Below are 72,089 nucleotides of genomic sequence, written 5' to 3'. Positions count from 1 at the left end.
GCTTTGAAAAAATACTTGGCCTTCTAGCAGTGTGTGGGACTTTCTCTATTAGTCCATCTATACTGACCTCCATCAGGTTGCAAATTGAATATAATTTTTATCTGCATCTAGCTCTGAAAAAATATTTGGCCTTCTAGCAGTGTGTGGGACTTTCTCTATTAGTCCATCTATACTGACCTCCATCAGGTTGCAAATTAAAAATAATTTTTATCTGCATCTACCTCTGAAAAAATATTTGGGCTTCTAGCAGTGTGTGGGACTCATTGTATTAGGCTATCTATACCAAGCTCCACCAGCTTTGAAATGAATAATAATTTTTAGTTGCATATAGCCCTGAAAATAATTTTTCCCAATAGTGGTAGCAATAGAAATATGGGGCGCGCGCCTGGCTAACAAAAATATACGCTTCATAACACAAAACACCAGCCTAGCGCACTGCATTAATAAGATGGCATCATCGTCTCTCCCAGTGCTAGGCCTACTACGCAGGCTAGTATTCCTGTGCCTAAAACACAATGTATGGGTCCGCGCTAGCCACTATGCTGAGGGGTATAAAGCTGCTGCTAACGCTTTATAACAATTCAATTGGCAGATTTTCTCAGAGCTCTTCCACAACGCCCACCCATCGGGCAACAGTTGCCCACCCTCCCTATGGGATCTAGTGGCGAATAGTTGATGCCATTAATCAGAGCGTCAGTTGCCCCGTCAACGTGGCAAGCATACGGTAAGGCATGGGAAGAGTGGACACGACTAGTAGCAGGCAGACGGGTTGACCAATGTGAACAAGCCAGATCACAAGTCACCATAGAATTTCTCCACCAGCTAATGATGAGGGGCATATCAGGGGCGTCAGCGCAGCGGTGTCTGACCGGAGTAGCATTTCACTTCCAACTACTGAATTGGGGAGATGTGACAAAGATTCATCATCAGACAATCTATAAAAGGGTGGAAAAGGGGTCAGCCAAGTCAGGAATGTAGACGTCCCCTCCCGTGTCACTAAAACTGATTTCTCACATCTTATCCCTAACACCATTAACATGACACTCACAATTTGAAGCAACACTAATGTCTACTGCATTTGTGATCGCCTTCTTCGGGGCGCTATATATAAGCGAATTAGTCCCTCAATCCAAAATTACCACCAGTGGACGCTTATTACACCAGGAAGTAGTCATAGCCAATAATGCAATACGTGTACGCATACCAATCGAAAACGGTTCCAGCGGGCAGGGGTACTTGGGTACTTCTACAACCCACAAACGGTACACTGAGTCGGGTAACAATAGTAAAAACATATCTAACCATCAGATCACAAAGTAATTTCTTCGTATCACACATTGATGGAACGCCATTATCAAGATACCTGTTCCAAGCTATATTTAATAAATGCATAACATTGGCAGGGAACCACCCCAAAGATTACGGGACACACTCATTCCGCATAGGTGCAGCCACGGAAGCAGCAAGAGCAGGACTGTCAGAAACGGAAGTTCAGAGGATAGGGAGATGGCGATCCACGTGTTTGGCGAGATACATAAGACCAGACTTGTTATCCTAACGTGGTTTGTTTCTTTTACAGGTGACGCTAAGCCAAAAGTGTGAGTGATAGGCCACTCGTATATATATTGGGCACAAAAAAGGGCGAAAGTCCGCCCAGGCGGGAGGAAATTAGAGTTTCATAACACATATTTCAACTGGAGAGGTATTAGAGGCCTGCTATGGCCACAGGTACTAATGGAGGTAATCAAGGTAGGGAGAGAGGCAAGAGGTCCGGTCATCTTAGTTATACAGGCCGGGGAAAACAACCTAGGTCATCACAAGAGCGCATAACTAATGGCAATAATGAAACTAGACACTGAGCGCTTCAGAGAATTTTTCACAAAATTAGCTATAGTATGGTCAGAGATTGTGCCGATAGCGGTATGGCAAGGTGCGCGAGACATCACGGCCATCGAATGGACAAGGCGGGTAATAAATATTCGGATGGCAAAATTTAGAAGAGACATAGGCGGTGTTGTGATACGACACCGACAACTGGAAGGAGATAAAGCAGGCCTCATTCGGCCCGACGGTGTTCACTTAATAGATATTGGACTGGACATATTCCTGTCAGGACTCCAGGACGGAGTGGAACAAGCGTTAAGAGTGATGGGTGGGGGTCAGAGTCCTGCATATGAGTACGCTGGATCCTCCGTGGCCTGGAAATAGAAAGGACATGTTGGAGAGTTACACTTGTTGGCCAACTTGCCGGAGTGGGGACCCAGGGCATGCTGCAACAAGCTGAATTATTTTAGAAATAAAATGCCTTTCTAATGGAATGAGTATAAAGAGTTAATAAAGCTGTGACCGATCCTCACCCATCCAGTTGTAAGAGTTACATTATTGGGTTGTCCATGAAAGGGGGGCGGTAGGGGGGCTGAGCATCTGGGTTTGGTTGGGGGTCCCCACAGTCTGCCTAGGCTAGATTAATTTAAAAATTCTTATTAGATACACAGGCGGTGCAGCTTGCTTCGCAGCTGGGTTACTATGCCCAAAGTATTGCCTAGGCTAGATGCAGTTAAAAATTCTACGCTGACTAGCAGACACTGAAGATTTGGAGCAGACCTCTGAGTAAACAGCTCTTCAGACTCAACCATCTGTGTTACCCCAAGCCATAGTGTATGTAGTTTCTTACAGTTAAAAGGGGGGGGTGAGACCCAACCCACCTGGAATTGACAATGCCAACGTCACGTAAGACACAGCAAGGGGACTCCCAAAATTGTGGCACAGACACCACTTAACCCTAGAACGCATACCTGTGGCCTTGCAGGCCCGCCCAGTTAATTGTTTTCTATTTTCTGCAAGATTGCTTTAGTTAGAATTTTGAAACTCTAGGTATTCTTCATGTATATAGTTGTTTGTCATTTGAGTTTGAGTTATTCCATGTTATTTGCACACGGGCCTAAAGGGCCCCAGGTATGTGAAAGTGTAGATTTTTATGGTCATGCGTTCTAGGGTTAAGTGGCATCAATTGCCCCACTGTTGCTTAAAACGGTTGGTGAGGTGATTTTACCAAATCCCCAAGCTTTTAGTCTCCCAAGGATGACACAGGGGTAGAAATGTCCTTGCAAATCCATGATTTGATCATCTTTATGAACGTGAGTCTGTCTACATTCTCAGTGGACAGCCGCGTGCGCTTATCTGTCAGCACACCACCAGCAGCGCTGAACACACATTTAGAGAGAACGCTGGCTGCATGGCATGACAAGATCTCCAAGGCGTGAGTGGCAAGCTCCGGCGATTTTTCAAGATTGGAATACCAAAATGAGCAAGGGTCCAGTGACACAGTCATGGCTTCGATGTTCACTTGGAGATTCTCCTGTACCATCCTCTCTAGGCATTGACTATGTGTCAGACTTCTTGTCTCCTGTGGCCTTGCAAAGGATTGTCTAAAAAAGTGGTGAAACGATTCCACAAAATTGCTGTTACCAGCAGATACTGTGTTACTGTTACTGTTTGAGTGATGAAGACTCGACAGTCCCACCTTTGGCAAGTTAGAACTGTGAGATTCACTACGTGCACCACTGGTGTTTTGTGGAAAAGCACATGTAAGATTGCAACAGATACTCCTGCATTCGTCAATACCTTTTTATGGCAGGAATTATTTCGGCAAATATACTTTTGTACCGGGGATCTAAGAGTGTGGCAACCCAATAGTCGGGATTACTTCGAATTCTGACAATCCGGGGGTCATGTTGCAGGTAGTGCAGCAAGAAGGCACTCATGTGTCTTGCGCATCCAGAAGGACCAAGTCCTTGTTGTGTTGGTAGCGAGGTAAGAATCATGCTTCCTTCCTCTGCCCTCTCCCTCCAACTTCGCACAACAGAAATGTGATCAAGGTCTCCCTCATCTGATGAGTCTTCCATGCCCATTGCCAGTTCGTCCTCCACTTCTTCCTCGGCTCCTGCACCTTCTTTAATAGTTTGGCTGCTACCATGCGCCCTGGTTAATCCCTCTCCCCCACCCTCCCATGCCTGCCGCCTTGGTGCTGCCAACCGTCTGGACCTTGGAGATGTTATCCCTTCCGCATACGACTCCTCCTCTACTTCCTCCACCTCCTCTTGTCCCACCACCTGACTCCGAATTCTGTTTAACATGTGCTCCAGCATGTAAATCACCGTAATAGTCATGCTGATAATGGCATCGTCAGCACTAAACATCTTCGTCACCATTTCAAGACTGTGCAGAAGGGTGCATAGGTCCCTGATCTGAGACCACTCCTCCAGCGTGACTTGCCCCACCTCTGGATCTCGTTGGCCCAGGCTATACGTCAGAACGTATTGCACCAGGGCTTGTCGGTGCTGCCACAGTCACTGCAACATGTGCAGAGTTGAATTCCACCGTGTCGGCACATCGCATTTCAGCCGGTGAACTGGCAGGCCCAACGACTTCTGTAGAGATGTAAGTCGTTGAACTGCGGGATGCGAACGGCGGAAGTGAGCACACAGTGACCGTGCACTCTGCAGAAGGCCATCTAGTCTGGGATAGTGGGCTAAAAATTGCTGGACAACCAGGTTCAACACGTGAGCCATACAAGGCACGTGTGTGACATTGCCCCGGCGAAGTGCCGCACCCAGGTTTGCAGCATTGTCGCACATGGCCTTCCCTGGTTGCAGGTCCAGTGGAGACAACCTTTCATGAAACTGGGTCTCCAGAGCTGACCAAAACTCCTCAGCTGTGTGACTCACATTTCCCAGACATTTCAAAGTAAACACTGATGCGTTGAGCCCTACTGCCAGCATAGTAAGGAGGTGTGCAGGATTCCTTCTGCGCAGTTAGAAAGCAGGTGGCATTACCAGACAGGCTTTGGGTGCAGGTGGAGGACCGAGAGGAGGTTGAGGAGGCAGAAGCAGTGGAGGAAGTTCGAGATAAAGAGGATTAACACACAACTCGTGGGGATGGTAAGACTTGGACAGCAGCCCCTTGTCCTGCTGTCACCATAGTTACCCAGTGCCCAGTCAGCGACATGTAACGCCCCTGTCCATGCCTTCTCGTCCAAGTGTCTGTGGTGAAGTGCACCCTGTCACACACAGAGTTTCTCAAAGAAGCGGTGATGTTGTGTGCGACATGCTAGTGGAGCGCAGGCACACCTTTCTTTGAGAAGTAGTGCCGACTGGGCATCTGGTACTGGGGCACTGTGACGGACATAAGGTCTTGAAAATCCTCTGTGTCCTCCAGGTGGAAAGGCAGCATTTCTGTAGCCAACAGCTTGCAGATGGTGAAATTCAACCTCTTAGCTTTCTCATGGCTAGGAAGAAATGGTCTTTTACTTTTCCACATCTGAGGGACCGAGGGCTGGCTGTTGTGCTTAGACGGTGTTGAGTAGGGTGTCCCCGACAACTGCCGGTCTGTGAGGAAGATGCAGGCAGACATGTTAGGTTGCCTTGATCCAAAGGTGGTGCTCTCGATGTCGGAGAGCGCTCAACACTAGCAGGTGTTTCCACTTCCCAATGAACTGACGACCTGCCAATCACACTGGCTGTTGCGGGTAAAGAGGTGGCAGGTCTGCGTCCAAAAACATGTGTGACTGCTGTCCCCCCAGTCACAGAGGATGAAGAGGCTGCGGATGCACAAGATGGGGCAGACGGTGGTTTGCCCAGCCGGCTAGGCCGCATTGTAGCACAGTGAGCTTCCCACTGCAACTTATGCTTCATATCCATGTGACAGTACATGCATGAAGTACTCAAACTATGTATTTTTTGGCCTCTACTTAGCTTTTGCTGACAAATATTACAGATAACGCGAGTTTGGTCATCCTTATCGATCTGAATAAATGCCCAGGCTATGCAAGGCTTAGAGCCCATGTGACCTGAAGAGCCACTATGACTTGTGGTCAGAGGCAGAGTTGTGGTTGAGGATGCAGTTGTTGACGTGCTTCCAGTACTCCGTCTCTGTTCAGGAAGGCGCAACCTAACCTCGTCGTCAATAGCATCTGTGATGCCCCGCTGCGCTTGGTATCACAAATCCTACAAGAGTGCATTGATGGAATCCTCCACAAGAGGCCCCCATAAACATTCACACATCTCCACCTTCCACCTCAGACCAGCAGAGGGAGCCCGTTAGGGATATAAATAGGGAAGGTGGAGCTAGGCAGTTCAGTTCCTCTGAAGAGTTCCTGCAGTAGAGAAGCCTAAGAGAGGTCAGTCTGCAGTGGAGCTCAGTCTAGTCTAGAGAACGCAGTTAATAGTTCAGCAGTGGAGCACGAGGCTCCTGCTTGCTAGATTCAGGGAGCCCGGATAGAGCTTAAGGTGTGCCGGTGCCGTAAGATCAGTGAAGTGCGGCAAGCTGCCGTTAGTGTGTATAGCCTAGTGAGGGCCCGAGTAGGCCGAAGGCGAGTGGCGAGTTAGAACATAAGGGGCAGAGGAGCTTAACCAGCTCACCCCGAAGCATTTACCGGACACAGGATCCGAGCTTACCGGTATCTCTATGACCCAGTAAGGCATAACCGGAATCCCTGGAGAACTACAAGTCTCAGGATCGCTAAGGTGCTGATATGTAACAGAGCCAAGAGACGCTTAGGCCCCGCATACTGGGAGCGTGAACTCCAAGAGAAGGCCCTACCACAAGGTCAGCCAGCGCAGGACAGAGACAAAGTTAGGCCTAGCTCCAGGCAGGTCAGAAACTTACTACGCAGAGGCAAGAAACAGGAGACCCTACACCCGCTCATTGGGGAGGATCCTGATATGCACCCTTCACCCTACAGTGCTCCGGGATGTGCCTGAATTTCCACCAGTAAAAGGTACTGAAGTGACTACCGTGTCCGTTCCCGTTCTTGCTCTGACCCAGCTGGGTCTCGCCTGTCCTGCATTCCCCCTGCATACGCTGCCCTGAGACCTAGCTCCACCTGTGGGGAGCTATACCATCGAGCTGCCTTATCACCGGCCTCAGTGGACTGCTGCAGCGCTGGTGCTTGTCACCAGATACCACAGGTGGCGTCATGAACTCTTATAAAATTAATAATTATCCACCCTTTTAAAGAGAGACCCCAGGGTACGGGCCAGGGAGCCGACCACCGCGACATCCCCAAGGCCAGGCAAATGCCCGGGTACCGAGTCATCCCCATCCCCAGGGCTAGTCACATCCTCCTCCACCTCCTCTGCTGACCTCATCGACTGTCTGACTGTGGGTTGACAGTAAGTGCGATCTCCAACCTCGTCATCATCACCCTGTGTGTTATCACACCCGTCGCCCTCAGAGCCAACCTCTTCCTGCCCTGACCGAAAAGTCAAGTTGTCGCTCCAATCAGGTACTTGAGTCTCATCATCGTCTTCATCATTGTCTCCACCAACAGGAGTTACAGTTTGGGAACAAGGGTCTACATTATGCTCAGAACCTTCTTCATCTGGTCCTGGATCCAACTTATAAAGATTCTGGGCATCGGATCAGATCATTTCCTCATCTGGATTAACAGAAGCTCTGGAGCAGACCTCCGTTTCCCAGGCTATAGTATGAGTAAACAGCTGTGCAGACTCAGCCATCTGTGTTACCCCATACTCAGACGGGCAGCTGGAGACTTGGGAGCTGTGAGGAAGCAAGTGCGATTGGGGTGACACCTCTGAGGACTGGAGTATTTGTGATGTTGAAATTGAGGTGATGGAGAGCCCACTTGAAGGAGCACTTGATATCCGTTGAAGCACCTGCTGTTTTTGTGCCTCATCTAGAATTTGTAGCGATGGGCGTGTCCGTAAGAATGGGATCGTATCACATTGTCCACGAAAAGAAGTCGACATCTTAGTTTGGCTGGAAGATGGTCTTTCTTCTGCAGATGTTACTCCCCCCCCCACCGTGGGGGGCCTCGACCCACCGGCGGACAGGCACCAGTATTGGGACAGGGGGGCTGGCCGTCAGGGTCCACCGCGGCTCTGGCACAAACCCGGCGACACAGAGGTGGCACAGGCAGGAACGGACTGGCCGTGTCGGATTCTCACTTTTTGGATTTTAGAAGGGCATGACATGCCTATATCTGTGTCTCCCCCTCCTTTTACTCCTCCACCTCTTTTCTTTTCGCATGACTATATGTACTTGTCACTTTTCCATGTGTTAGTTGTGTCTTCTGAGCAGTTTGTCAGCTTTTGGACACAAGGTGTTTTCTATGTGTTTCTATGTGTTTTTGTTTGCCTGCAATTGGTTTTAACGGTGTTCGAAGGTGTTCGACGAACAGATCGACGAACAGTTCGGCGAACACACGGGTGTAAGACGAACCGAACCGAACTCGAACACTACGGGGGTGGCTCAACACTATTTACAACCTTATCTGGCCATGTGCTGTGTGACACATGCATAAAGTGCTGAAAAGACATGGGAACAGCATGGGGAAGACCCCTGGAAGCATCTCTGACTCCCAGGTCACTGTCTAAAAGTGTGCCCATCATAAGTGATACTTGCCGCATCAGAAGATGCAGACTTGCAACTATCCCCATGCAAGTTCCAGTCCCAGGGCAGTGTTCAATTGTACATCCCCCATTCCTTGCAATACAAGCGCAAGTATGCAGCCTGCCACCCACCCACCCCCAGGCTGCAATACCATACTGCTTGCTTGCTTGAACTTGAAATTGGGCCTTTTAGGCATGTGGAGGCAGAATCTGGGTGTCCATACTCAGTCCCCAGCCGCCCCGCGGCCGAGTGTCCACACGGTCCCCAGCCGCCTGGGGGCAGTCGGGTGTCCGTAAACGGTCCCCAGCCGCCCCCATTTATCCTTGGAACATCCCCCCACACACTTTTCTTAGCCCGGCCTGCTTTAGGCAGCATTGGACGAGCCCACCAGAGAACCAGTCTCCTCCGGTGGGCCCTGACTTCTCCATCGGTGGAGTTGAGAGTGCCAAGGTGAGGAGCATGATGATGATGGCAGAAGTTAGCATCTGCTATGTTTTCTTTTAATGCAAGTGTAAGTGTGCAGCCTGCCACCCACCCACCCCCAGACTGCAATTCATACTGCTAGCTTGCACTTGAAATGGGGCCTTTTAGTTTAGAGGAGGCCGAAGCTGGCCACTACCTCATGGCTGCTTCGGCAGCGAGGTATCCATACTCAGTCCCCAGCCGCCCCTATTTGTCCTGGTGTGCCTTATACATAAGATTAAGCGCGTATACCAAAACATTACCTGTGCCCTCCCCAGTGCATTTAGTGGGAAGGAGAGCTTATTCCGCTGTAGCGTGTGCATGCCAAACCCCTGTTCATGGTACATGCGAAGATGCCTCCCACCTTGCACCTGTCGTTGCAGACTTGCAACTATCCCCATTCAAGTCCTTGTCCCAGGGCAGTGTTCAATTGTACCTCTCCCACTCCTTGCAATGCAAGCGCAAGTATGCAGCCTGTCACCCACCCACCCCCAGGCTGCAATACCATACTGCTTGCTTGCTTGCTTGCACTTTAAATTGGGCCTTTTAGGCATGTGGAGGCGGAATCTGGCCACCACGCCATGGCTGTGTCGGCGGCCTGGTATCCATACTCAGTCCCCAGCCGCCTGGTGGCCGGGTGTCCCCGCTTGCTCCCCAGCCTCCAGGGGGTGGCTGGGTGTCCATACTCGGTCCACAGCCACCCCTATTTGTACAGGTAACCTTTCCCACACTTTTCTTAGCCTGGCCTGCTTTAGGGCAGCATTGGCCGAGCCCACCGGACTATCAGACTCCTCCAGTGGGCCCTGGCTTCTCCATGAGGGGAGTTGAGAGTGCCAAGGTGAGGAGCATGATGAGGATGATAGAAGTTAGCATCTGCTTTATTTTGTTGTAATGCAAGCGCATGTATGTAGTAGCGGCTAGGCCTGAGGAGGTCAGCGTTTTGGCGTATATCCTACCTCCTCCGAGGATTGCTGGATGTTTTCCTGCTACTATCCAAGTTCTATATCTCCCGTTAAAACAAAGCTTCAGGTGATAAATGATGGATGAGGTAGTGGCAAAGGAGAAAGAGCAGGAGGAACAGGGACCATTCACAACAATATCAGGCCAGTCAACCAGATATGTCTTGTAGGATATGTTTCTGTAACAAAAGGAGCGGTTCGGCTACACAGTTATAGGGCATACAGTGAGCGCAATGCCTACCCAAAATTTTGAGGCACTCCAATGCCCCTTGGAAATGACATGGAGGTCAGAGGGCGTTAACTAAACCTTTTTTTCCATTTATAGCAACTGGGTCTCCTGTGCACTGTTGGCCTAAGCAGTGAATGGAATGCTTTCCAAAAATTATGAGGTACTGCAATGCCCCTTACAAGAGCCATGTGTGGCACCCCAGGGGTCTGATCACCACAGTAATAGAGATTACATCAGAGAGCAAGTGGGAGGTTTCCTGGTCAGGATCCCTTAAACATGCAACATCCTCCTGCCCCAGTCCGTCCTGGGAGGGGAGAATTCTGCCCTTATAAACTGGATCTGGGGTGGGGTTGAGTGAGTCAGAGAACAGAGAACAGTCAGACTCAGAGTGAGAGCAAGGGAAAGTAACAGCAAGGAGTTCTGTAGGAGCTAGGAGCTAAAGACGAGGGGCTGGAAGCTGAGCAGAGCTCGCCCTGGCAGAAGACAATAGGAACCGGACACAGGAGTCCGAAGCTGTGAGGACTTATATATCCAACAGCAGAAACCAGCCGGCAGGGGATTTCAGGTCCTCTGGCCATAGAAGCCCGGAGGCTCAGTCACATGCAAGGGACCAGCACCACCGTCGTGGAGCGGAGGCTAATAGAAGGCCCCAAGTCACCAGCCATACGGGTGAGCACTACACGGTACACTCAGGGACGTGGGCTACTTCTACCCGTTTACAGCAAGTTAGCCAGGAAGAGTGCAGACAGACGGGGAGGCCTACAACTCCACCTGGCCAGGGGAACTCCTGCTTGCTCACAGACTGACGAGGCCCCTTATGCTAGCCAGTACTCCCGGGAGGGTCTACCTTATAATCATCAGTAAAGACCCTGAACTGCACTGCAAAGACTCTGAGTCATTCCTGCTGCGCTCGTGCACCATCACCCCCATCATCCACACTCACTGCCCTGAGGCAATACTCCTCCCGAGGGGAGTTATCCCATTTTATGCTGCGCACACAACACCAGCCTCAGCGGTCTGCCTCGCAGCGGTGGTACTCCCTGACCGCAATCCACGGGTGGCGCAGTCGGACAATTAACCTCAAAACCTAAGAAAGATTGCCACTGGTTTGACCAGCCTGAGCCATGGGACCGGGTCACCGCCACGGAGACTACAGACCACAGAGACCCAGCACCGGGTATCCCACACACGTGTACACACGGCCCAGGGGGCGCGTCACATGCAGTACAGCATATTACAAACATAAGTCCCATTATTGGGGAGTGGGTGTCCCATAGTATTTGCTTATGCTTTCCCAGCAAAAGCTGCCAAAAGTTAGGACGGAGCAACTTGCAATGCCCCTTACAAGAGCCATGCAGTACAGCATATTACAAACATAAGTCCCATTATTGGGGAGTGGGTCTCCCATAGTATTTTCTTATGCTTTCCCAGCAAAAGCTGCCAAAAATTAGGACAGAGCAACTTGCAATGCCCCTTACAAGAGCCATGCAGTACAGCATATTACAAACATAAGTCCCATTATTGGGGAGTGGGTCTCCCATAGTATTTGCTTATGCTTTCCTAGCAAAAGCTGCCAAAAATTAGAATGGAGCAACTTGCAATGCCCCTTACAAGAGCCATGCAGTACAGCATATTACAAACATAAGTCCCATTATTGGGGAGTGGGTGTCCCATGGTATTTGCTAATGCTTTCCCAGCAAAAGCTGCCAAAAATTAGGACGGAGGAACTTGCAATGCTGGCACCCTGGTGGTATAGTGGTGGTGGAGGCTGAGGATAAGGAGAAGAAGATTAAACAGCCGAAACGAGGAAGCGTATATCCATGTGTGGGTGTGAAGCGGTGCATGTGAATACACCTCCCGAAATAACACAGTGGATTTGACTTTATGTTACTCTGCTGTCATTTGGTGGTGATGAGAAGTCTGGCCCAATCCAGCCCTTGTTCATTTTGATAAGGGTCAGCTTGTCAGCATTGTCAGTTGACAGGCGAGTGCGCTTATCAGTTATAATTCCCCCAGCGGCACTAAAAACACGCTCCGATAACAAGCTAGCGGCAGGGCAGGCCAGGACCTCCAAGGCGTACAGAGCGAGTTCATTCCAAGTGTCCAGCTTGGATACCCAATAATTAAAAGGCACAGAGGAATCACGGAGGACGCTGGTACGATCGGCAAGGTACTCCCTCACCATCTTTTGAAACTTTCCACTCCTTGCGAGAGTACCCCGCGCCTCAGGGCCTGTAAGCTGGGCGGGTGTCAGAAAACTGTCCCAGAACGTTGACAGTGTTCCCCTGCCTCTGCTGGATTGGAGTTGCATCTCTCTCGCCTGTACGCCTTGGTTGGGCAACGGACTGTGACCTCTGCCGCTAGCGTGTTCAGATGGGAATTTTTTTAAGAGTTCTGCAGCAAGGGTCTTCTGGTATTGCCCCATTTTTGTAGACCTCTCCACCTCAGGAATAAGAGAGTGAAAGTTCTCCTTGTAGCGGGGGTCTACAAGTGTCACCAACCAGTAATGACTGTCACCCAACATTTTGACAACGCGAGGGTCACGGTTAAGGCAGCGTAACATAAAGTCAGCCTTGCGTGCCAGACTGGTAACGGGCAAGATTTCCGTGTCCTCACCAAGATGACGACTGACCATGCTCTCCTCCTCCTCCTCCTCCTCCTCCCCCCTGTCCTCAGGCCACCCACGCTGAACCGTCGGTATGACACTTGTACAGGTACTACCGTCTACAACGCATGATAGCAGCTCCTGTTCTTCCTCCTCCTCCTCCTTCTCCTCCTCTCCCTCATTGTTCCCCAATGCACATTGGGATGAGATGAGGCTGGGCTGTGTGTAATCGCCCGCTATGGCTTCTTGATCCATCTCATCATACTCTGGCTGCAATGCCTCCTCTTTAATTCTCTGCAGAGAGCGTTGCAAAAGACAGACAAGTGGGATGCTGACACTAATGATGGCGTCATCACCACTCACCATCTTGATGGCCTCCTCAAAGTTTGTCAGGATGGTACATATGTCAGACATCCAGGTCCACTCCTGAGGTCTTATGTGTGGAGTCTGACCTGAATATCGACGGCCTTGTTGCAGCTGGTACTCCACAACTTCACTCTTCTGCTCACAAATCCTTTGCAACATGTGGAGGGTAGAGTTCCAACGTGTGGGGACATCACACACCAGTCGGTGTGCCGGAAGCTGCAAACGCTGCTGCAACACAGCAAAGGCGGCGGAAGCTGTAGCCGACTTGCGAAAATGAGCTGACAGGCGGCGTACTTTCACGAGCAGATCTGGCAACTCGGGGTACGATTTAAGAAACCGCTGAACCACGAGGTTAAGCACATGAGCCAGGCATGGTACGTGTGTGATCTCACCTCGCCTCAGAGCCGCCACCAGGTTACGGCCATTGTCACACACGACCATGCCGGGATGTAGGTTCAGCGGTCTCAGCCACAGATCTACCTGCTCTTTCACAGCTGTCCACAACTCACAAGCAGTGTGAGGTTTATCACCTAAGCTTATGAGTTTCAGCACAGCCTGTTGCCGCTTGGCTGAGGCAGTACTGCAATGCTTCCAGCTTGTAACTGATGTGGTGATATCTGAGATGGAGGCTGAACATGAGGAGGAGGAGGAGGATGCGCAGGAGCTGTACACTGTGGGGGCAACTCTGACTGACATAGGGCCCGCAATCCTCGGTGTGGGGAGGATGTGTTCCGTCCCAAGGTCCGACTGGGGCCCGGCTTCCACTATGTTTACCCAGTGTGCCGTCAGTGAGATGTACCGTCCCTGGCCACAAGCACTTGTCCACGTGTCCGTTGTCAGGTGGACTCTCCCAGTAACTGCGTTGTTGAGGGCACGTCAGATGCTTTGGGACACATGCTTGTGTTGTGCGGGGATGGCACACCGGGCAAAATAGTGTCGGCTGGGGACCGAGTACCGAGGGACGGCCACCGCCATAAGATTGCGGTAGGATTCCGTTTCCACCAGCCTAAAAGGCAGCATTTCCAATGCAAGCAGACGTGAAATGTGCGAATTTATTACTGTGGCCTGTGGGGCGTTAGCTGCGAATTTCCGCTTTCGTTCAAAGGTCTGGGATATGGACAATTGAACGCTGCGGTGGGACGTGGACGTGGACGTTGATGCTGTTTCTTGAGAAACTGCCATAACAAGTGAAGACTGAGAGGAGGGGGCATCATTACATGCAGTATGGACAGGGGATTGCCTTGCACACACAACAGGGGGTTCTAATGCACACACAACAGTGGAAGAAGCAGTGGTGACACCCGCTGACACTGGTCGTGGACGCTGGGTTTCGCCCCACAAAGTCGGGTGCTTTGCTGCCATGTGCCTGATCATGCTGGTGGTGGTCAGGCTGGTAGTTTTGTCACCCCTGCTGATGCTGGCATGGCAGGTGGAACATATGGCCTTTTTGGGGTTATCAGCAGAGTCTTTAAAAAAATTCCAGACTCTGGAAGACCTACCACTTGTACTGGCAATGTCCCTCGTGTTGTTGTTACGGGGAAAGGTTGCCTGCCTTCTGTCTCCCGCCACCACACTGCTTCTTCCTGCCTGTTGGGGTACTCTGCCTCCCTCCCCCTGTGTGCTGCTGGCCTCACTCTGCATGTCCTCCTTCCACGTTGGGTCAGTTACTAGATCATCCACCACCTCCTCCTCTTCCACTTGCACACCACGATCCTCCTCCTCACTTCCTGGCAATTGTGTCTCGTCATCGTCCTCCTCTTGTGACAGATTGCCAACGTCGACTTCCTGTGGCCGTGGCTGTTCAAATACTTGGGCATTGCAACATGGGATCTCCTCTTCCACCACTTCAAGCGTATCAGGCGAGGGGCCCAAATATGGAAATGGACCAGTGAACAGCTCTTCAGAGTGTCCAAGTGTGGGATCACTTGCTGTCTGACGACACTCGGCATGGTGGGAGGAAGGAGCATCAGGGTGAGGAGGAGTATGCGGTCGAGACTCACGGCTACTAAGAGTTGACCGTGTGGAAGACAGACCGGAGGTGGTGGTGCCCAGGTAACTGGAAGTATTGTCTGCTATCCAATTAATAACCTGTTCACACTGATCAGTTCTCAATACTGGTGTTGTTCTGTGCTTCCCTAGTAATTCGGTCAAGAAGTGGGAGCGAGAAGATGTGGCTGTTGGTTGTGGCACATTTTCACCTTGGCCACGGTCCCGTTCTCTGCACGAACCATCACCAGAACGTCCAACTTCCATGTCCCTTGCCACGCGCCTTGCCCATTGTAAATGAAGTAAAATAGCTTACACTTGCACAATCAATGGAAAAAGGGTAATAAAGAGTAGATTAGAACTGTGGAAGAGGAAAACCTCAGTTATTGTTTACTGGGGTATACCACACTTTTTTAGATAGAGATATTTGCGGCTGAACAGTGAGCGACACATTCAAACTGCTTTTTTTTTAGATACCAAAGGCCCAAAACTGGATAGTACAGCGATTTGACCCGTGGAACTGCGAAACCACACTGGGATGTCGGGCCTACACAAGACTATTTTCAACAGATATATTTTTGTGTCACAACAGTCAGGAGACACTACTGTTTTTCTTTACGGAAAAAACTACCAAAACCTGAATAATAGAGATTTTTTACCGTGGAACAGCAAAACCACAGTTATAATTTACTGGTGTATACCAGGCTTTTTAAAATATATATATATTTGCAGCTGAACAGTGAGTGACACACTCAAACTGTTTTTTTTAGATACAAATGGCCCAAAAGTGGATAATACAGAGGTTTGTACCGTGGAACTGCAAAACCACACTTGTATTTCTCGGGCCTACACCAGACTATTTTCAACAGATATATTTGTGTCTGAAAAATCAGGGAGACACTATTTTTTTTTTTTTACAGCAAAAAATGCAAAAAGCAGGATAATAGAGATTTTTTACAGTGGAACAGCAAAAGCACACTTCTGTCTCTCTGGCCTACACCAGACTATTTTCAACAGATATATTTGTGTCTGAAAAATCAGGGAGACACTTATTATTTTTATACAGCAAAAAATGTCAAAAACAAGATAATAGAGATGTTTTACCGTGGAACATCAAAACCACAGTAATCATTTACTGGTGTATACCAGGCTTTTTAAAATATATATATATTTGCGGCTGAACAGTGAGCGACACACTCAAACTGTTTTTTTTAGATACAAATGGCCCATAGAACTGCAAAACCACACTTCTATTTCTCTGGCCTACACCAGACTATTTTCAACAGATATATTTGTGCCTGAAAAATCAGGGACCTGGAGCTAAGGCCAGCAATTTCAGCAACAGGAAGAGCACACAGGACTGTAATGCAGCGTTTGCTGGTATAACCACTGCATCTCCTATACAGCCTGCCTGCCTGCCTGCCTGATATATCTGGGATGGATATTAGTCCTGAGAAGGACTGTTTGTTTGATCTGGCAGCCTTTACAGACCCTACACTAACTATTTTGCAGGATATATCTCTCCCTAAATCAGCAGCGCTGTCCCTACTCTGTCTGATCCGGAGCGACTGTGTCCAAGATGGCGGCGCCCGGTTTTAAATACTCGAGGTGACGCTGTGCGGCCAGCCAATCACTGTAATGCCCACAAACTACATGGCTGCGGCATTACAGTGACTGGCTGGCAATCCCTGCATATTCATTGGCTCTGTAAAGAGCGCCAAACATGCAGGGCGGAGACCCGAGCTTCCGCCCAAGTAACCCGGAAATGCTCGGTGCTCGCCGAACATCCCGAGTAGCGTGATGCTCGGGCGAGTACCGAGCAGTGTCGAGCATGTTCGCTCAACACTAGTGCCCATCATAAGTGATCCTTAGCGCATGCAAAGATGCCTCCCGCCATGCACATGTCGTTGGAGACTTGCAACAATCACCGTCCATGTCCTTGTCCCACTGCAGCGATCAGTTTTCCCTACCCCATTCCTTGGAATGCAAGTGCAAGTATGCAGGCAGACACCCAACAACAGGCTGCAATACTATACTGCCAAATTTTTGACAGCTGATTGCTCTTGAAAAGTGGCCTTTTAGGCTCCTAGAGGCGGAAGCTTTTCACAACCTCATGTCGGCGGCGGCCGAGTGTCCATACTCGGTCCCCAGCCCCCACTATATTTCCCGGTATCGCCTCTGCCTTCCACAAGCACGGGTCCCACAACATTACCCATGCCCTCCCCAGTACTGGGAAGGACCGCCTAACCACAAACACGTGGACAGGTGAATGTGGCCAGGGACGATACGGAGCCAGTCCACAACTTTTTTTGCTAAGAGTTGTATTTAGCTCGGTGAAAGGACTGGCATAGAGGGAAACAGTATCTACCCTGTGTGTCATTTCTCCCAGGAAGTCCTGCAATTGAGCTTGTTGCAGAAGCAATGGCACCCCATCCAACATCAACTCGCACTTGTCGGTGGTGCTTTGACACACACACATCTTTCTTTGCGCATTTAATTTCTTGAATACAGAGTTGGACAATGGCCTGATCTGCAATGCGATTTGAGAAATAACATGCATAAGCATTGCCAATCGACATTAAAAAAGGAGCCATAGAGTGTCCGGGAACCGTCCCCCACACTTTTTTTAGCCAGGGCTGCATTTCGGCAGGTTTGGACAGGCTCACCAGAGAACCGGAGACTCCTCCAGCTGGCCTTGTCTTCTCCATCAGGAGAGTTCATAGTGCCGAGGTGAGGCCATGATGATGATAGAAGCCACCATCTGCTTAGTTTTCTGTTACTTGGAATGCAAGTGCAAGTATGCAGCCAGCCACCCACCCACCCACAGGGTGCAACACTAAACTGCCAGATTTCTGGGCAGCTCTTTGCACTTGAAATATAGCCTTTTAAGCTCGTGGAGGTGGAAGCTTTTCACAACCTCATGCCGACGGCGGCCGGGTGTTCATACTCGGACCCCAGCCGCCATTATATTTCCCGGTATCGCCTCCACCTTCCACAAGCACGGGTCCCACAACATTACCCGTGCCCTCCCCAGTGCACTTACTGGGAAGGACCGCCTAACCACAAACACATGGACAGGTGAATGTGGCCAGGGACGGTACGGAGCCAGTCCACAACTTTTTTGGCTGAGAGTTGTATTTAGCTCGGTGAAAGGACTGGCATAGAGGGAAACCGTATCTACTCTGCGTGTCATTTCTCCCAGATAGTCCTCTAAAGATGCTAGCACTTGAAATGTGGCCTGAACATTACTGCTGGTACTTTTCTGTGGGAATTTTCTTGCCTCCTACCAGCCTGGAATATTTCCAGCAAACTATGGTACGATGCCATGGTATTAGCACTGCCCCCAGTACCAGTAGTGAAGCCATCCCCAATTTCCTTCTGAGGAATTTTATTTGGTAAACTAAGTGGCTGCCCAAATACATTTTCTCACAGAGGAGCTGAAGATGGAGTGGCAGTAGGTGCAAGTTTCTCCAGCCTGTTAGATACAAGAGGGTGAACGGCAGCACATTGGATCAGTGGTTAGCACTGAAGCCTTGCAGCACTAGGATCCTGGGTTTAAATCCCAGCAAGGACAACATCTGCAAGGACTTTGTATGTTCTCCCCGTGTTTTCGTGTGTTCCCTCCTCAGGAAAAAAGCAGCCAAAGTGTGTCCGGGAACCTTCTTACGCACTTTTCTTAGCCAGGACTGCTTCTAAGCAGGGTTGGACGGTCCCACCAGAGAATCCTCTGGTGTGCCTTGGCTTCTACCTAAGGAGAGTTCATGATAGTGCTATCTTTGCAGCTGCTATGGGGCTCTTGAGCGGGTGAGAAGGGTTAGCCCTCAGAATCAAATCCTCAGGTGGGCACAATGTTTTTCAATCTGAAACAGCTTCTCAGTGGGAGTTGTATTTCACCACAGCCATATTCTTTAGCTCGGTGAAAGGGCTGGCATAGAGGGAAACCGTATCTACCCTGGCTGTCATTTCTCCATCACTAGGTTCCGCCCATTGTCACACACGATCATGCCTGGCTGTATGTTCAGCGGTGAGAGCCACAGATCAGGCTGCTGTGTTGCAGCTTTCAACAACTCTGCAGCGCTGGGCGGTTTGTCAATTAAGCATTAAGCATGTTATCTTCAGCACAGCCTGTTGCCGCTTGGTCATGGCAGTGCTGCAGTGCTGTCAGCTTGTGACTGATGTGATCATTTCGGAGATGGAGGAGAAGGTGCATGAGCGGAACAATGTGATTACATTGAGGTTAAATTGGTGAAGCTGTTTTTAATACTAAAGATAAATCCTATTGTTGATTCCACGTATCCAACTTGGATACCGAATAATTATAAGGCACAGAGGAATCACGGAGGACGTTGGTATGGTTGGCAAAGTACACCCTCAGCATCTTCCCTCTGCCTCTGCTGGATTGAAGTTGTGTCTCTCTCGCCTGTACTCCTTGGTTGTCCAAAGAAATGTGCCCTCTGCCGCCAGCGTTTTCAGATGGGAATTTTTTTAATAGTTCCTCAACAAGGGCCTTCTGGTACAGCATCATTTTTGTAGATCTGTCCACCTCAGGAATAAGAGATATAAAGTTCTCATTGTAGCGTGGGTCTAGAAGTGTCACCAACCAGTAATGACTGTCACCCAAAATTTTGAGAACGCGATGGTCATGGGAAAGGCAGCGTAACATAAACTCAGCCATGCGTGCCAGACTACTAACAGGCAAAACTTCGATATCCTCACCAAGAGGATGACTCACCATGCTCTCCTCCTCCTCCTCTCTGTCCTCTGGTCATCCACGCTGAACAGACGGTATGACAGCTGTGCAGGTAGTACCGTTTTTAGTGCAGGAAACTAGCTCCTGTCCTTCCTCCTCTTCATCCTCTTCCTCATTGTCACCCAATCCACGTTGGGATGAGATGAGGCTTGACTGTGTGTAATCACCCTATATGGTTCCTTGCTCCATCTCATAGTGCCCCGCCTGCAATGCATCCTCTTTGATTGTGAGCAGAGAGCGTTTCAGAAGACAGAGAAGCTGGATGGTGGCGCTAATAATGGTATCATCGCCGCTCACCATCTTTGTGGAGTCCTCAAAGTTTTGGAGGATGGTACATATGCCTGACATCCATATCCACTCCTGAGGTCTTATGTGTGGAGTCTGTACTGAATACTGACTGCATTGTTGATGCTGGTACTCAACAACTGCCCTCTTCTGCTCTCAAATCCATCCCAACATCTGCAGTGTAGAGTTCCAACACGTGGGGACATCACGCACCAGTCTGTGAGCCGGAAGCTGCAAACGCTGCTGAAACATTGCAAGGGCGGCGGAAGCTGTAGCTGACTTTCTAAAATGGGCACACAGGCGGCGTACTTTAACAAGCAGATCCGGCAGCTCCGGGTAGGATTTGAGAAACCGCTGAACCACGAGGTTAAGCACATGGGCCAGGCATGGTACGTGTGTTAGCTTGCCTCGCCTCAGAGACGCCACCAGGTTCCGGCCATTGTCAAACACAACCATGCCTGGCTGTAGGTTCAGCGATGTGAGCCACAGATCTGCCTGCTCTTTCAGAGCATTCCACAACTCTTCAGCATTGTGCGTTTTTTCAGCTAAGCATATTAGCTTCAGCACAGCCAGTTGTTGCTTGGCTGAGGCAGTGCTGCAGTGGTTCCAGCTTGTGACTGATGTGATAATTTCGGAGATGGAGGCTGAAGAGGAGGAGGAGGCTGAGGAGGATGAGGTGCAGGAGCTGTAGACCGTGGGGGCAACCCTGTTTGACCAAGGGCCCGCAATCCCTGGCGTCGGGAGGACGTGTTCCGTCCCAAGGTCTGACTGGGTCCCGGCTTCCTCTATGTTAACCCAGGGTGCCGTCAGCGAGATGTACCGTCCATGCCCACAAGTACTTGTCCATGTGTCCGTGGTTAGGTGGACTTTACCGGTAACTGCATTGTTGAGAGCACGGCTAATGTTTTGGGACACGTGCTTGTGTAATGTGGGGACGGCACACCGGGAGAAATAGTGGCTGCTGGGGACCGAGTACCAAGGGATGGCCGCTGCCATCAGGTTGCGGAATGCTTCCATCTCCACGAGCCTAAAAGGCAATATTTCGAGCGCAAGCAGTCGTGAAATGTGCGAATTTAGTAGTGTGGCCTGTCGGCATTGGCTGCATATTTGCGCTTGCGTTCCAAGGACTGGGGTATGTACAGCTGAATGCTGACCTGGGACAAGGACATGTACGTGCTTCCTGATGCTGCTACTTGAGAGTGTGCATTGACAGGTGCAGGGCAGGACGTGTCTTCGCATGCACCATGGACAGGGGATTGGCTTGCATGCACAACAGCGGAAGAAGCAATGGTGCCACCCGCAGACACTGTATCTGGACCCTGGGGTTTGGCCCATAAAGTCGGGTGCTTGGCTGCCATGTGCCTGAGAATTCTGGTGGGGGTCAAGCTGGTCGTTTTGCCACCCCTGCTGATGCTGGCCTGGCAGGTGTTGCAAATGGCCTTTTTAAGGTTATCAGCAGAATCTTTAAAAAACAACCAGCCTCGGGAAGACCTAACAGTTGTACTGGCAACTTCCTTCGTGTTGGCGTTACGGGGAATGGTTGCCTGCCTTCTGTCTGCGGCCACCACACTGCTTCTTCCTGCCTGTTGGGGTGCTCTGCCTCGCTCCCCCTGTGTGCTGCTATCCTCGCTCTGCATGTCCTCCTGCCAGGTTGGTTCAGTTACTATATCATCCACCACCTCGTCTTCCACTTCCGCACACTGGTCCTCCTCCTGACTGTCTGGCAATTGTGTCTCATCATCGTCCACCTCTTGTGACACTTTTCCACCGTTGCCTTCGTGTGACCATGGCTGCTCAAATATTTGGGCATCGCTACACGCGATATCCTCTTGCCCTGCTTCAAGTGGATCGGGCAAGAGGCCCAAATCTATAAATGGAAAAGTGAACAGCTCTTCAGAGTGCCCAAGTGTGGGATAAGTTGTCTCTGGGTACTCGGCATGGTGGGAGGAAGAAGGATCAGGGTGAGGAATATGCGGTCCAGACTCACAGCTACTGAGACATGACCATGTGGAAGACAGGAGGGTGGTGGTGGCTAAGTGACTGGAAGCATTATCCGCTATCCAACCAACAACCTTTCGACACTGCTCTGGTTTCAATAGTGGTGTGCTGCGGTCCCCTAGAAATTGGGACAGGAAGGTAAGACGAGAAGATGTGGGTGTTTGTTGTGGCACAATTTCGGCTTGCCCATGGCCTTGTCCTCGGCCTCTGCATGCACCATTACCATCAAGTCCAGTTCCACGTCCCTTGCCACGTGCCTTGCCCATTTTAAATGGAGGACAGTATCTTCCACGCTCACTACAAATGACTGAGTTTGGGGCGAACTTATATGTGATCCGTGTGATAGAGAAAACACAGTTTTAAATACCTGGCTTGTAGGTAACTAGATTGAACAGCAGACTGGTGTGAATTGCTTCACTGACACACTGAAAGAAATTTGAAATTGAAGCCAGAAATGGCAATATTTTTTGGCAACGAATATGTGATCCGTTTGACGGCGAAAACACAGTTTTAATTAGCTGGATTTCTAGTGCTCTAATATGGAAAGGACCTGGCTGTATTCTGCAGTGCCAACAAGCAAATGGCGCAGAAAAAATGGTGCTCTCTGGATTGCTTTTTAAGCAAATAATGAGGATTAAGATCCAAAGAAAAGTATTCCTTGCCCCTGAGACCTGGGCCTTTGTATTGGAATATCTAACAGCAACAGAAGTCAGAATTGGAATGGAGCCTCTTTTGCTATATGCACTGCAGTCTGCTGTATACACTGCCTGCCTATACACCCTGCCTGCCTGATATCTCTGCAGATGGATTAGTCCTCAGAAGGACTGTTTGTTAAGATGGATATGTGTAATGTACGGTTTTTCTCCCTACACTACCTAATACACAAGCAAATCTCTCCCTGATGCAGCAGCAGCTCTCGCTACACTCTCTGATCCGGAGTGACTGTGACAAGCACAGCGGCGCTAGGTCTGATATAGACCTGATGACACTATGCGGCCATCCAATCACTGTAATGACTACAACCAACATGGCTATGGCATTATGGCATGGCAGGCAATCCCTGCATGTTCATTGGCTCTCTAAAGAGCGCCAAACATGCAGGGAGGGAACCCGAGTTCCCGCCCGAGCAACCCGGAAATACTCGGCGAGCACCGAGCATCTCGATCACCGAGCAGTAGCGAGCATGCTCGCTCATCACTATTAGTGACGTTTCAGTTCACAGTGTGAATTTTTCTCAAGCAGTTAAACAAGCGTACAAGCCATGTGTTAAAAGGTGCAACAATTATAAACATAACTGGACATCATTAAAGGGGTTGTGCGGTACTTTAGATTACCCCCATGTACTCCCCCCCAGGTCCCTAAGACTTTTTCTAAATACCTTCTGCTATTGATAATGCCTGTGAGCGGTGCTATCGGTGTCCGCTCACAGACATCATGTGACCCTCGGCTGCAGACTGCTCTGACATCTGCTGATGTCACGACAAGTGCTGGCAGCAGCCGAGGGTCATGATCTTCCTGGTTCCAGGTGGATGCCAGGCTGTGGGTGTGGTTACCCCCCGCATCACGCTCGGTATCCACCGCGCTCTCTGCCCCTCCCCATTCATTGGGTAAGCGCGCGGTGGATGCCGGGTGTGACGCGTGGGTAACCCCGACCACAACCTAGCAGCCACCGAAGGGACTCCAGTGATGAGTCACGCCTCACTTGTCGTAACGTCGGCACTGGGGTCACGTGATGCCTGTTAGCGGCCACCGATAGCGCCCCTCACAGGCATTATGAGCAACAGAAGGTATTTACAAAATGTCTTAGGGACCTGGGGGAGATACATGGGGGGTAATCTAAAGTACCGCACAGCCCCTTTAATTCATAAAACATCATCATTTTGTGCAATCAGTGTAACCTAAATATCAGAATAGATAATCAAACATTATAATTTATCATAACAATGATATAGACATACATGATTAACAGGAAAGATGGTAGTCAGCAGCAATTACTGCAAGAGACGCACGTCCATAATCCTCAAGGAACCCACTTGAGGAAATATCAGTATACAAAAGTAAAAGACAGATTGAAGGTTTTGAGGAGGAAGAATTGAGATGGATTTTTGAATTGGGAACTCTTAAACCCAGAGGGTTAAATTTTGAATTTAATTTACAGAATAGCTTAATTTGAACCTCACTCCCTTCGATTCTCCACTCTAACTCTACATCATCTGGAGTAGGTAGATGTCATAGATCTATTTTAAAGAATATGTATATGTGATTTTAACACTTCTTTTCTTTTTCTTCTTTTAGACCAGTTGTTGGGATGAAGCTGGAGGTGGATCGACGTACGGGGACGAAGACATTGGGTGTTTACCCCTTTAGAGGATAACTACTACTTTTATATATAAATTTATATGTTTATATGTAGGCTAACTATGGCCCTCTCCCCGAACTTTGATCCTCCTATGATTGTCTCATTGTGGAGTTATTTTCTTTGCTTGGCTTTTATGCATTTTTAAACATAGGCATATGTATTATTGCAATAATTATAATGATGCTAGAGCCATTAAATTGTGTCCCCCCCTACTCTTTCCCACCCCTATTCCTTGTGGTAGTTACCCTGGTGCTGAATGGGAGTCTTGGTGAATAGCTGAGCCCACATGACCCCTGATCATGTGGTCTTGGTCATGTGACTGCCCTTTAGTGATGTGGCAGGTCTTGCAGATGCAGTTAACAGGTAGTGTGCACTTACAATTTATGCCATTACAATATTTATATTAAATGGAGTTAGAAGAGATATATAGTGTATACATAATGTGGGGGGTTAGGAGAGGTATATATACATAATGTGGGGGTTGGAGAGGTATATATACATAATGTGGAATTAGGAGAGGTATACATACATAATGTGGAGTTAGGAGAGGTATATATACATAATGTGGGGCTTGGAGAGGTATATTCACATAATGTGGGGTTAGGAGAGGTCTATATACATAATATAGAGTTAGGAGAGGTATATATACATAATGTGGAGCTAGGAGAGGTATATACACATAATGTGGAGTTAGGAGAGGTAAATATAGATAACGTGGGGCTAGGAGAGGTATATATACATAATGTGGGGGTTATGAGATGCACTGCTCAAAAAAATAATGGGAACACTCAAATAACACATCCTAGATCTGAATGAATGAAATATTCTCATTGAATACTTTGTTCTGAACAAAATTGAATGTGCTGATTAGAGATGAGCGTTGTTCGACTCGAACTGTTCGGCAATCTCAAATTCGAGCTGTTTTGAGCGGTGTTCGAGCCGTTCGGCGAACACGAACGATTTGAAAAAAATCCGGCTGTTCGAGGTTATGTTCGATAACAGTTTGTGCGCCAAAATCATAACTGGATTTTTTCACAGTAATGCTGATTAGTGTTGAGCCACCCCCGTAGTGTTTGGGTTCGGTTCGTCGAACACCGGGATGTTCGAGGAACTGTTCGTCGAACACCTTAGAACACCGTCGAACACCGTTAAAACCAATGGCAGGCAAACAAAAACACATAGAAACACATAGAAAACACCTTCAAAGGGGTCCAAAAGCTGACAAACTGCTCAGAAGACACTCTCTTTAAAAAATAAGGCCGGCAATTCTGCAGCGGCATACACCGGTACCCGACAATTAAGACAAGAAGGAATAGAGCATCACACATACAATAGATAGATATAAACATGTCAGTCACATATGTAAGAAGTACAGTGACAGTGTTGGTTACTGTATATGTCATTTAGTGTTAAAGGATTTATTAAAAAAAATATTATTGTTTTCATGCACCGTCTCTTTAAAAAAGCCGGCCGGCAATTCAGCAGCGGTACCCGACAATTTATAACAGAAAGAATAGAGCATCCCACATAGATTAGATAGATAGAAACATGTCAGTCACATTTATAAGAAGTACAGTGATAGTGTTGATTACTGTACTTGTAATTTAGTGTTAAAATAAAGGAATTATTAAAAAAAAAATTGGCGTTCGGTTCCCCGTAATTTTAGTCTCTAGCGGAGGTTAAGCAGACGGCTGGGGCAGATGTTTGAAGCCTGGGAAGGGGATAATACCCACGGAGCTTCCCAGGCTACTAATATCAGTCCCCAGCTAAATACCTAGCCTTTACTAGCTATTAAAATGGGGGACCCCCAAAAAAATGATGTGTTGTCCCCCCTATTTTAATAGCTAGCAAAGGCTAGGCAGACACCTGGGTGCTGATATTAATAGCCCAGGAAGGGTGCCATGAATATTGGCCCTCTCCCAGGCTAGAAACACCAGCCGTCAGCCGCCCCAGAAATGTCGCATCCATAGGATGCGCCAATTCTGGCACTTAGCCTCGCTCTTCCCACTGCCCTGTAGCGGTGGCAGTGGGGTAATAGGGTTGGTGCTGATGTCAGCTTATAATGCCAGCTGACATCAAGCCCAGGTTAGTAATGGAGAGGCGTCTATAAGACACCCCCATTACTAACCCCATAGTCAAAGTTACAAAAAAACACAAACACCCAGAATAAAGTCCTTTAATTGAAATAAACACACAATTCTTTATTGTTCTAAATTAAACCATACTTACCATCACGCCCATTCCAGCTGAAGCCAACGATCTCCTGCAATAAAAGTAAAATAATAAAGCAACATCATCCTTACCTTTTCATGGTTCCCACGACAGCTTCAGCTCTGCTACATTCACATGACAGGCTGGACCGCAGCAGAACGCTGCCATCCAGCTTGCCATGCGGCAGACACTGAGAAGCGCAGGCACGCTTGCGCTCCTCAGTGTCTGGCTGTGACGGCATCCAGATGAGCCGAGTTCATGTCCAATGAACTCAGCTCACCTCATGCACGTCATTGACAGCGTGGGAAAATTCTCATGCTCATGCGGTGAGTGCAGGAGAATTTTCCCATGCTGCCAGTGACGTGCATGAGGTGAGCTCATGTCCAATGAACTCGGCTCACCTCATGCACGTCACTGACAGCGTGGGAAAATTCTCAGCGCTCAGCGCTTGAGCAGGAGACTTCTCCCATGCTGGGATGGCATTGAGAAGACAGGCTGGATCATAGCTGAGCGCTGCCATCCAGCATGCCATCATTCATAGACACTGCAGAGCACAGGCATGATTGCGCTCTGCTGTGTCGCTGAAGGATGAAAAGCTGGATGGCAGTGCTCAGCTGCCATCCATCCTGTCATCTCAATGCCATCCCAGCGTGGGAGAATTCTCCTGCTCAAGGGCTGAGAGCTGAAAATTTTCCCACGCTGTCAGTGACGTACATGAGGTGAGCCGAGTTCATTGGACATGAGCTCACCTCATGCACGTCACTGGCAGCGTGGGTAAATTCTCCTGCACTCACCGCATGCGCAGGAGAATTTTCCCACGCTGTCAGTGACGTGCATGAGGTGAGCTGAGTTCATTGGACATGAACTCGGCTCATCTGGATGCCGTCACAGCCAGACACTGAGCAGCGCAAGCATGCCTGCGCTTCTCAGTGTCTGCCTCATGGCAAGCTGGATGGCAGCGTTCTGCTGCGGTCCAGCCTGTCATGTGAATCTAGCAGAGCTGAAGCTGTCGTGGGAACCATGGAAAGGTAAGGATGATGTTGCTTTATTATTTTACTTTTATTGCAGGAGATCGTTGGCTTCAGCTGGAATGGGCGTGATGGTAAGTATTGTTTAATTTAGAACAATAAAGAATTGTGTGTTTATTTCATTTAAAGGACTTTATTCTGGGTGTTTGTGTTTTTTTGTAACTTTGACTATGGGGTTAGTAATGGGGGTGTCTTATAGACGCCTCTCCATTACTAAGCTGGGCTTGATGTCAGCTGGCATTATAAGCTGACATCAATCCCAACCATATTACCGCACTGCCACCGCTACAGGGCAGTGGGAAGAGCGAGGCTAAGTGCTAGAATTGGCGCATCCTATGGATGCACCATTCCTGGGGCGGCTGAAGGCTGGTGTTTCTAGCCTGGGAGGGGGCCAATATTCATGGCACCCTTCCTGGGCTATTAATATCAGCCCCCAGCTGTCTGCCTAGCCTTTGCTAGCTATTAAAATAGGGGGGACCCCACGTCATTTTTTTGGGGGTCCCCCAACCTCCGTGGGTATTACACCCTTCCCAGGCTTCAAACATCTGCCCCAGCCGTCTTCTTAACCTCCGCTAGAGACTAAAATTACGGGGAACCGAATGCCAATTTTTTTTTAATAATCCTTTATTTTAGCACTAAATGACAAGTACAGTAATCAACACTGTCACTGTACTTCTTATACATGTGACTGACATGTTTCTATCTATCTAATCTATGTGTGATGCTCTATTCTTTCTATTATAAATTGTCGGGTACGGATGGTGAATCGCCGGCCGGCTTTTTTAAAGAGACGTTGCATGAAAACACTAAGATTTTTTTTAATAAATCCTTTACACTAAATGACAAGTACAGTAAGCAACACTGTCACTGTACTTAATATATATGTGACTGACATGTTTCTATCTATCTAATCTATGTGTGATACTCTATTTTTTCTGTTCTAAATTGTCGGGTACCGGTGTATGCCGCTGCTGAATTGCCGGCTTTTCATGTTTCACTGTGAGCACTGTTCCAATCGATTTGGACAACCACTGTAATGCCACAACCACCATGGCTGTGGCATTACAGTGAGTGGCAGACAATCCCTGCATGATTGGTGCTCTAAATGGCAGACATACAGGACAGGCTTTTGGTGCACGAACAGTTATCGAACATAACCTCGAACAGCCGAATTTTTTGCAAATCGTTCGCGTTCGTCGACCGACTCGAACACCGCCCAAAACAGCTCGAATTTGAGATTGGCGAACAGTTCTAGTCGAACACCGCTCATCTCTAATGCTGATAATCAATGTTAATACGCAGTTTGAGTGTACAGCGGGGTGGGGGGAGGGGCAGGGGATGGATCTCTGCAGAAATAATGAAGATCTCCATTTTTTTTTCTCTTTCCCGCATTTACAGTAGGGAGGTGCAATCTGTCAGCCTATCAGCAGCGCACACATGGAGCGAACTGCTTTTTTTCACACAAGCAAGGGCATGTGTTATTGGCTGTGTATGTCACATGTCCTTGCCCTATAAGACCCAGCCATTTTCCCCGTCGCCACCATTTTCTCACTGCTGCAGCTGCGTGTTAGACCGCACCGCTGTTGCTGTGTGCGCTATACTTTCAGTGTTAATTTAAAGCCAATTTTCTCTGAAATATGCAGATAGCTGGGGAGTAGGGAATATTTGTGATTGCAGTCCTTTTGAGGACTAGGTTACAGCATTTCCTATGACTTTTAGCAGGCAGGTCTGTGCTCGTAAATAGATAGGTTGGGCTTAGGGACTAATTGTAATTGCAGTCCTTTTGAGGACTATTTTACAGCATTTCCTAGGACTTTTTGCCAGGCAGGTCTGTGCCAGTGCGGTGCAAGTGTTTTTCACAGCATTTGGCTAAATCTAGCTAAGCAAATCCTTTTTGGCCTCTTGCAGTGTGTGTTAGTCAGTTGGGTAGCGTATCTGTGTTGCAAGGTGCACCACCTGTGCATAGAATACAATTTTTTTTACTGCACCTAGCCAAGTAAAACCTTTTGGGCATAGCATCTTTCTATTAGGCCATCTGTACTAAGCTCCACTAGCTTGCAAATTAGTAATAATTTTTATCTGCATCTAGCTCGGAAAATAATTTTGGGCTTGTAGCAGTGTGTGGGACTTATTCTTAGTCCATCTATAATAATCTCCTCCAGCTTGAAAATTACAAATAGTTTTTATCTGCATCTTGCCTGTAAAATAATTTTGGGCATAGTACCAGTGTGTGGTACTCATTGTATTAGGCCATCTATACTAAGCTCCACTAGCTTTCAAATTACTAATAATTTTTAGCTGCATCTTGCCTGTAAAATAATTTTGGGCATATTAGCAGTGTGTGGTACTCATTCTTTTAGGCCATCTATACTAATCTCCACCAGCTTGCAAATTACAATTTTTTTTTATCTGCATCTAGCTCGGAAAATAATTTTGGGCTTGTAGCAGTGTGTGGGACTTATTCTTAGTCCATCTATACTAAGCTCCTCCAGCTTGCAAATTACAAATAATTTTTATCTGCATCTAGCTCGGAAAATAATTTTGGGCTTGTATCAGTTTGTGGGACTTATTCTTAGTCCATCTATACTAAGCTCCTCCAGCTTGCAAATTACAAATAATTTTTATCTGCATCTAGCTTGGAAAATAAATTTGGGCTTGTAGCAGTGTGTGGGACTTATTCTTAGTCCATCTATACTAAGCTCCTCCAGCTTGCAAATTACAAATAATTTTTATCTGCATCTAGCTCGGAAAATAATTTTGGGCTTGTAGCAGTGTGTGGGATTCATTCTATTAGTCCATCTATACTAAGCTCCACCACCTGTGTATGTAATAAAATTGTCTGTAAATGTCTGGAAAGTAAGGAGGCCAATTCCTGAAGTTTTTGGAGAGAAATGTTGTCACATTCTTGTCTGATGTAGAATTTTAGCTTACCAACAGTTATGGTTATTTTTTTTACAAGTTTTTAATTTCATAATGCTCCAACTGTTTTTATTGGTGAAAGGTCTGGACTGCAGTCAAGCCAGTTCACCTCCCTAACTGTTATTCTCTAAAGCCATGGTGTTGTCAATAATGCATTATATGTTTTAGACTTGTCCTATTGAAATATGCAAGGCCTTCCCTGAAATAAATGTTGTTTGGATGAAATCATATGATTTTCTAAAACCTCTATAAAATGCTCAACATTGATAGTGCCTTTCAAGATGTGTAAGTTTCTCATGCCTTAGCCACTAATTCAACCCCATTCCATCAGAGATATAGGCTATTGAACTGTGAACTGATAACAAGCTGGATGGTCCCTCTATTCTTGAGTCTGCAGGACACATTGTAGTTTCCATAAAGAATTTCACTTTTTTGATTCATTTAAAAGAACAATTTTTCATTTTACCTCAGTTAATTTAAAATTTTGAATGATAGAGCTTTAACTTGCATTTATGGATTTCACAGTGACCTCTGTTCACAATGATTTCTGGTAGAATTGCTTAGCTAATGCAGTGATAGGCATGACCAAATCATGCCTATTTTAGACACAGTACGACCTGAGGGATTGTACATCCCTAGTGATGAGCGAGCCAGCTTGCTCGGCACTCTGAGAGTATTTCCGGATTGCTCAGGTGGTATATCGGGTCCCCGCCTTGCATGTTTGGTGCTATTTAGAGAGCCAATGAACATGCAGGGATTGCCTACCACACACTGTAATGCCATAGCCATGTTTGTTGTGGCATTACAGTGATTGGCTGGCCGCATAGCGTCATTGGGTCTATATAAGACCTGGTGCCCCTATGCTCATCAGAGTCTAACCGGGAAACAGGCAGAGTAGGGAGACATGCTGCTGAGTCAACAACATCTATATATATCCATCTGAACTAACAGTCCTTCTGAGGACTAATCCAGCAGCATATACTCAATTGTGATAGCAGGAGTTAGGCAGGCAGGCAGGATTTGTGAGAGTGTATACAGCATAAGAGTGTCCATTGCACGTTCTGTATGCTGCTGCTGCTACAGATATCCGTAGACATAGCCCCAGATATCAGTGGCCAGGGCTATTTTTTATATATCATAATCCTGATTATTTGCTTAAAAAGCAATCCAGAGTACACCATTTTACTGCTCCATTTGCTTGTTAGCGCTGCAGCATACAGTCAGATCTTTTCCATCATCAGACATGATCCCATATTACAGCAATAAAAATCCACAAATTTGTAGTGAACGTAGAAAATATTGTCCTCCATTTAGAGTTTTGCATCAGTCTGAATGAAGCTATTAACATGTGGTCACTGTGAGGAATAGTAAACTACAGGGCCACTATTTAAAACCATGGGTGTCCGTCAGATGTATCACATAACTGCGGTTCAAATCCAGGCATGTGAAGAGAACGTGGAAAATATTGTCTTCCATTGAGAGTTTTGCATTAGTTTGTCAGGGAAGCTATTCACACATGGTCGCTGTGAAGAATAGTAAACTACAAAGCCGCTATTTAAAACCGTGCATGTCCGTCAGATGCATAACATAATACTACAGTTCAAATTCAGCCAATTAAAGGGAAAATGGAAAATATTGTCCTCCATTAAGAGTTTTGCATCAGTGTGTCACTAAAACTATTCACACGTGGTCGCTGTGAAGAATAGTAAACTATAGGGCCACTATTTAAAACTGTGGGTGTCTGCCATTTGTACTGAATGTGGAAAATATTATCCTCCATTTAAAATGGGCAAGGCACATGGCAAGGGATGGGGAAGTGGATGTGATGGTGATGGTGCATGCAGAGTCTGAGTCCGAGGCCGTGGGCAAGCTGAAATTGTGTCACAACAAACACCCACATCTTCTCGCTTGACCTTCCTGTCCCAATTGCTAGGGGACTGCAGCACACCACTATTGAACCGAGAGCAGTGTCGAAAGGTTGTTGGTTGGATAGCAGATAATGCTTCCAGTGACTTTGCCACCACCACCCTGTCTTCTACACGGTCAAGTCTCCGTTGCTGTGAGTCTAGACCACATATTCCTCACCCTGATCCTCCTTCCTCCCACCATGCCGAGTGCCCTGAGACTACTGATCCCACACTTAGACAATCCGAAGAGCTGTTCACTTTTCCATTTATAGGTTTGGGCTTCTCGCCCGGCCAGCTTCAAGTGGGGCAAGAGGACAACGTGTGTAGCAATGCCAAAATATTTGAGCAGACACAGTCACACGAAGGCGACGGTGGGAAAGTGAAATTACTGTTGCAAGAGGTGGATGTTGATGATAAGACACAATTGCCAGAAAGTCAGGAGGAGGACCAGGGTGCAGAAGTTGGAAGATGACGCAGTGGACGATGAAGTCTCTGACCCAACCTGGCAAGGTGATATCGAGATGCAGAGAGAGGACAGCAGCACACAGGGGGAGTGAGGCATAGCACCGCAATAGACAGGTAGAAGCAGTGTGGTGACTGCAGACACAAGGCGGGCAACTGTTCCCCAGAACACCAACACAACGGAAGTTGCCAGAAAAACTGTTAGGTCTTCCAACACTGTTTTTTTTTAAGACTCTGCAGATTACCCCAAATAGGCCATTTGCATCATCCGCCAGGCCAGCATCAGCAGAGGTAGAAAAACTAGCAGCCTGATCACTAACAGTATGATCAGACACATGACAGCAAAGCACCCAACTAAGTGGGCAGAATGCCAGGGTCCAGAAACAGTGTCTGCCAGTGACACTGCTTTTTCTGCTGTTGTGCATGCACACCAATACCCTGTCCATGGCGCATGCGAAGACCCCAGCCACCACTATTTCTCCCGGTGTGCCATCCCCGCATTACACAAGCACGTGTCCCAGAACATTAGCCGTGCCCTCAACATTGCAGTAACTGGAAAGGTCCACCTAACCATGGACACGTGGACAAGTACTTGTGGGCAGGGACAGTACATCTCGCTGATTGCACACTGGGTTAATATAGTGGAAGCCGGGACCCAGTTGGACCTTGAGACGAAACACTTCTTCCCGACACCAAGGATTGCGGGCTCTGGGTCAGTCAGGGTTGCCCACAAATTCTGCAGCTCCTTCACCCCCTCCTCCTCTTCAGCCTTCATCTCTGAAATGACCTCATCAGTCATAAGCTGGAATCACTGCATCACCGCCTCGGCGTCTCTGAAGCAAGGCGAGCTCACACATGTACCATGCCTGGCTCATGTACTTAACCTCGTGGTTCAGCGGTTTCTCAAAACCTACCTGGATCTGCCGGATCTGCTTGTCAAAGTATGCCAAGTGTGTTCCTCTTTTACAAAGTCAGCTACAGCTTCCACCGCCCTTGCCATGCTTCAGCAGCATTTGCAGCTTCCAGCTCACTGACTGGTGTGCGATGTTCCAACGCATTGGAACTCTACGTTGCAGATGTTGGGAAAGATTTGTGAGCAGAAGAGTGTAATTATTGACTACCAGCTTCAACAAGGCCGTCGGTATTCAGGTCAAACTCCACACATAATACCTCAGGAGTGGGCATGGATGTTAGACATATGTGCCATCCTCCAAAACTTTGAGGATTCCACCAAGATGGTGAGCGGCGATGACGCCATAATTAGCATCACCATCTCGCTTCTCTGTCTTCTGAAACGCTCTCTGCTCACAATTAAAGAGGATGCATTGCAGGCGGAGCATGATGAGATAGAGCAAGGAACCATACAGAGTGATTCCACACAGCCCAGCCTCATCTCATCCCAACATGTATTGGCTGACAATGAGGAAGAGGAGGTGGAGGAGGAGGAAGAACGGGAGCTAGTTTCCTGCGCTATAGACGGTACTACTCGCACAAATGTCATACCGTCTGTTCAGTGTGGATGGCCTGAGGAGAGGGAGGAGGAGGATGAGGAGGAGAGCATGATCAGTCATCCTCTTGGTGAGGATATGGAAGTCTTGCCTGTTAGCACTCTGACACACATAGCTGAGTTTATGTTACGCTGCCTTTCCTGTGACCCTTGTATTCTACAAATTTTGTCTGATACTCATTACTTGTTGGTGACACTTCTTAACCCATGCTACAAGGAGAACTTTCTAACTCTTATTCCCGTGACGGACAGGTCTCATAAAATGGGGCAGTATCAGAAGGCTGAGGGAATTATAACTGATAGGCTCATCTGCCTGTCAACTGAAAATGCTGAAAGTGTAAGAAAGACTTGGCACTCGCTTCTTCACATGACCTGTAATATTTTATTGTTCATAGAAATTCCAGATTCAAGACGTTTCAGTCAGTAAGACCTTCATTAGTCATCTGGGAGTTGATTACACTGTAGCAGGCAGCACTGGAAAGGATATTGCAGACACCATTCCAATGCGGCCTGCTGTACTGTAATCAACTCCCAGATGACTGATGAAGGTCTTATTGACCGAAACGTCTTGAATCTGGAATTTCAATGAACAATAAAATATTTCAGTCTATGTGAAGAAGCAAGTGTCAAGTCTTTCTTACACGGGTTTAAAGGATTGGGGTTGTGCACCGAAGTATACCCCGAAGTGCAGTGTTTGTTATCTGAAAATGCTGAGAGGCTGACTCTTATAAAAATGAACTAGGGCTTGATTGGGCCATACTTCACAACACCACTGAATGACAGCAGCGTAACATAAACTCAAATACAGTACCTTTTTTCGGGAGGTCTATTCTATTCCCATGCACCTCTGTCTTCACACCTAGACATGGGTATACACTTCCTGATTTTGTCTATTTGCTCTTGTCCTCCTCCTTCTCATCATCATTCTCCACCACCGTATCACCACCATATCACCTTATCTACGTCTCTTGCAAGGGGCATTGGAGTGCTTCCAAATTTTTGGCACCCCTTGCATTCACTGCTTAGGCAATAACAGTATGGGAGACCCACTTCCTAATAATGGGAAAAAAAATTTCATGAAGCCCTCCTCTATATCTCTACAGTATGGGACACCCACTAACTACTAACATGAAAAAAAAATTCATAAGGCCCTCCTCTACGCCTCTTCCAAGGGACATTGGAGTGCGTCCACATTTTTGGCAGCTGATGCATAGGCAATAACAGTATGGAAGACCCACTTCCTAATAATGGGAGCATTTTTTTCATGAGGCTCTCCTCTACATCTCTTGCAAGGGACATTGGAGTGCCTCCAAATTTTTGACAGCCCTTGCATTCATTGCATAGGCAATAACAGTATGGGAGACTCACTTCCTAATAATGGGAAAAAAATTCATTAGGCCCTACTCTACGTCTCTTGCAAGGGCCATTGGATTGTGTCCAAATTTTTGGCAGCCCTTGCATTCACTGCATAGGCAATAACAGTATGAGAGACCCACTTCTTAATGATGGGAACATTTTTATCATAAGGCCCCCCTCTATTTCTCTTCCAAGGGGCATTGGAATGCGTCCACAATTTTGGCAGCTGATGCATAGGCAATAACAGTATGGAAGACCCACTTCCTAATAATGGGAGCATTTTTTTCATGAGTCTCTCCTCTACATCTCTTGCAAGGGACATTGGAGTGCCTCCAAATTTTTGACAGCCCTTGCATTCATTGCATAGGCAATAACAGTATGGGAGACCCACTTCCTAATAATGGGAAAAAAAATTCATAAGGCCTTACTCTGCATCTCTTGCAAGGGCCATTGGATTGCGTTCAAATTTTTGGCAGCCCTTGCATTCACTGCATAGGCAATAACAGTATGAGAGACCATCTTCTTAATGATGAGAACATTTTTTTCATAAGGCCCTCTTCTACGTATCTTTCAAGGGACATTGGAGTACATCCAAATTTTTGACAGCCTTTCCAGTCACTGCATACGCAAAAACAGTATGGGAGAAGTGTTCCTTTTTAATGGGAACATTTTGTTACAGATATCTATATGTTTTTAAACTGGTATTGTTTTTTGCTTCCCAAAGTTAAGCAGCCGTTGTACTCACTGCATACCCTATAACTGAATAGCAGGACCACTCCTTTCTAATAGGAAAATGTCATTACTGAGGCCCACCTCTATGTGTCTTTAAATTGGTATTGGGATTTTTTTCCAAATTTAGGCTGCCGTTGTACTCATTGCATGCGCTATAACTGTGTAGTAGAACCGCTCCTTTCTAATGGGAACTTTTTGTTACTGAGGCCCACCTCTATGTGTCTTTAAATTGGTATTGAGGTTTTTCCCAAATGTAGGCAGCCGTTGTACTCACTGCATACCCTATAACTGTATAGCAGAACCGCTCCTTTCAAAGGGAACATTTTGTTCCTGAGGCCCACCTCTATGCGTCTTTAAATTGGTATTGGGATTTTTCCCAAATTTAGGCAGCCGTTGTACTCACTGCTTACCCTATAACTGAATAGCAGAACCGCTCCTTTCTAATGGGAACATTTTGTTACTGAGGCCCACCTCTATGTGTCTTTAAATTGGTATTGGTGTATTTCCCAAATGTAGGAAGCCCTTGCAGTCACTGCATGGGCATTACCACTATGGGAGACCCACTCCTTTATAATGGGAAATTTTTTTTTACTGATGCCCTCTTCTATGTCTCTTGTAAAGGGTATTGGGGTGCCTCCAAATTTTTGGCAGCCCTTGCAGTCACTGCGTATGCAATAACAGTATAGGAGACACACTTTTTAATAATGGGAACAACAAAGCATTGCCGACTGATGACTGTCTAACAATAGTGAGAGCCGACTGCTGGCCCTTTAAAAATAATAAGGGCCTCCTGATGGCCCTATAAACATAGACTTTGTGACTTTCAGAGTCCCTCCTTCATAAAAGAAACAGGATGTGTCTGATCATGTCTCACACACCACATAGCCAGAGAAGGTAGTAAAATGTTAAAATGTCATTTACTGGTGAATGTATTTTTCACCATTGAAAGCAAATCAAAAATGCAAAAACACATCAAAAACGCTATGTGTGGACATAGCCCAAGGTATGGAGGAGCATTTTTGTTTTTGATTATTTATTTTGCCTTGTATACAAGTCATCACCCTGGAAAGGATGTTCGTTAGCAATCCATTTGGTTTAGTTTTTGTATGTTTTATTGTGAGTCAGTAAAAGTGGCATAATACTCTGACAACATTGTTGACAGCAGTGACCTGGGAGTCAGAGATGCTTCCAGGGGTCTTCCCCATGCTTTTCCCATGTCATTTGAGCACTGTTCCCATCGATTTGGGCAATTTTTAGGCCCTCTTCAGACCGCCTTGGGGGGGGCGCTGAAAAAATGCTCGTGCTTCCCATAGACTTACATTGGGGTTGTTGCTCAGATCGAGCACTTGAGCGTTCCAATTTGCTAGACTCACACAACGAGTACTCAAGCATTTTAGTGCTCGCTCATCACTATACATCACCATTATTGATCATCGATCTTGTCCCTTATGCATATAGATTTCTCCAGAATCTCTGAATGTTTTGATGATATTTTGGCCTGTAGATGGTGGGACATTCAACGAATTTACAATTTTAAATTAATAAATATATATTTTTAAATTGTTCTACTATTTTTAGTCAGAGTTGTTCACAGATTAGCGAATCTCTGACCATATTTGCTTCCGAGAGATTATACCTCTCCAAAATGATTTTTAATACAATTCATCTGACTTAGCTGAATATTGACCCTCCTGCTGTTTTTCATTTGTACCACTTACTTTTCCAGCCTTTTCTTAATGCTTTTCCAACTTTTTTGTGTCACTGCCACTGATTTCTAAATTAGTTAATTTTTTCAAGTAAAATGGAAAATTGGCACACTTTAACTTCTGCTCTGTTTGCAAAGATCTGTTGTGTATAACATTTGATTCTAAAAGATTTCCAAATCATCGCATTTTTGTTTTCTTTACATTTTACACCGCAGCCCAACTTTTTTGGAATTGGGTTATATCTACCATGCTATAGTGTAAATTGGCTTAAGAGAAAAAGCATTACTGAGCCCAACATGCTGCTGTGCACATTGCACGTAGTCTGCTGGCTTTTGCCCTGACTTGGGTAACATTATGAGTGACAATGGGAAAAGACAGTCTCATGTATCTTCTCAGCTTGCATGTTTAATATGGAGTTTAACCGGTTCCCGACCGCCCACTGTAGATAAACGTCGGCACTTGCTGGGCTCTGTGCAGCGCCGACGTTTAAAAACGGTGGGTGGTCTCGCAGCGCTCAGGACCCCCAGGGTCCTGCAAGCGCTGCAATTCCGGTGCAGAGCGTTAGCTCTGACAGGGAACATCATTGGGACCTGATTAGATCATGTCCCAGTGATGTTAACCCCTTGCTGTCTTCTATATGCTGCGATCTATAGTGATCGCGGCATATAGGCGACAGCAGGAGGAGAGGGGGTCGTCTTACCTCTCCGAAGACCTCCGTTTCCTTCCAGGACCTAGGGTTGCTATGGCAGCTGGAGGTCACATGACCGCCTCCAGCTCTGCCATATATGGTGTCCTGTCTGGCTCAGCCTGCAAGCTGAGCCAGACAGGAGACTGACTGAAACAGTCAGGGAAGATCTCATGTAATGTAATATATGTCTATTACATTACATGAGATCAGTGATCAGAAAAATAAAAATAAATGTCCCATACAGGGACTAAGTAAAAATGTAAAAAAAAGTAAAAAAAAAAGTTTTTAAACTATTAAAAAAATATCACAAAATAAATAAAAATAAATAAATAAAATATTAAACCAATAAATCCGTATATTTTTACAAAACCAAAAAAAAGTACACATATTTGGAATCGCCGCGTCCGAAACAACCCGAGCTATAAAACTGTCACACTAATTAACTCCTTCTGTGCACACCGTAATAAAAATAAATAAAAAACGGAGCAAAAAAATATGCTTTTTCATCATATCGCCAAACAAAAAGTGGAAAAAAATGCGATCAAAAAACAAAATAGAAATAAAAATGGTACCTCTGAAAACGTTCCGCAAAAAAAAAGCTGACATACAGCTCCATCAGCCAAAAAATAAAAAAGTTATAGCGCTCAGAATAAAGCAATGCAAAAAAAATATTTTTTTCTATAAAATAGTTTTATTGTGTAAAAGCGCCAAAACATAAAAAAAATACAGTAAAGGTAGTATCGCTGTAAACGTACTGACCCCAAGAATAACGCTGCCTGATCACTTTTACCACACGCAGAACGGCATAAAAAAAAACCTCAAAAAACAATTCCTGAATTGTTTGTTTTTGTTAATTTTACCTCCCAAAAAACGGAATAGAAAGCGATCAAAAAATGTCACGTTCCCAAAAATGGTACCAATAAAAATGTCAACTCGTCCCGCAAAAAACACGCCGTCACATGACTCTGTCGTCCGAAATATGGAAAAATTATAGCTCTCAAAATATGGTGATGCAAAAACTAGATTTTGCAAAAAAAGCGTATTTTAGTGTGTGACAGCTGTCAGTCATAAAAACCCGATATAAATCTGGTATCTCTGTAATCGCACCGACCCAAAGAATAAAGTAATCTAATCAGTTATATCACACTAGGAACGGCGTAAAAAATAAATAAAACCAATTCTTCACCTGCTACTGATTTGTTTATTATGTCTCCCAAAGATCCCAGTAAGGCTCTGCTCACATTTATCCTGTGCTCTGCGCTGAGCACTTACACCAGAGTTTCCGTGTAAATCTCTGAAATACGTGATTCAGCCGGAACCCATGATGGGAGATTCCCTGTAATGAGGCAGATATAGGCCACTGTGGACGCCGTCTAGCCTGGGATCCCACGGTGTCATTTGTTTTAGACGTGCATAAAAGTGCGGTTGGCCACAGTTTTGTGCACTTCTGAAAAAAAGGACACCGCTAAACAGAGGCCAGACGGAGTCCAGAGTAACTCTGCTGCCTCATTATAGTGAATGGATCCTGCAGGGGTTTCATCTGAATTACATCACTTGGAAATTTAGATGGAAACCCCGATGTAAGTGCTCAGCCTAGAGCGCCGGATAAATGTTACGTAAAATGTTCCCAATAAAAGCTTCAACTCAGTCCTCAAAAAAAGCTAGTCCCCACTCAGGTCCGTCATCTGTTAAAAATATAAGGGACTTCCAAGTTACTGGTAGCAGAAAGGCTCTGGAAAAGCAAAATGACCCTTGCCCCCCAAAAGAAATTCAGAAAATTTTGTGCTCCCAAATCCAAATGCCTATTCTACAATAATCTGTTCTCCAATTGTCAAATAGCGCTCTGTCCCCCCCAGATCTCGCCGTACGGCTGAGCTGTACGATACAGCCACATATGTGGTATTGCCACTTTTAGAAGAAATTGTGTGACACATTTCGGCACCAATTTACCCATTGCCCTGTGTGAAAATGTAAAATCTGAGGGTAAAACATTTTTTTGTGGTAAAAATATAATTATGCTTTATTCACTGCCCAATGGTATAAATGTAAAAATTAAAAAATACTCACTACTTCCCTAGATGAATTCCTTGAGAGGTGTAGTTTACAAAATGGGGTCACTTGTGGGGGTTTCTGCTGTTTTGGCATGTCAGCGACTCTTCAAATGTGACATGGCGTCTGCTGCCTATCCCAGCCAACATAGCGCTCCTTTCTCTTCCGAACCCTGCCGTACACCAAAGCAGTGGTTTTCCCCCACAGATGGGGTATCGGCGTACTCAGGAGAAATTGTACAACAAATTTCATGGTGCAATTTATCCTTTTACCCTTATGATAATGCAAAATTAAGGAATGAAAAACATTTTTTATGGGAAAAATGTGAAAATTTTATTTTTACGGCTCAATATTATAAACTTCTGTGAAGCAGCTGGGGGTGCAAGGTGCTCACCACACATCTAGATAAGTTCCCTAAGGGGTCTAGTTTCCAAAATAGTGGCACTTGTGGGGGGTTTCCACTGTTTAGGCACATTAGGGGCTCCCCAAATGCGACATGGCATCTGCTAATTATTCAAACAAATTTTACATTCAAAAAGTCAAATGGCGCTCCTTCCCTTTCAAACCCTGCCATGCGCCCAAACTGTAATTTGCCTCCACATATGGGGTATCAGCGTGTTCAGGAGAAATTGCACAACAAATTTCATGGTGCAATTTATCCTATTACCCTTATGATAATGCAAAATTAAGGGATGAAAAACGGTTTTGTGGGAAAAATGTGAAAATTTTATTTTTACGGCTCAATATTATAAACTTCTGTGAAGCAGGTGGGGGTGCAAGGTGCTCACCACACATCTAGATAAGTTCCCTAAGGGGTCTAGTTTCCAAAATGGTGGCACTTGTGGGGGGTTTCCACTGTTTAGGCACATTAGGGGCTCCCCAAATGTGACATGGCGTCCGCTAATTATTCAAACAAATTTTACATTCAAAAAGTCAAATGGCGCTCCTTCCCTTTCAAACCCTGCCATGTGCCCAAACAGTAATTTGCCTCCACATATGGGGTATCAGCGTGTTCAGGAGAAATTGAACAACAAATTTCATGGTGCAATTTATCCTATTACCCTTATGATAATGCAAAATTAAGGGATGAAAAACGGTTTTGTGGGAAAAATGTGAAAATTTTATTTTTACAGTTCAATATTATAAACTTCTGTGAAGCACCTTGGGGTTCAAGGTGCTCACCACACATCTAGATAAGTTCCCTAAGGGGTCTAGTTTCCAAAATGGTGTCACTTGTGGGGGGTTTCCACTGTTTAGGCACATCAGGAGCTCTCCAAACGCAACATGGCGTCTGTCAATTATTCAGACAAATTTTACATTCAAAAAGTCTAATGGCGCTCCTTTCCTTCCGAACCCTGCAGTGTGCCCAAACAGTGGTTTTCCCTCACATATGGGGTATCAGCACGCTCAAGAGAAATTGCACAAAAAAATTTGGGGTCCATTTTTTCCTGTTACCCCTGTGAAAATAAAAAAAATTGGGTCTAAAGTAACATTTTTGTGAAAAAAGTTAAATGTTTATTTTTTTCTTCCACATTCCAAAAATTCCTGTGAAGCACCTGAAGGGTTAATAAAGTTCTTGAATGTGGTTTTGAGCACCTTGAGGGGTGCAGTTTTTAGAATGGTGTCACTTTTGGGCATTTTCTGTCACAAAGACCCCTCAAAGTGACTTCAAATATGATGTGGTCCCTAAAAAAATGTTTTTGTAAATTTTGTTGGAAAAATGAGAAATCTCTGGTCAACTTTTAACCCTTATAGCTCCCTAACAAAAAAAATTTTAGTTCCAAAATTGTGCTGATGTAAAGTTGTAAAGTAAACATGTGGGAAATGTTATTTATTAACTATTTTTTGTGACATATCTCTCTGATTTAAGGGCATGAAAATTCAAAGTTTGAAAATTGCAAAATTTTCAAAATTTTCGCCAAATTTCCGATTTTTTCACAAATAAACGCAAGTTATATCGAAGAAATTTTACCACTATCATGAAGTACAATATGTCATGAAAAAACAGTCTCAGAATCAGGGGAATACGTTGAAGCGTTCCAGAGTAATTACTTCATAAACTGACAGTGGTCAGAATTGAAAAAATTGGCCCGGTCACGAAGGCAAAAACAGGCTCTGGCGCGAAGTGGTTAATAATTTTTTCAAGCTTTATCCAGAGAAACAATGTGAGTGAAAGTAAGCTTTTATTTCATTGGGTCATTTACAGTAAAAAAAAAGTTATTCTGCATCATCAACAATTGTGTAATGTTTCCATTATTTTCTCTAATAACCCCCCACGACAGGACACAGGAGGATGTAACCCCACCCTAATAGGGACAGGAAATACGAAGAGGTTTAAATAGTCCCTTCCATATCCTCCCTCCAGTGTTATTTCCTGTCCCTATCACGGATGAAGAGGTCATCCCCGGTGTGCTGGGCCGGTGATAGGCACTGGGGGAAAGCTACTAGCCGGGCAGCAGAGGATCGAGCGGTCTTTACCTTTTCTCCTCCGGATTCGAGACCCCCAACTGCTGTCCGCGCTCTCGGGCCAGGTCTGCAGGATCTTCTGACCGGAGGCCTCTCTGAGCTTTCCAGTCCATCTCCTCCTCCTCTCCCCCGTTGGATGTGGAGTGCATGCTGCTGCGCCGGAAGTGACGTCGGACGCCGGGCGGTGGATGATGACGTCACTTCCGGCAGTTTGCGTTCTTCTGTGGACCGCATCAAAAGCTATAGGGGAAAAATGAGCGGAATGCCACCGGTGATCAGAAATCTTCACCTGGACACCGGGGGAGGAGCCCTCTAAACAGAGGGAGGCGCTGGTCCGGTCACCCATGAAAGGAGCCCTGGACAGGAAGACATCTGCAGGTAGGACAAAACCATGTCTATTGAAGCTTCTTGCTCTGCAACTGTAGAGCCCAGCGCCGGTCTGGCCCCAGTAAGTACGGCACTGGTAGTCCATCTCCCAGATGCAGGAAATAGTGATTATAGCTCCCCTCCCCTTCTCCCCTCTCTTGTAGGGGGACAAGGAACCTGCATCTGGAAAAAAAGTTAAACTATCACGCAGATGTCCCATCTGTACAAAAAAACTATCGTCCTCCCATAGAAAACCCCTATGCAAGGACTGTATGGAGAAGATTATCAGGCAGGAACAACCTTCTTTAATGGAGGAGATAAAGGGGATTGTACATCAGGAGATCAAATCCTCCTTAGCCTCGGTCACTCTCCCTACGCCCTCACCTAGTCAGGGTTCTACGTCTACTCCCTCAGCAGCCAAAAAGAGGAAAATTAGCCCTCCAGAGGGAGGGGAGGAAGACTCTCAAGAGGAGATATATATCTCGGAAGATCTTCCAGAGGAAGGTGAACTAAGTCCAACCCCTGATAACTCCCAATGAGAGAGAGATTACTTTCCATCTGATAGCTTGGAGGAACTCCTCATGGCAGTAAGAACTATGGAGGTCGAGGAAGAAAAGGTGCCCCAAACAGTACAGGATTAGATGTTTGGGGGGATACGTTCCAGGAAAATATTAGTGTTCCCTATACACCAGAGTTTTATGGACTTAGTCTTAGAGAAGTGGGAATCTCCAGAAAAGAGATTAAATAGCCATACAGAGTTAAGGGATAGATTTCCTGTAGACAATGAGATGGCAGAATGCTGGTCTGAAGTCCCAAGAGTGGATATCCAAATTGCACGAGTAGCAAAGAAAGCCACACTGCCCTTTGAAGATTCCTCTCAATTAAAAGACCCCTTGGAGCGCAGAATGGAGGGACTACTCAGAAAATCCTTGGAGACCTCGGCAACACTATTAAGCACCAATGCAGTGTCTATGGGCGTAGCTCGATTAATGGCTCGTTGGCTAGATCAATTGGAGGAACACCTAGTTTCAGGCACCCCCAGAGAAGACATCTTGGCATTCCTACCGCTTCTACAGAAAGCTACGGGGTTTTTAGCAGACGCCTCTGCAGAATCCGTGAGAGTGGCGGCAAGAGCATCTGGGCTATCAAACTCTGCAAGAAGAGCCCTATGGTTGAAATCCTGGAACGGCGACGTGGCATCAAAAATGAAGTTGTGTTCCATCCCCTTTAAGGGAAAATACATGTTCGGGCCAGCCCTAGATGATCTTCTATAAAAGGCCTCAGACAAGAAGAAGGCCCTCCCGGAACCTAGGAATGTGAGTAAGAGGCCTTTTCGTCCCTCCCAAGAGCAGACCCCTCAATATAGGGGTAAAGGCAAAACAGGACAATGGAACTACCCAAAAGGTAGAGGAGGCAAAAATCTTTTTCTCTCCCAAAACCAACGTCAGAACAGACAATGGCGTCAGGACAGTCAGGGGCTGCATCTCGAGTTTTCTCCTTCAGTGGAAAGAAATCAGCTCAGACCCATGGGTCCTGAGGGTTGTCGAGTTCGGAGTAAAAATGAATTTCTCCTCTTATCCTACAGAGAGAATAAGGTTAACACTAGTGTTGAGCCACCCCCGTAGTGTTCGAGTTTGGTTCGGTCCGTTGAACACCCGTGTGTTCGCCGAACTGTTCGTCGAACTGTTCGTCGAACACCTTCGAACACCGTTAAAACCAATGGCAGGCAAACAAAAACACATAGAAACACATAGAAAACACCTTCAAAGGTGTCCAAAAGCTGACAAACTGCTCAGAAGACATAACTAACACATGGAAAAGTGACAAGTACATATAGTCATGCGAAAATAAAAGAGGTGGAGGAGTAAAAGGAGGGGGAGACACAGATATAGGCATGTCATGCCCTTCTAAAATCCAAAAAGTGAGAAGCCGACACGGCCAGTCCGCTCCTGCCCGTGCCACCTCCGTGTCGCCGGGTTTGTGCCAGAGCCGCGGTGAACCCTGACGGCCAGCCCCCCTCTCCCAATACTGGTGCCTGTCCGCTGGTGGGTCGAGCGAGCCCCCCTGTGGTGGAGGCAGCTCTAAGCTTTTTAATTTAAATTGTCTCTCTAATTTGAATGAATACACTTTAAATCCATTTACAAGGATCTATTGGAGGGCAAGTCTCATGCCAGCAGCCGCGGTAATTCCAGCTCCAGTAGCGTCCACTAAAGCTGCTGCAGTTAAAAAGCTTTTATAAGGATCGAGCTCGGCTGTCCACCGCAAGGCATCCTACTGCCAGTCCCAGCCCCTATGCCTTGGGGTGCCTCCTGATGCTCTTCACTAAGTATCCCATGGTCCCGAAGCATTTCCTTTGAAAAAATTAAGTGTCTAAACTACAGGTGGTGTAGCTTGCTTAACAGCCGGGATAATCCGCTGACTAGCAGACACTGCTACTAGGCACAAAGTATTTCCTGGGCTAGATGCAGTTAAAAATTTGTAATTAGATACTCTCGTTGGATGCTGAGAAAGCATTCCATAGAGTCTCCTGGCACGCCATATATGATTCTCTTAAAAAGCTTGGGGTAGGGGTCTAGGGGACCCTTTTATAGCCAAAATCACGGCCCTGTATCGCAATACGTCACCTAGGCTGAAGATAAATGGAACTGTAGCACCCTGAGGGCTCGGTTGCTACAGACGTATTGCACCTCACCCAGAGGTGTGATATCTCACTCTCAGGTAAGGATGGAGTGTGGATCAGGACCCGACACCTGCATGCATTACACCACATTGCCGTGGGGCAGGGCGACCAATATGCCCCTGAGATGGGCACGACAGTCCCTGTCCCTGGCTGGAGTGGGAGGAGGGAACACTGAGGAAGGGGAACCCTGTAGTGCAGGAGCAGGGAGGAAGCAGTTCCTGGGTGCATTGAGAAGGGAGTATAAAAGGTGGGCACCATCTTAGTTCAGTGCAGAGAAGTCTGAGCAGAAGTGGCAGGGAGCAGGGGCTCTGCATGAGCTCTGCTCCGGAGGTGGGCCTAGTAACAGAGGCCCAGGCCTGGAAGAGGGAGAAGGAAGGAAGAGGAGCGGAGAAGGCTCCAGGAACGAGGAATGAAGGGATCCCAGGGGTGCGGACGGGCGAGTCGCCACCGCACGCCCGAATCCACCTGCGTGGAGGGGTCAGGCCAAAGGGGGAGACCGGTCCCCGAACTAGTGGAGGCAGGAAACGACCCTCAGCTAGAAACCAGAGGCTCTGACATTTTATGTGGCGCAGCCCCTCGCTACACCCGCTAGGAAGGCACCATATAGGGTCAGGGAAACTGGCGCCAAGTTTACCAAGAGGAGGCCCGAGGCAGCCGGACAGAAGTGTTGGTAAGAAAGGCCAGACAAAGGACACACAAAGGGGGTCCTGTGAAGTGCTCCAAAGTTATCTGGGAGTTGTCTGAGCCCCTCACCTGGTGAGCACAGTACGACGTGGGCAGCCGTTACCTGCAGACGTGGTCTGGATAATAAGAACTGTGAGTAAAGGCCCTGGACTGCATCACTGACTCCGTGTCGTTACTGCTGCTGCCCTGCACCATCACCCCCATCCTCCGCATACACTGCCCTGAGGCTATACTCCTCCCGTGGGGAGTTATGCTACGCTCTGCTGCACCCACAACACCAGCCTCAGCGGTCTGCCCTGTAGCGGCGGTTCACTCTGACCGCAATCCACGGGTGGCGTAGTCGGACATTTAAACATCAAAACCACATAAATAGTTCCGCCACTGGTTTGACCGCCCTGAGCCACGGAACCGGGTCGCCGCCACGAAGACTACAACCACCAGCATCCACCAAAAAGGGTCCGGCTCTGGGTGTCCCAAGGCCCAGGGGGTGCGTCAGAACATTTTCATCACCTTTCACAATCACCAATGGGACAAGGCAGGGATGTCCTCTGTCCCCTCTCTTATACATCCTAGTGACGGAGCACCTGCTCTCATCAATTCGCCATAACCCCAATATTAGGTGGATTGAGGTGGGAGACACCGAGTACAAGTGCTCTCTATTTGCTGATGATGTCCTAGTATATATCACTCAATCACATATATCCATCCCTGCTGTTATGGCTGAAATAGATCACTTTGTTACATGGTAAAATTTTAAAATCAATGCAGCGAAGTCTGAGGCCCTTGATGTCTCCCTCCCCAAATCCATATAGGATTCCATCCAGTCCAACTTTCCCTTTGCCTGGCCCTCACAGGGTATCAAATACTTAGGAATTCCTATTCATAGAGACCTCTCCCATCTATGTTATCTTAATTTTGGGCCCTTTATTGAACAATTCCATACAGACCACGGTTGGCAAGTTAGAACTGTAAGATTCACTACGTGAACCACTGGTGTTTTGTGGAAAAGCACATGTACACTGCGTTCCAAATTATTATGCAAAAAGTGTTTAGGAGTGATAAGGGAAGAATTTGTTTGTTTGTCAGTTAAACTCATTGATGGTGATGTGTGTCAGGGCTCTTTATATCACTGTAAGCAATTGCAGACACCTGTGCTAATTAGTTTGGCAGGTGTGTCCAATGAAAGGCAAGACTACTTAAGAAGGCTCTCTCACATTATTAAGCAGCCTACATTTTCTGCCAAAATGGGAAAGAAAAAGGATGTGTCGGCTGCTGAGAAGCAACAAATTGTGGAGTGTTTAGGTCAAGGCATGACTACAATCAACATTGTGCGATGATCAGGATGAAGTGTCTTGGCAATCAAGAAGTATGTAGCTGATTCACAGTACACACGTGTGCGTGCTGATAAGGGCAAATTGAGGACTCTTTCCTACAGGCAATTACGTCAGGTTAAAAGAGCAGCGGTAAGAAAGCCTTGTCATAGCAGCAGACAAGTTTTTGAAGCTGCTGGTGCCTCCAACGTCCCCCGAACAACAAGATGCAGGGTCCTTCAGAGGTTTGCAGCTGTGCATACGCCATCCTGTCGACCTCCTCTATCCACTTCACACAAGCAGAAGCGGCTCCAGTGGGCCAAACATTACATGAAGACTGATTTCAAAACTGTTTTGTTCACGGATGAGTGCCGTGCAGCGCTCGATGGTCCAGATGGATGGAGTGGAGGATGGCTGGTTGATGGACACCCCACGCAAACACGGCTACAGCGCCAACAAGGAGGAGGTGGAGTAATGTTTTGGGCTGGAATCATGGGGAGAGAGATTGTCGGCCCCTTTAGGATCCCTGAAGGCGCTAAAGATGAACTCCATAATGTATGTGGATTTTCTCAAACAGCACTTCCTGCCATGGTTCAAGAAGAAGAACCGTGTATTTCACAGCAAGATCATTTTTCTGCATGATAATGCACCATCTCATGCTGCACATAAAACATCTGCATCTCTGGCTGATATGGGCATAAAAGGGGACAAACTTATGGTGTGACCCCCATGCTCCCCTGACCTCTACCCCATTCAGAACCTTTGGAGCATCATTAAAAGGAGTGTCTATGATGGCGGGAGGCAGTTCACATCTAAGCAACAGCTCTGGGAGGGTATTCTGTCCTCATGCAAAACAATTGAAGCAGAAACCATCCAAAACCTGACAAATTCAATGGACGAGAGAGTTCAGAAGCTCCTTTCGAACAAGGGGTCCTATGTGAAAATGTAACATCACCTAGAATAAAGTTTTGAGTTGAAAACTGTTTGATTTCAGTTTCTAACAACCTGCTAATGCTTATAATTTCAAAAATGACCATTTTTTTGGTCTTTATTAAAATGAAAAGGTTGATCGAAAAGTTTGGGGGATCTAAGAGTGTGGCAACCCAGAAGTCATGATTACTTCGAATTCTGACAATATGAGGGTCATGCTGCAGGTAGTGCAGCAAGAAGGCACTTATGTGTCTTGCGCATCTCGGAGCCCCAAAATTATTTTCCGGGCTAGATGCAGCTAAAAATTATTTTTAATTTTAAATCTGGTGGAGCTTATTATAGATAGCCTAATAGGATCAGTGCTGCACACTGCTACAAAGCCCAAATTATTTTCCAGTCAAGATACAGATAAACATGATTAGTAATTTGAAAGCTTAAAACGGTTGGTAGGGTGATTTTAACCAATCATCAAGCTTTTACTCTCCCCAGGATGACACAGGGGTAGAAAAGTCATTTCGGATCCATGATTTGTTCATCTTTATGAACGTGAGTCTGTCTACATTATCAGTGGAGAGCCGCGTGCGCTTATCTGTCAGCACACCACCAGCAGCGCTGAACACACGTTCAGACAGAACGCTGGCTGCGGGGCATGACAAGATCTCCAAGGCGTAAGTGGCTAGCTCCGGCCATTTATCCAGATTGGAAGCCCAAAAAGAGCAAGGGTCCAGTGACACAGTCGTGGCTTCAATGTTTACTTGGAGATACTCCTGTACCATCGTCTCTAGGCGTTGACTATGTTTCAGACTTCTTGTCTCCTGTGGCCTTGCAAAGGATGGGCTAAAAAAGTGGTGAAATGATTCCGCAAAATTGATGTTACCAGCAGATACTGTGGTTCTGTTACGGTTTGAGTGCTGAACACTTGACGGTCCCACGGTTGGCAAGTTGGAACTGTGAGATTCACTACGTGCACCACTGGTATTTTGAGGAAAAGCACATGTAAGATTCTGCAACAGTCTCTGCTGATACTCCTGCATGCGTGCATCCCTTTCTATGGCAGGAATAATTTCTGCAAATTTACTTTTGTACCGGGGATCTAACAGTGTGGCAACCCAGCAGTCAGGATTATTTCTAATTCTCACAATTCGAGGGTCATGTTGCAGGTAGTGCAGCAAGAAGGCACTCATGTGTGTTGCGCATCCAGGAGCACCAAGTCCCTGTTGTGTTGGTGGCGAGGTAACAATCATGCTTCCTTCCTCTGTCCTCTCCCCCCAACCTCGCACAACAGAAATGTGATCAAGGTCTCCCTCATCTGATGAGTCTTCCATCAGTTCGTCCTCCACTTCTTCCTGGGCTCCTGCACCTTCCTCACTAGTTTGGCTGCTACCATGCGCCCTGGTAAAACCATCTCCCCCACCCTCACATGCCCGCCGCCTTGGTGCTGCCGACCGTCTGGACCTTGCAGATGTTAGCCCTTCCGCATACAACTCCTCCTCCTCTACTTCCTCCACCTCCTCTTGTGCCACCACCTGACTCCGAATTCTGTTTAACATGTGCTCCAGCATGTAAATCACCGGAATAGTCATGCTGATAATGGCATCGTCAGCACTAAACATCTTCGTCGCCATTTCAAAACTGTGCAGAAGGGTGCATAGGTCCCTGATCTGAGACCACTCCTCCAGCGTGATTTGCCCCACCTCTGAATCTCGTTGGCCCAGGCTATACGTCAGAACGTATTGCACCAGGGCTTGTCGGTGCTGCCACAGTCGCTGCAACATGTGCAGAGTTGAATTCCACCGGGTAGGCACATCGCATTTTAGCCGGTGAAGTGGCAGGCCCAACGACTTCTGTAGAGATGTAAGTCGCTGAGCTGCGGGATGCGAACGGCGGAAGTGAGCACACGGCGACCGTGCCCTCTGCAGAAGGCCATCTAGTCTGGGATAGTGGGCTAAAAATTGCTGGACAACCAGGTTCAACACGTGAGCCATACAAGGCACGTGTGTGACATTGCCCCGGCGAAGGGCCGCACCCAGGTTTGCAGCATTGTCGCACACGGCCTTCCCTGGTTTCAGGTCCAGTGGAGACAACCATTCATGAAATTGGTTCTCCAGAGCTGACCACAACTCCTCAGCTGTGTGACTCACATTTCCCAGACATTTCAAAGTAAAAACCGCCTGATGACGTTGAGCCCTACTGCCAGCATAGTAAGGAGGTGTGCAGGATCCCTTCTGTGCAGTTAGAAAGCTTGTGGCATGACCAGACAGGCTTTGGGTGCAGGTGGAAGACAGAGAGGAGGTTGAGGAGGCAGAAGCAGTGGAGGAACTTTGACATAAAGAGGATTGACGCACAACTCGTGGGGACGGCAAGACTTGGACAGCAGCCCCTTGTCCTGCTGTCACCATAGTTACCCAGTGCCCAGTCAGCGACATGTAACGCCCCTGTCCATGCCTACTCGTCCAAGTGTCTGTGGTGAAATGCACCCTGTCACACACAGAGTTTCTCAAAGAAGCGGTGATGTTGTGTGCGACATGCTGGTGGAGCGCAGGCACACCTTTCTTTGAGAAGTAGTGCCGACTGGGCATCTGGTACTGGGGCACTGCGACGGACATAAGGTCTCGAAAATCCTCTGTGTCCACCAGGCGGAAAGGCAGCATTTCTGTAGCCAAGAGCTTGCAGATGGTGAAATTCAACCTCTTAGCTTTCTCATGGCTAGGAGGAAATGGTCTTTTACTTGTCCACATCTGAGGGACCGAGGGCTGGCTATTGTGCTTAGACGGGGTTGATAAGGGTGTCCCCGGCAAACTGCCGGTCTGTGAGGAAGATGCAGGCGGACATGTTAGGTTGCCTTGATCCAAAGGTGGTGCTATCGATGTCGGACAGCGCTCAACACCAGCTGGTGTTACCACCTCCAAAGAAAATGATGACCTGCCAATCACGCTGGCTGTTGCGGGTAAAGAGGTGGCAGGTCTGCGCCCCAAAACAGGTGTGACTGCTGTCCCCCCAGTCACAGAGGATGAAGAGGCCGCGGATGCACAAGATATGGCAGACGGTGGTTGGCCCGGCCGGCTAGGCCTCATTGTAGCACACTGAGCTTCCCACTGCAACTTATGCTTCATGTCCATGTGCCGGTTCATGCATGAAGTACTCAAACTATGTATTTTTTGGCCTCTACTTAGCTTTTGCTGACAAATGTTACAGATAACACGAGTTGGGTCATCTTTATCGATCTGAAAAAATGCCCAGGCTATGCAAGGCTTAGCACCCATGCGACCTGAAGAGCCACCACGACTTGTGGTGAGAGGCAGAGTTGTGTTTGAGGATGCAGTTGTTGACGTGCTTCCAGTACTACGTCTCTGTCCAGGAAGGCGCAACCTGACCTCGTCATCACTAGCATCTTCCTCCACCTCCTCTGCTGACCTCATCTCTTGACTGACTGTGGGTTGACAGTAAGTGGGATCTCCAACCTCATCATCATCACCCTGTGTGTTATCACACCCGTCATCCTCAGAGCCAACCTGTTCCTGCCCTGACAAAAAACTAAAGTTGTCGCTCCAATCAGGTATTTGAGTCTTATCATCGTCTTCCTCATTGTCTCCACCAACAGGAGTTACAGTTTGGGAATGAGGGTCTACATTATGGTCAGAACCTTCTGCGTCTGGTCCTGGATCCGACTCATAAAGATTCTGGGCATCAGTGCAGATCATTTCCTCGTCTGGATTCACAGAAGCGCTGGAGTCGACCTCTGATTCCCAGGCTATAGTATGAGTAAACAGCTCTGCAGACTCAACCATCTGTTCTACCTCATACTCAGACGGGCAGCTGGAGATTTGGGAGCTGTGAGGAAGCAAGTGCGATTTGGGTGACACCTTTGAGGACTGGAGTATTTGTGATGTTGAAGTTGATGTGGAGGAGAGCCCACTTAAAGGAGCACTTGATATCCGTTGAAACACCTGCTGTTTTTGTGCCTCATCTGGAATTTGTAGCGATTGGCGTGGCCGTAAGAAAGGGATCTTATCACATTGTCCGCTAAAAGAAGTAGACATTTTAGTTTGGCTGGAAGATGGTCTTTCTTCTGCAGATGTTACTGTTGCTTTAACACCTACCCCACGGACACAACCTTATTTCCCCTTCCCAACACGCCTATTCCCCTTTCCACCAGCAGCAGGCCTTTTTCCACTCATTTTGGTGGTTAACTAATTCACAACTCTGGAGTTGTTTGCACAAAAAAACAATGGATGGTAACCGAGCAGAGCTGAGTGGCCAAACTGTGGTATTAGGCCAAAACTATTGGCTGGGTTAGATGCAGAAAAAAATTATATTCAATTTGCAACCTGATGGAGGTCAGTATAGATGGACTAATACAACAAGTCCCACACAAAGCTAGAAGCCCAATATTTTTTCAGAGGTAGATGCAGAAAAAAATATATTCAGTTTGCAACCTGATGGAGGTCAGTATAGATGGACTAATACAACAAGTCCCACACACAGCTAGAAGCCCAATATTTTTTCAGAGGTAGACGCAGAAAAAAATATATTCAGTTTGCAACCTGATGGAGGTCAGTATGGATGGACTAATACAACAAGTCCCACACACAGCTAGAAGCCCAAATATTTTTTCAGAGGTACTGTAGATGCAGATAAAAATTATTTTGAATTTGCAACCTGATGGAGGTCAGTATAGATGGACTAATAGAGAAAGTCCGACACACTGCTAGAAGGCCAAATATTTTTTCAGAGCTAGATGCAGAAAAAAATTATATTCAGTTTGCAACCTGATGGAGGTCAGTATAGATGGACTAATACAACAAGTCCCACACACAGCTAGAAGCCCAATATTTTTTCAGAGGTAGATGCAGAAAAAAATATATTCAGTTTGCAACCTGATGGAGGTCAGTATAGATGGACTAATACAACAAGTCCCACACACAGCTAGAAGCCCAATATTTTTTCAGAGGTAGATGCAGAAAAAAATATATTCAGTTTGCAACCTGATGGAGGTCAGTATAGATGGACTAATACAACAAGTCCCACACACAGCTAGAAGCCCAAATATTTTTTCAGAGGTACTGTAGATGCAGATAAAAATTATTTTGAATTTGCAACCTGATGGAGGTCAGTATAGATGGACTAATTGAGAAAGTCCGACACACTACTAGAAGGCCAAATATTTTTTCAGAGCTAGATGCAGAAAAAAATTATGTTCAGTTTGCAACCTGATGGAGGTCAGTATAGATGGACTAATACAACAAGTCCCACACACAGCTAGAAGCCCAAATATTTTTTCAGAGGTACTGTAGATGCAGATAAAAATTATTTTGAATTTGCAACCTTATGGAGGTCAGTATAGATGGACTAATAGAGAAAGTCCGACACACTGCTAGAAGGCCAAATATTTTTTCAGAGGTACTGTAGATGCAGATAAAAATTATTTTTAATTTGCAACCTGATGGAGGTCAGTATAGATGGACTAATAGAGAAAGTCCGACACACTGCTAGAAGGCCAAATATTTTTTCAGAGCTAGATGCAGAAAAAAATTAGATTCAGTTTGCAACCTAATGGAGGTCAGTATAGATGGACTAATAGAATGATGCTATGCCCAAAAGATTTTACTTCACTAGGTGCAGTAAAAAAATTGGTATTCTATACACAGGTGGTATATCTTGCAACACAGATAGGCTACTCCACTGACTAACACACTCTGCAATAGGCCAAAAAGGATTAGCTTTGCTAGATTCAGCCAAATGCTGTGAAAAAAACTTGCACAGCACTGGCACAGACCTGCCTGGCAAAAACTGATAGGAACTGATGTAACCTAGTCCTGAAAAGGACTCCAATTACAATTAGTCTTTACTCCCACAACCTATCTATTTAAGAGCACAGACCTGCCTGATAAAAGTAGTAGGAAATGCTGTAACCTAGTCCTTAAAAGGACTGCAATCACAACTATTCCCTACTCCCAAGCTATCTGTATATTTGTGCAAAAATTGGCTTGAAATTAACAAGGTATAGCGCACACAGCAACAGCGGTGCCGTCTAACACGCAGCTGCAGCAGTGAGAAAATGGTGGCGACGGGGAAAATGGCTTGGTCTTATAGGGCAAGGACATGTGACATACACTGCCAATGACACATGCCCTTGCTTGTGTGAAAAAAAGCACTTCGCTCCGTGTGTGCGCTGCTGATAAGCTGACAGATTGCACCTCCCCACTGTAAATGCGGGAAAGAGAAAAAAAAATGGAGATCTTCATTGTTCCTGCAGAGATCCATCCCCTGCCCCTCCCCCACCCCGCTGTACACTCAAACTGCGTATTAACATTAATTTTCATCATTACTGAGAAAAAATCCAGTTATGATTTTGGTGCACGAACAGTTATCGAACATAACCTCGAACAGCCGAATTTTTCTCAAATTGTTCGTGTTCGCCGAACGGCTCGAACACCGCCTAAAACAGCTCGAATTTGAGATTGGCGAACAGTTCGAGTAGAACAACGCTCATCTCTAGTTAACACCGCTCTCCTCTCAGAGTCGTCAGGCCACCCTGATATCGGGTCTTACAGACCTATTGTCCTAAGGGGTGATATCCCTGGTTCCTACAAGAGAGATCCACAGGACATTATTCCAGACTCTTCCTAATAAAAAACAAACAAATGGCTCACACCGAGTTATAATCAATCTAAGGCCACTAAATCAGTGTATCCACTACCAACGATTCAAGATGGAATCCATCAGGTCGACGGTCCCCCTGATAGGACAGGACCATGACATGGCCACAATCGACCTCCAGGATGCATATTACCACATCCCCATACATCCACTTCACAGGAGGTTCCTAAGATTCGCAGTGGCTCAGGGGTATCAAATAGTCCACTATCAATTCAATGTTCTCCCATTTGGAATTTCATCAGCCCCACGAATATTTACAAAAGTCATGTTTTATATCAGGGGTCAGAACATTTCAATAGTACCATACCTCGATGACCTGTTATTAATCAGGCTCTCAGTACCAGTACTCCGAGAACATCTACAGTTGAGCACTCAGATCCTATTGTCTCTGGGCTGGTTAGTGAACCAGAAAAAATCAGATATGGTTCCCTCCATGACAAAAACATTTCTAGGAGTACTATTGGATTCCCACAGCCAGATGTCATTCCTGCCCAAACAAAAACAGGTCATGATAAAAGCAAAAATCATAGAATCATAGAATCATAGAATGGTAGAGTTGGAAGGGACCTCCTGTGTCATCTGGTCCAACCCCCTGCTCAAAGCAGGATTCACTAAATCATCTCAGACAGATGTCTGTCCAGCCTCTGTTTGAAGACGTCCATTGAAGGGGAACTCACCACCTCTCGTGGCAGCCTGTTCCACTCATTAATCACCCTAACTGTCAAAAAGTTTTTTCTAATATGTAATCTGTGTCTCCTCCCATTTAGTTTCATCCCATTGGTTCTAGTCTTTCCTTGTGCAAATGAGAATAAAGATGATCCTTCTACAATGTGACAGCCCTTGACATATTTGTAGAAAGCTATTAAGTCTCCTCTCAGTCTTCTTTTTTGCAAGCTAAACATTCCCAAATCCTGCAACCGTTCCTCATAGGACATGGTTTGCAGACCAGTCACCATTCTGGTCGCTCTTCTCTGAACTTGCTCCAGTTTGTCTATGTCTTTTTTTAAATGTGGTCCCCAAAACTGTACACAGTATTCCAGATGAGGTCTGACCAAAGAGGAGTAAAGACCGATAATGACTTCACGTGATCTAGACTGTATGCTTCTGTTAATACATCCCAGAATTGTATTTGTCTTTTTTGCTGCTGCATCACACTGTTGACTCATGTTCAGTCTATGATCTATTAGTATACCTAAGTCTTTTTCACATGTACTGTTGCTTAGCTCTATTCCTCCCATTCTGTATATGCTTTTTTCATTTTTATTGCCCAGATGTAGTACTTTGCATTTTTCCCTGTTAAAAACCATTCTGTTGGTTGCTGCCCACTGCTCCAGTTTATTTAGGTCTTTTTGAATCCTCTCTCTCTCTTCTCTAGTATTAGCTATCTCTCCTAGCTTTGTGTCATCAGCAAATTTAATCAGTTTACCCTCAATTCCTTCATCTAAATCATTGATAAAGATGTTGAACAATACAGGTCCCAGGACAGAGCCCTGTGGTACCCCACTTGAGACATTCATCCAGCTGGATGTGAAGCCATTTACAACCACCCTTTGAGTTCGATCACTAAGCCAGTTATGAATCCACCTAACAGTTGCCTGGTCCATTGCATACTTGGTCATTTTTTCAATAAGGATGGTGTGAGATACTTTGTCAAATGCTTTGCTGAAGTCAAGATATACTATATCTACAGCATTTCCCTGATCCACCCAGTCAGTGATTCTGTCATAGAAGGAAATTAAGTTAGTCTGACATGACTTGTTAGTTACAAACCCATGCTGACTCTGGTTAATCGCTTCATTCTTATCCATGTACTTACATACATGTTGTTTAATAATTTGTTCAAAGATCTTTCCTGGTATAGAAGTCAGACTCACCGGCCTATAGTTCCCTGGGTCCACCTTCTTCCCCTTTTTGAAGATAGGAACAACATTTGCTCTTCTCCAGTCTACTGGGACTTCTCCTGTTCTCCAAGAATTTTCAAAGATTATGGAGAGTGGTTCTAAAATTTCTTTTACGATCTCCTTAAGTAATCTGGGGTGTAATTCATCTGGACCTGGAGACTTGAACTCATTTATGTTTGCTAAATATTCCCTCACAATCTTTCTGTTTACAGATAACTTGGATTCCTCTATTCCTTTAAAAGGACAGTCAAGATCAGTTGATGTTACATTTTCTTTCTGAGAGAAAACAGATGCAAAATAGGAGTTAAAAAGTTCGGCCTTCTCAACATCCTCTCTTACCATTTCTCCATTTTCATCCTGTAAAAATCCTATAGCATCTTTGACTTTTCTTTTACTTTTGACATACCCCCAAAATCCTTTTTTATTGCTTTTGACATCTCTTGCAAGCCTTAATTCATTGTCAGCTTTAGCTAACCTGATACGTGCCCTGCAGGATCTGCAGACTGCATTATAATCTTCTTTAGATATGCCTCCCTCTTTCCATTTAATAAACATTTCTTTCTTTCTTTTTAGCATATGTTTAAGTTCTGTGTTCATCCATCCTGGTTTCCATAAATGCTTCCCATTATTCCTACTTTTCGGGATTGTTAACGATTGTGCTTTGAGAATCTCATTTTTAAAAATTTCCCATCCTTCCTGGACATTTTTGTCCTAAAGGACATCGAGCCATTGGATCCCTCCTATTCTCTTTCTGAGTCTCTTAAAATCTGCCTTTCTAAAATCAATGTACTAAGGAGCATAAGATTAGTATCATTAAGAGATGCCATGTCGGTCCTCGGGTCTATGACATCCTGTATTCAGATGGTGGCCTGGGCTCAGGTGCATACCCGAACATTGCAGACCCACATCCTTACGAATTGGGATGGATCCCCATGGTCTCTAAACAGGAGAATCCCTATGCCTCCATGAGTAAGGATCTCTCTATTCTGGTGGCTGAATGGAAAAAATCTGAACAGAGGAGTACCATGGATCCAGAATTCACTGGTAACCATAAAGGTGGATACCAGCAAAAAGGGATGGCGAGCCATGGTCTCCCAAGAGCTATTCCTGGGTATATGGACCAAAGAGGTGAGCCAACACTCATCAAATAACAGAGAACTAAAAGGCGTAGAGGAAGTCCTCAGAGCAGCAGAGCCTATGGTCCAGAAATTTCACATTCAGATATTTTCAGACAATATCACCACAGTAGCCCACCTTTGTCATCAAGAGGGCATAATATACAAAAGCTTAAAAGCAATCTCAGCAAGAATATTCTCCTGGGCCGAAGAACATCTTCTATCCTTGTCGGCTCTTCATATCAAAGGTTCAGTCAATATCCAGGCCGACATCTTAAGCAGAACAAAGATTCATCCAGGAGAGTGGAGCCTAAACCCAGACGTCTTCCAGATGTTAGTCGAAAGATGGGGGTATCCAGAGGTAGATCTCTTCACCGGACACCAGAATGCGAAAGTACCTCAATATTTCTCCCTGGATCCAAACGGTCCTTGCCTGGGCGTGGACGCATTCGCTTACAAATGGGAATTCAAACTAGTGTATGCCTTTCCCCCACTACCTATCCTTTCAAAAACCTTACAGAAGATAAGGACCGAAGGGACCAGAGTAATCCTAGTGGACCCTCGCTGGCCAAAAAGAAGTTGGTTCGGAACGTTAACCAGTCTGAGTGTGGAGAGCCCTCTAATCCTTCCTCCCATCAAGGATCTCCTTCTCCAGGGACCGATTCACCATCTGGAACCCGAGAGACTACACCTAACTGCCTGGCTTCTGAATTCCTGATATTAAAAACAAGAGGCCTCTCAGAGAAAGTCATCAAAACTCTCCAGAAGAGCAGGAAACCTGTAACGAACACCATTTACCATAAGATCTGGAAAAGCTTCTTAAGGTGGTGTGCACCCACTTGCCCAGACCCTCATAGGGCTGATGTGGCTCAGATTCAAGACTTTTTACAAGAAGGTCTGGACAACAGTCTCAGACCTAGTACTCTTAAGGTCCAGGTAGCGGCGTTAAATTCATACTTCGATCAAAGACTAGCGGAACATCAGTGGGTGAGAAGATTTATGACAGCAGCCACCCGCATCCACCCTAGAGTAACAGACCTGGCTCCCCCCTGGGATCTTAACATTGTTCCGAAAGGGTTAACCCTTCCACCCTTTGAGCCCTTATCAACCATAAGACTGGACAGGCTGACCTGGAAAACGGCTTTTCTGGTGGCAATAACTACAGCCAGAAGAGGGTGTGAACTACAGGCCCTTTCGGTCAATGAACCCTACCTGAGAATCCTGGAAGATCGTCTAATTTTCAAACTTGACCCTTCATTTCTACCTAAGGTGGTCTCAAATTTCCTCAGATCTCAGGAGATAATCCTTCCATCTTTTTGTGACAACCCAAAAGACAAAAAAGAGATGGAATTCCACACTCTGGACGTTCAGAGAACAGGAAACAGAATAAGGAAGGAAAGACAAGAACCTATTTGTCCATACACAATGTCCAAACAGAGGAAAGAAAGCAACAAAATCCACAATAGCCAACTGGATTAAGAGGGCGATTACGGAGGCTTACCAGATCCAGGATCTACCTCCTCCAGCAAAGCTCAAGGCCCATTCTCCGGGGCTGAAAAAGCCAGCACATCCATCGAACAGATTTGCAGAGCTGCAACATGGTCCTCAATTCATACTTTCTCCAAACAATACAGACTAGACCTAATGTCTGTTGGACATTTAGAACTTCAGAAGGAAAGTCCTTCAGGCTATTGTCCCTCCCTAGTATATCTTTGGTATACCTCCTGTGTGCTGTCGTGGGGGGTTATTAGAAAAAATAGAATTAGACTTACCGGTAATTCAGTTTCTAACAACCCACCACGACAGCACGGGTAATTCCCTCCCCCTCACTTATTGTTTCTACGACAGCTTAATCAGTAGAAATAAAAATTAATTTGAAGCATCTATACTCTTGTGGTCCTTTGTAATAACACTGGAGGGAGGATGTGGGAGGGGCTTTTAAAACCTCTTCGTATTTCCTGTTCCTATTAGGGAATACTTAAACAACAAAATATAACTCCAAGAAAATCAAACTTCTGTGAAATCAAACTGTTCACTTAGGAAGCAACACTGATTGACAATCAATTTCACATGCTGTTGTGCAAATGGAATAAACAATAGATGAACATTATTGGCAATTATCAAGACACCCTCAATAAAGGAGTGGTTCTGCAGGTGGGGACCACAGACCACGTTTAAGTGCCATTGCTTTCTGGCTGATGTTTTGGTCACTTTTGAATGGTGGTTGTTATTTCACACTCGTGGTAGCATGAGACGGACTCTACAATCCACAGAAGTTGCTCAGGTAGTGCAGCTCATCCAGAATGGCACATCAATGCGAGCTGTGGCAAGAAGGTTTGTTGTGTCTGTCAGCGTAGTGTCCAGAGGCTATAGGCGCTACCAGGAGACAGGCCAGTACACCAGGAGACGTGAAGGGGCCATAGGAGGGCAACAACCCAGCAGCAGGACCTCTACCTCCGCCTTTGTGCAAGGAGGAATAGGAGGAGCACTGCCAGAGCCCTGCAAAATTACCTCCAGCTGGCCACAAATGTGCATGTGTCTGCACAAATGGTTAGAAACCGACTCCATGAGGGTGATATGATTGCCCGACGTCCACAGATGGGGGTTGTGCTCACAGCCCAACACCGTGCAGGACACTTGGCATTTGCCACAGAACACAATGTTTGGCAAACTCGCCACTGGCGCCCTGTGCTCTTCACAGATGAAAGCAGGTTCACACTGAGCACATGTGACAGATGTGACAGAGTTTGGAGACGCCGTGGAGAGCGATCGGCTGCCTGCAACATTCTTCCGTATGACCGGTTTGGCAGTGGGTCAGTAATGGTGTGAGGTGGCATTTCTTTGGAGGGCCGCACAGCCCTCCATGTGCTCACCAGAGGTAGCCTGACTGTCATTACGTACCGAGATGAGATCCTCGGACCCCTTGTGATACCATATGCTGGTGCGGTTGGCCCTTGGCTCCTCCTAATGCAGGATAATGCCAGACCTCATGTGACTAGAGTGTGTCAGCAATTCCTGCAAGATGAAGGCATTGAAGCTATGGACTGGCCCACCCGTTCCCCAGACCGGAATCCGATTGAGCACATCTGGGACATCATGTCTCGCTCCATCCACCAACGTCACGTGGCACCACAGACTGTCCATGAGTTGGCAGATGCTTTAGTCCAGGTCTGGGAGGAGATCCCACAGGAGACTATCCGCAACCTCATCAGGAGCATGCCCACGCATTGTAGGGAGGTCATACAAGCACATGGAGGCCACACACAGTACTGAGCCTCATTTTGACTTGTTTTAAGAACATTACATCAAAGTTCGATCAGCCTGTAGTGTATTTTTCCACTTTAATTTTGGGGGTGACTCCAAATCCAGGCCTCCAATGGTTAATAATTTTGATTTCCATTGATGATTTTTGTATGATTTTGTTGTCAGCAGATTGAACTTTGTACAGAACAAAGTATTCAATGAGAATATTTCATTCATTCAGATCTAGGATGTGTTATTTGAGTGTTCCCTTTATTTTTTTGAGCAGTGTATTTGTTACTAAGAATTCACATTAATCTCAGTAGAATTCAAGACCTCATGCACACACCCGTATTATGGCTTTATACAGAGGCACAATAAGATTTCCAGTCAAGTACATCTGGCCTATCTTGTACTTCTGTAAGAAATCTATTTAATATGAAAGTATTTGGAGTGTTTTTTTTTTTTCTGAAGCAGAAAAAAAATATGATATGGTCCTAATGGAGCTTGTAAGGCAGAATAAATACATAGCTAGGAGCTCCATGAAAATGGCTTTGCTGTGTTTTCAGGGCCAAAATCTACCACTACATGTCTGTATGGATTTTAGTAACTATTTTTTTATTATTTAATTAACCCCTTAAGCCCCGCGGGTGGTTTGCACGTTAATGACCGGGCCAATTTTTACAATTCTGACCACTGTCACTTTATGAGGTAATTACTCTGGAACGCTTCAACGGATCCCCCTGATTCTGAGATTGTTTTTTCGTGACATATTGTACTTCATGATTGTGGAAAAATTTCTTCGATATCACTTGCGTTTATTTGTGAAAAAAACGTAAATTTGGCGAAAATTTTGAAAATTTTGCAATTTTCTAAATTTGAGTTTTTAAGCCCTGAAATCAGAGCGATATGTCACACAAAAGAGTTAATAAATAACATTTCCCACATGTCTACTTTACATCAGCACAATTTTGGAACCAAAATTTTTTTTTGTTAGGGAGCTATAAGGGTTAAAAGTTGACCAGCAATTTCTCATTTTTCCAACAAAATTTACAAAACCATTTTTTTAGGGACCACATCACATTTGAAGTCACTTTGAGAGGTCTTTATGACAGAAAATACCCAAAAGTGACACCATTCTAAAAACTGCACCCCTCAAGGTGCTCAAAACCACATTCAAGAACTTTACTAACCCTTCAGGTGCTTCACAGGAATTTTTTGAATGTGGAAGAAAAAAATGAACATTTAACTTTTTTCACAAAAATGTTACTTTAGACCCAATTTTTATTATTTTCACAGGGGTAACAAGAAAAAATGGACCCCAAAATTTGTTGTGCAATTTCTCCTGGGCACGCAGATACCCAATATTTGGGGAAAAAACACTGTTTGGGCGCACGGCAGGGCTCGGAAGGGAAGGAGCGCCATTTGACTTTTTGATTGTAAAATTTGCTTGAATAATTAGCGGACGCCATGTTGTGTTTGGAGAGCCCATGTGTGCCCAAACTTTGGAGCTCCCCCACAAGTGACCCCATTTTGGAAACTAGACCCCCCAAGGCATCTTTCTAGATGCATAGTGAGCACTTGGAACCCCCAGGTGCTTCAGAAATTGATTCGTAACAATGAAAAAGTGAAAAAAAACAACACTTTTTCATTTTTATGAATCAATTTGTGAAGCACCTGAGGGTTACAAGTGCTCACAATGCATCTAGATAGGTGCCTTGGGTGGTCTAGTTTCCAAAATGGGGTCACTTGTGGGGAGCTCCAATATTTGGGCACACAGCCGCTCTCTAAATGCAACATGGTGTCCGCTAACAAATTTAACGCAAAATTGGCTCAAATTGTTAGCGACACCATGTTGCGTTTGGAGAGCCGCTGTGTGCCCAAACATTGGAGCTCCCCCACAAGTGACCCCATTTTGGAAACTAGACCCCCCAAGGCACCTATCTAGATGCATAGTGAGCACTTGGAACCCCCAGGTGCTTCACAAATTGATTCGTAATAATGAAAAAGTGAAAAAAAAAACACTTTTTCATTTTTACGAATCAATTTGTGAAGCATCTAGGGGTTCCAAGTGCTCACTATGCATCTAGATAGGTGCCTTGGGGGGTCTAGTTTCCAAAATGGGGTCACTTGTGGGGGAGCTCCAATGTATGGGCACACAGGGACTCTCTAAATGCAACATGGTATCCGCTAACAAATTGAATGGAAAATCGGCTCAAATTGTTAGCGGACGCCACATTGCGTTTGGAGAGCCCCTCTGTGCCCAAACTTTGGAGCTCCCCCACAAGTGACCCCATTTTGGAAACTAGACCCCCCAAGGCACCTTTCTAGATGCATAGTGAGCACTTGGAACCCCAGGTGCTTCACAAATTGATTCGTAATAATGAAAAAGTGAAAAAAAAAACACTTTTTCATTTTTAGGAATCAATTTGTGAAGCACCTGGGGTTCCAAGTGCTCACTATGCATCTAGATAGGTGCCTTGGGGGGTCTAGTTTCCAAAATGGGGTCACTTGTGGGGGAGCTCCAATGTTTGGGCACACAGGGACTCTCCAAATGCAACATGATATCCGCTAACAATTTGAGCCGACAATTTGTTAGCGGATATCATGTTGCATTTGGAGAGCCTTTGCAGACTGCGCTGGAAGCTGGAAGAGGAGGTGAGTATCGCCGATCACCTCCCCTTGCCCCCGCAATGCCGCGATCGACTTCGATCGCAGCATCGCAGGGGTTAATGTGCTGGGAGCGGTGCAGGACCGCTCCCTGCACATAGTACCGGGTGTCAGCTGTGACAATCAGCTGACACCCGGCGGCGATCGTGCCCGCACAGCCTGTGTGCGCGCGCGATCGCGATGGCGTACTAATACGGGTCTGGCTTTTAAGTCCCAGGGCACAGATGCGTATTAGTACGTCAGATGTTATTAAGGGGTTAATAACACAATCTTACATTTGTTTTCAGCTCAAATAATTTTCTAGGTTTTTAAGTATTATAGCAATCAAATTTTTTTTAATAATTATTTTCCTTTATGAAAACAATTTTAAGTTCACACTTGAGCCTTATGTGCTTTTTATGTTGTGTGTATACTCAATAGGAATTCATGTTGTAAGTGTTTCCTTTTTGATTCATTGCCAATTGTTAATAAATATTTACTGAGCAGTTGGACTCTGACTAGGGAACGACAGTTTTAAATAACATTAGTTGTGATGTTCTAGTCCTTGGAGGTGTATACAATAGTTTTCAAACTACACATTACATGCATTTTTTCATTACACGTAGCTAAAGTGTCCTTGACATTCAAGAGTTTGCCATACATATTTTAGCATGAATCACTCCAGGGTGTATTTCAAAATATCCTCTATTTGCCTTTAATAATAATGAGTTGTCATATGGAATCCAAATCTTGGTTAATCTAACATAATGTACACTGGATGGGTTTTATTAACTGTCAAATGAGGTCCAGCAGCCATCAGAACCATTTCTCCTTTCTGTCATCTATTCTCCCCAGTGCATTTCATTTTTGACCATTATAATTAAAGGTCATGGGTCTTCAATTGTTTTCAGTCTTTTTGTGGATCAGACACATTTAGTATTTTATCTACTGTTTTTTTTAGACTAATTATTTTTATGCTTTTAGCAGACTGATGACACTAACTATTGATTGTGTACTATATTATCTATGTTTAACATCATATCAAAATAAGTCAAATGCTAAATTAAATAAAACTAGTACATTTTTAATCAACCTGGAAAGTTACAATATATTTTAACCTTTAGCCAATATCAAGAAAGTTTTAGTTAAAGAAACCCAGAACACAATTTCCAGGCCAGTGGTTTTACTGTTTCATCTTCCACTGAACTCAATAAAGAAAATCAGAACCACAGATCAAAATCTGTGACACTGTCAGAAATAGTGTTCAAGTATCTATCTCACTAATAAAACCCAGATCTAGTACATTGTTAACTCTTTTTTAATGAGGTAGAAATAAATGGTGTCCTAGGTTCACCTGGTTAGGATGATTTGCTAAGCCGTTGGTCAGGGTGAGCAGCATGAATTATTGATGTAGTGGAGTAAGACTAGTCAGACAATACGTGGACATGTGAAGACCAGTAGAGCTGAGTATGTAGGATAGCACATAACAGCAGAATTGAAAATGTTTGAGTCAAGTGAGTGGAGAATGACTAAAATGAATAGAGATGAGGAGGCAAGTAGGTGCTTTGATGCAGCAGAGCTGAGTGTGCAGACAACAACTTGAATCTGCAAAGGTGAGTAGGCAGGCACGTACCTTTACGTAGCATAGATAGGTGTGTGAAAAGTACTTTTAATCAGAAGAGACAAGAAGGAAATCAGGCATCATGTCATACTAGTGCTGGTTGTGTGGATAGCATGCAAAATACCATACCTCAAGAAAAAGATATGAACATCCAAAACTAATAAATTGATCTATTGCAACTAAGCAAACAGTTACAAAACTTAACAAAAGGTTCTTAGTTTAGCATTCTGATCAGACTCTATGAATAACTCTGCCACGTCCCTGCAAACCTGTTAATGGGTACTTGACCTTAGAGGTGCAGTGCCATGGGCTTACCACCACTGAAGCAACAGGAGAGGTAGCGACCTGGTACCCCACAATTACCCATGCTGCAAGATAGAGTCACAATCGCTCCAGTTAACACCAACCCACAGGCACAGCAACACAGCAACAATGGCTGGCACACAGCACCAACACCAATTGAAAGGAACTGAAAAACTCACCTTACACATGATGTCAGACTAAGAGAAGAGCCTAATTCAGCAAAGATTTTAAGATAGATTTCTGTCGTAATGGGCTTTGAAAAGTCCAAAAATTTTAGTGCAACTTGGGTTTGTGTTTAAATTTAGTGACTTTTGGTGTTCTTATGACATTTTTGCTAGCTCTGACAAAGTAGGCAGAACTAGAGTGGGACAGAGACATGGCAACGCTGATAGTCAAATTCATGATGAGCTGTAATGTTCCTTATATTCCGCAAATCTCTGACTTATGGCAAAGCATATATGGAGGTACTTGTCAGACGTGTGCCTGTTAATGAATTAGGAGTGTCTGATTCCAGTAAGCCTTCTCATCAAGACAGGCTTTAAAAATGCTAGTCTTGGTGAATCTGGATCTAAAAGTGAGAAAAATAGATGAAACCCCTCTTGTAGTCTCCTGCTAATAAAACACCTGGGCCAAATGGGAGGAGTGCTGGTGCCAAGTAAAACAAACAAAAAAGAGGCTACACTTCATGCAATATACAGTACCATAGCTGCAGAAAAAGACAAGGACCACACATCCAAAAATTAAGCATTGATCTATTGTGGCTAAGTAAAAATGTACAAAACTGAACACAAGGTTCTTAGTTTCACATTCTGATCAGACTGTATAAAACCCACTGCCACATCACAATGATGTGAAAAAAAACAAAGCAACATATTTTTTGTTGCATCTGTTTTTAAATTTTTTCGTTATATTCCCCTTTTTCTACTTAAAAATAATTTCCATGCCTTTCTACTCTTGGTGCAATGCACTATTTCCACTTCACATAGGCTGTAATTCCATCACAGTCACCTCCAAAAGGTATGTTTTCTCACCCCACCAACTCCCTCCCTACACTGGTAACACTTCTGGCTTTCCTGGGCCGCACAGTAATGGTGACCTATATTAGCATTACATCACATCGTCTATACTGGAAGTAAGTAACTCACGCTATTCAATTTACACAGTCATATAACCTGACTACCAGAACCAAATAATCTATCCTCTCTCTTTTCTCTCACAATCCAGTGTCTTTATGCGAATATACTACTTTCTGTCTTGTTTACGCACTTAACTGCAATGTATGTACTTGTGATTTGCCGTCTCCATGGTTAAATTTCTCATGAACGTGAGGATTATTTTGCTCTAGTATACCAAATTCCTTACAATGATGGATGAAATACCATCCCATACACAGTGCAGGATTTTCTATATGCATTTTTTATAACATTTCATATGTACAATATGATATATTCTCCAGCTAAATTCTGTATATAAATTATGTGAATTGAATAAACATGTCTGTATTCCAAAAACCTTTCCTATACATACTATGAAATGTTCTGACTAGAGATAAGTGAACCCGAACTGTAAAGTTCGGATTTTCTACCGGACACGTACATTTGGGGGAGAAAGGTTGAACTGGATGGACCTAGGTATTTATTCAACCTACATTACTATGTTACTATTGTCTGTTGCTGAACTCCGAACACAGACTTCTCCCTTCTCATGGAAGTCCATTTTATAGTTCAGGAGTCTGTAGAAAGAGTTCTGACATTCATTGTTGGTCTATATATTAGCTATTTACTCTGTATACTTTTTATACGCTTTCTAATGAAGGTCTGATTGTTTAAGACCAAAGATTGTGATTCTTATGGATTGTTATTACAATAATCTCTGAATTTGCATCTTTTAAAAGGAGTGCCACTTTCTCTCTATATCTTGAGCTGATACACATGTGTCATAATTTAAGTTATTCTGATTAACCTCGCATAAAGTTTAGCTATTATAATAGTATTTTCCTGACATTTTCTAAGTTCCATTTTGCAGCAAAGGGATCTCATTGTTGAAACTTATCAGTCAAGAGAAAGGTACAAAAGTTTTCCCAAGGCATTAGATACACCTTGGAACAGGGTGAAGATGGTCATCAAGAAGTAGTTTAAATTTGACACACCAGTCACATTATCTAAAACTGGACATCCCTCAAAAATTGATGAAAAGACAAGAATAAAATTGGTCTAAGAGGCTGCTTGGAGGCCTACAGAAACATGAAAGGAGCTACAAATTCTGGCAAGTACTGGTCGTGCACTGCATGTGACAACAATCTCCTGTTTTCTTCATATGTCTGGCCTGTGGGGCAGGGTATCAAGATGGAAGTCTTTTCTTCCAAAGAAAGACATACAAGCCCTGTCCTGTTTTACCAAAACCTACATCTAGTTTGGCAAAAGCAGGTGAGAGAATGTGTTATAGTCTAATGAGATTGATTGAGGTTGATCTTTTTGTCCATTATTCCAAAAGATTTGTTTGGCACAAAGCGAACACTGCACATCACCAAAAGAAAACCATACCCACAGTGAAATAAGGTGGATACAGCATTATGCTTTAGTGTTGTTTCTGGAGAGCTGGACCTGGGGATTTATTTAAGGTGGAAGGAATAATAAACAGTTCCAAATATCAGTCAAGTTTGCAACAAAACCTTCAGGTCTCTGCTAAAAAGCTAAAGATGAAGAGGAAGTTTCACCTTTCAGCATGACAATGACCCTAAGCATACCTCCAAATCAACAAAAAAATGGCTTCACTAGAAGAATAAAGTTTTAAATTGGCCCACTAGGCAGGTTATGGTTTTTATTACAGCTAGGACCTGTCTCTAACAACTGTGGGTGGACAATTATTAACCTGTTAAATACGCTGTCAAACTCTGACAACGGCATTTAACATGCACCAGCAGAGTAGCGCACCTTTCCATGTGCCTATCTGCATGCCAGTGATATGATCGCAGGTCGCTGATGGGCTCCTTTGACAGCAGGGGGTCTGTTGAAGACTGCTTATGGGGCTTCTTTGAAATCTAGCCTGTGACAATGTTTCAAAAGAGACTGTGAATTTTACTATATACAGCAATGCCGTTGCATTACTGTGTATAGCACAAGCGATCAGACGATAGTAGCTTCAAGTCTACAAAAGGGACTATTAAGAACAGTGAAAAGTAATTTAAAAAAATAAATAAATAAAAGCTCAAATCATCCTCCTTTTCCACCATTAAAAATGAAGATAATAAAAACATTTAAAAAATACACATATGTGGTATCGCCGAATTCAGAAAAGTCTGATATATCAAAATATCCAAATAATTAGCCTGATTGATATACACCATAAATGAAAAAAAGTCAAGAATGCCTAAATTATGTTTTTTGCTCAATGTAATACCACAAAAATACTTTAACGCGCAATCAAAATGGTGATGAATAAAAATGTTGTCTCCCCTTGTAAAAAAGTAACCCTCACTCAGCTCCATCAACCAAAAAATTAAAATGTTAAGGTCTCAGAAAATGGCGACAAAACCCCCCAAAATTTCTTTTGCAAACTTCTGATTATTTTTTTACCACTAAAATAATAATATAACTGGACATGTTTGGTATCGCTGTAACCATTGTGACAGAGTCACTGGTATGATATATGAGGGGAGATATGTGTCACACAGGTTGCTAGTGTATGTGAACTGAAACAAATAAACTTTCTGCCAGCATGTTATATGATGCGGGTTAACTCTTTTAAAGGGTGTGGTTTTTGGGAATGACGTACAGACCGGAGGGAAGTCATTCCCCATACCTCCACCTCAGGGTGTGGCTGAGCAATGTTTAAATGTTCAGTCCTGTTTTTTTTTTCTCTGTTGTTGAGTTTGGAGTGGCAAAGGCTCCAGACTGGAAGGCCACAGCACAGAGAGGAGCTGGAAGCTGGGACTACAATGTGTGTGGGCAAACCCCATACTGCTATAGACTGTGCTTTTGTTTATCTTTTGTTTTGTTGTTTTGCCAGTAAGGCTGTGTTTATTTTTGCTGGAGCTGCGGGACTTTATGCCAAATAATAAAGCCTGTAGAGAAAACATGGTTCCTGAGTCTACTTCCGGAAACGCCCGAGTGAGGCGTCTTACCACACCATATTGATGAGCAGAATCATATTCCGAGGTAATTTTTATCACAAAATGTAGATCGTAAAAACAATTCCCAAAAAACAATGTCATAATTGAATTTTTTTCACAATTTTTCTTACTTGGAATTTTTTCCCATTTCCCAGGATACTATGTGGTAAAACTAAAAGTGCAACTTGTCCGGCAAAATACAAGCCCTCATATGTCTATGTGGGCAGAAAAACAAAAAAGTTATGGCTCTGGGAAGAAGCGGGGCAAAAAACAAAAACACAAAAATGGAAACTGGCTGCGTCATAAAGGTGTTAAAAGGCACTTAGGCATATTTTTTTGACCTACCTCATGAATCAAATCACACTCTTTGAATTCATGAGGATCTGTGAATTTCAGATAATTCAAATCCAATTCAGTTCGATAATTATTATTATTTTTTTCTAATTTTACTTTTCTTTTTTTCTCAAATGGGCAAAGAATTAATCCTTGATGGATGAGCAAACATGTGACTAAAAATCCTTACAATTTTTTTCTTTGTACTTTTCTTGCATTTGCAGCCACAGTTTCTAATTAAAGACTGCGACACAATTACATCTTTATAAACCATACTGGGTTTAGATGTGCTGTGTCCTCGATATAATTCCCGTGACCACCCTAAGAAACATATATTATTGTTGTTATTATGACTGCTCTTAATGAGTCTCAATGAAGGCTACAATTGTCTTTGACTCACTGATTTATAGATTTACAGCTAGCTGTCACATAATGTATCAGTAATACAAGGTGTTACAAAACCTATCATGATTCTGATCCAATTTTAGTCTATCAGTAATATTGCTAAGACAGTTACCTAAGAAACTGATAAGTTAAGAAAACTGATTTGTCAAGATAAAAGTAATAAGTAAAATTCATTTCTATAAAGAGGACGTCATCAATCCAAGTACTGATCAATTTTGAGCTCTGAATGTGACCAATGTAATTACTTGTACTACAGTTTTATGGTCCTGCTTCTTGTAATTGAAGTAGTCTGATGTTCAATTCCATCCTAAATTACAATCTAATACTACAGCATTTGAC

This window comes from Phyllobates terribilis, unplaced genomic scaffold (genome assembly GCF_046119375.1).
Source record: "Phyllobates terribilis strain yellow unplaced genomic scaffold, ASM4611937v1 Scaffold_4__5_contigs__length_816908805, whole genome shotgun sequence".
Classification (NCBI taxonomy): Eukaryota; Metazoa; Chordata; class Amphibia; order Anura; family Dendrobatidae; genus Phyllobates; species Phyllobates terribilis.
This window is presented reverse-complemented; position numbering follows the sequence as displayed.